The sequence below is a fragment of the Aegilops tauschii genome, chromosome 7, assembly GCF_002575655.3.
Source record: "Aegilops tauschii subsp. strangulata cultivar AL8/78 chromosome 7, Aet v6.0, whole genome shotgun sequence".
Taxonomy (NCBI): domain Eukaryota; kingdom Viridiplantae; phylum Streptophyta; class Magnoliopsida; order Poales; family Poaceae; genus Aegilops; species Aegilops tauschii.
The window spans coordinates 390299304-390371392 of NC_053041.3; the positions used below are offsets into that span (position 1 = coordinate 390299304).

General features: G+C 46.5%; 1 protein-coding gene across 1 annotated transcript; it reads right to left on the minus strand.

Annotated features, from left to right (window-relative positions):
* Positions 1–35426: 35426 nt before the first annotated feature.
* On the minus strand, positions 35427–36119 carry LOC109781194 (uncharacterized). The gene has a single exon (XM_020339796.4). It carries the CDS (start codon positions 36067–36069, stop codon positions 35518–35520), a length of 552 nt encoding a protein of 183 aa, XP_020195385.1. The 5' UTR covers positions 36070–36119; the 3' UTR covers positions 35427–35517.
* Positions 36120–72089: the final 35970 nt, after the last annotated feature.

Sequence of the window (72089 nt, forward strand, 5' to 3'; positions counted from 1 at the left end):
CTTTAGCAACTAACCTTGCTTTATATCTTGTCTCTTCATTAGGAGAAACACATTCTTTCCTCTTGAAAACCCACTTGCAACGAATAGGTTTCTTCTCTCTAGGTAATCTTACTAAATCCCAAGTGGCATTCTTTTCAAGCGATTCCATCTCATCATGCATAGCGGTCATCCACTTATTACTATCACCAGAAATAATAGCCTCGGAATATGAAGAAGGCTCAGAATTACCTTCAATTTCTTCTGCAACAGATAAAGCAAAAGAAACAATGCACTGTTCAATTAACCTGCCAGGTTTATTAGTACCCCGCCTAACTCTGTCACGTGCAAGATTCCAACTGGGCGGAATAATAGGCTGATTTGGAGTGGGAGTGACATGATCATCATTAACGACGGGTTCATCATGTGCATCAACAATTTCATTACCGGATGTATCACCTGAATCAATAACATGCTCCACCTGAACAGTAGGCTCCTGAACAATAGGCTGTTGTTCACTCTCAACGGGAACATTAGTAGATGAAACATCATGTAACATAGCAGATTCATTAAGATAACATTTCTGCTAATAAAAACCTTCTGGGTTTCAGGATTCCATAATTTAAAACCTTTAACACCAGATTTATAACCAAGAAAGATGCACTTAACAGCTCTAGGCTCCAGTTTTCCATTATCAACATGAGCATAAGCAGTGCAACCAAAAACTCTTAACTGTGAATAATCAGAGGTGAACCATACCATACCTCAATTGGAGTTTTCTTATTAAGAGCAATAGATGGTGAACGGTTAATGAGATAACAAGCAGTGGAAGCGGCCTCGGCCCAAAAACGCCTATGCAAACCTGCATTGGACAACATGCAACGAGCGCTGGAAATAATGGTCCTGTTCATATGCTCAGCAACACCGTTTTGTTGAGGAGTATAAGGACGGTGTAATGTCTGACAATGCCTTCAGACTTGCAATACTTCGTAAATTGCTTAGAACAGAATTCGATACCATTATCAGTGCGAAGTATTTTTACCTTCTTTTCAGTTTGCCTCTCAATCATAATCTTCCACTCCTTAAAAACTGAGAATGCTTCATATTTATGCTTAAATAAATAAGGCCAAACTTTTCTCGAATAATCATCAATAATAGTCGGCATGTAACTTGCACCACCTAGTGACTTCTTGCGAGATGGTCCCCATAAATCAGAATGCACATAATCAAGAATACCTTTGGTTGTATGAGTCGAAGTGTTGAACTTCACCCTCTTGTGCTTGCCGAAGATACAATGCTCACAAAATTTCAATTTACCAGGTTCATATCCATCAAGAAGACCTCTCTTATTTAACTCTGCTAAACCAAGTTCACTCATATGTCCAAGGCGCATATGCCAAAGGTTAGCAGCATCACAATCAGAATTCTTTGAAAAAGCTGGAGTAGCGTTACCTGAAACGGTAGAACCTCAAAGGTAATAAAGACCATTGGTCGAACTTAAGTCACCTTTCATCACAACAAAAGAGCCTTTGGTGACTTCAAAACACTATCTCCACCTGAATACTTGTACCCCTTTGCATCAAGGGCACTAACAGAGATAAGATTTCTCTTCATCTTCAGAATATACCGAACATCTGTCAAAGTTCTGATTGTGCCATCAAACATCTTGATTCGAACGGAACCTATGCCTTCAATCTTGCATGGTGAATTATCAAAACCCAAAACGGAACCATCAGTAGTAGTGGAATCAAAAGTATTAAACCAATCTCTATGTGGACACATAAGAAAAGTGCATGCGGTGTCAAGTACCCACTCATCATTGGTCTCAGCACATCCAGCAATAACGACAAGAGCATCATCTGAACTATCATCACGAGCAACGTTAGCAGAATTTTCACCTTGTTTGTTACCTTTCCTCTTTTCCTTGTTCTGGAACTTGAAACACTCTGAGATGTCATGCCCGTCTCTCTTGCAATATCTGCAATATTTCTTGTCTCTGGATTGTGACCGGCCCCTGTGGCCGTTCTTACTTTTGCCTCTGTTTCCATTATTGGAGTTCTTCTCCTTTGTCCTGCCACGAGCAGATAATCCCTCGGCTTGGGATGAACTCGAACCATCATGAGGCACCATTAATTTCATCTTCTCCTTAGAGTTCAAAGCTTCATAAACTTCATTAAGCGTGAGAGTATCACGACCGTATAATATGGTGTCTCTAAAATTGGTATAAGAACATGGCAGTGAACAAAGTAACATTAAAGCAGTATCTTCCTCTTCATACTTAACCTCCATTGCAGCTAGATCGGATATAATCTCCTTAAATTCTGAAATATGATTCAAAACATTACCTCCCTCGGGTAACCTGTACAGGAATAATTTTTGCTTCAGATGCCTCTTGCTGGTGAGATCTTTAGTCATGCAAATCCCTTCCAGCTTTAACCATAGAGCGGCGGCAGTTTTCTCGCTCAAAACTTCCTGCAAAATATTATTATGCAAATGGAGTTGAATTTGTGACAAAGCCTTACAATCAATTCTTTTCTCCTCATTAGTCCAGTCCTGAATTCTATTCTTCCCAAAACTATCCAGTGCTTCATCATAGTCAGACTGTGCCAACAACGCCCGCATCTTGACTTGCCATAGGGTAAACCTTGTGTCACGGTCTAGCAGCAGAAGGTCGTACTTCATGGATGCCACGAGTCGATAAACTATGCACACAAAGTAGTACAAGTCGAAAGCAGAATAATTCTTGAAAGAATTAGTATTGCGGATAAAACAAAGTAAATAGCACCTGGTAGCTTCCTCGTGTGCACGTAGCAACCAAAGACAAAAAAATCTGACGTGGATGACTTCACGTGGCACAAGTAGTATTGATGGTTAACTTTGCCTTCACGTGAAAAGTAGCAAGGCTACTACCAAGATCGATATTGAAAAAGTGAGTACTAGTAGTACTTGGCTTCTGTCTTCACGTCACGGTCGGGAGCAGCAGCACCACGACTTGAAGCAGCGGCTCGGTTGATCGGAAAGAGCGGCTGCTCCCTTGCTGATATGAACGTGTACGGACTCCCGTTGGTCTCGACGTCGTACAACCTAGCAACGGAAATCGATCCGAAGCCGGATCGCCTGGTCACGTGCGGGCGATGGCGCGCGTAACCCTAATCCCTCGTCTCAAATCTCGTATCTGTCAACTTGGCTCTGTATACCACTTGTTAGATAATAACGAGAAATAAACGAGATAGAGAGACACAGATTTTTATGTGGAAACCCTTGCGAGAGAAAATCACGGACACACGAAGGCGCAATCACTATGAGGAGGAGTATTACAAGCACGAGATGACAGACCGTCTGAGGTGTGACTACATGGGGTATATATGAGGGCAATACATGAGAGTCCTTGGAGGACAAGTAAACGAGTTATACTCGTACGCGTCGGTACCAACGCAAAGGCCCACACCGTATGTACTACGTCTAGTCCAATACCTTAGAATTTGGATCACAATTTAACAGAGACCTTGTTGACCTACAAAATTCTTGACCACAAACTGGATTACACATTTGCTTACAAGGAGGGGAGATAGAGAAAGAAGAAGAGAGTGTGTTCCACCTCTACACATGCTTCTAGAGAAATATAATAAATGCAAAGGAAAGAAAAGGAGTGTAAACTATTGTATGTATGAGTGAGTGATGTCTACTATGCAACTTTATTCTTCTAGACTTGGTTGGGCTTCCAAGCGTAGAGTTTTGTAGGGCGGTAGCAAATTTTTATCAAGTGGATGACCAAAGGTTTATCAATCCATGGAAGGTGTAGGATGAAGATGATCCTCTCTCAAACAACCCTGCAATCAAATATAGATATTATGTTGTGTCCCCCACACACATATAATTGTGAGTTGTATAGGTGCACTAGTTCAGTGAAGATGTGATGATAGGTGTGTAGTATAGATGGTAGAAATAACTTCTGTAATCTGAACAAATAAAAACAACAAGGTAACAAGTAATAAAAGTGAGTTGAAGTTTTACAAGGACAATGTTGATCCGGCAGATATGACTTCGTTGAAGAAACCAACTACAGAGCATGATCCGGCCCTGAAGTTTAAATCGGCTGATGAGACTAAGCTTGTTGACTTCGTGCCTGGCGATTCGTCCAAGCAGTTTAGCATCAGCGCTAACTTGGATCCGAAATAGTAAAGCGCGCTCATCGAGTTCATCCGTGAGAATCGGGACATCTTTGCATGGAAGCCTTCTGACATGCCAGGTGTACCGAGAGAACTCGCTGAGCACACTCTCAATGTTGATCCCAAATATAAACCGGTCAAGCAGTTTCTCCGCCGGTTCAATGAAGAAAGACGCAAAGCTATTGGAGAAGAAGTAGCCAGGCTCTTGGTGGCTGGATTTATCGTTGAAGTATTCCATCCTGAGTGGTTGGCTAATCCGGTGCTGGTCCTTAAAAAGAACGGCACTTGGCGTAGGTGTGTGGACTACACAGATCTTAACAAAGCTTGTCCAGCAGATCCTTTTGCCCTCCCTCGTATTGATCAAATTATTGATGCTACGACGGGTTGCGAGCGTTTGAGCTTCTTGGATGCATATTCTGGTTATCATCAGATCAAAATGGCAGTTAAGGACCAGTGTCACGACCGGTTTTTCAATAAAATAATTATTGAGAGACCAATCCCTTTTACGGACCAGCGAGGAAGAATTCCTTCTCACTGGTAGACAATATCTTGGTCACAGAAGAAAAATACCAGGAGTACTAAATATAATACAAGGTTGAGCAGAGACTGCCCAACAATTTATTACATGCACGCCGCTGAAACAAGACGGCGGTAGGGTGGCAAATTACTAACTCACGATAATAACGGTGGTGGAAATATCATTGTGAAGCGAGTGATATGATTCCAGAAGACTACAACTCTTCGAGCGTCGGAGTGAGGCCCGAGAAGACTTATTGCGGGTGGCGGAAGCGTATACAATACAAGTGACCAAAATCCGGGATCGCGCAGGACTGACTGGGACTCCTCTAGGCATCGGACGCGCTATCAAACTCTTCATCCAAGAGATCGCCTTCGTCAACATCTGGCCAAATCAACAAGCCAGGTGAGTACTATGAAATTACTCGCAAGACAGTTCGGACATAAGGTATAACAAATGTAAACATGAAGCACATGAACAAGTTAACCAGTGCGATCAGACATAGAGATAATAAATACTGGGTGCCAAGCGAGGGTCTGAATGACGCCTCGAGCGGAAACTGCAGAATAGTAATACTGGTGCCAAACGAGTGTCTGAAAGACTCCTCGAGCGGAAAATGCGGAATAATAATGCGGGAGCCAAACGAGTGTCTGAAAGACTCCTCGAGAGGGAAAATGCAGAATAATAATGCCACAGTCGGGCGTCGAGGCGACACCACATAAAAGGCTTATATTTAAAGTAAGAAACAAGTACACGCCACAGTCGGACGTCTGCGCGACGTCACATAAAGGGCTTATATCACAGCTCAATAATACAGTCGTTCGGGAACATAAATCATCACAAGCATGCGACAAATATAAAGTTAGTCCATCCATAGGAATAACAATAAAACTGGGTTTACCATTTGAGCTTGTTCACCGGGGACAAGTTTTTCACACGGATAGATATGGATATAATGTTCACACATGGATACGATGATTTGGAAAGAATTGACTCTGCAGAGTTTGTACTTAACCACAGCCAACGGATTTCAGTAGTCACGGGGACTAGTTCCGTCTACGGTGTTTTGGAAGAAACACGTCTAACCAGTACACACCCAATTCAACCATCCGAAGCCAGGGATCACCCTCGGCAACATTCAAGATAAACCTTGAGACGGGGAGGCTACAACCTCGCGTAGCATGGAATCAAATTTCTATACGCGCGCTCTAAGGGGGTGCCCCCCCTCTCGGTCCCAACCGGAAACACCCATGCCCCCTGACCGGATGACTGGCTTTAATCTTGGGCCAAGGTACCATCATCCCGGCCTCTCTGTTTGGTGTGTACACGGAAAGAGGTTACCAACTTACTAAACCGCATCCTGGCAATGAGACATGTGGTAGCACGGGTAGGGGAAAGAACGATAACGTGGCTCCAACCATGTTAACGTCGGAGAAAGTCGGATGACGCAAGGCTGGTATGCTACAACAGTACCACCTTGCTGCCCTTCATGTCACCACATGATTTGGCCATCTCTCATCAGAGATCATCGCAACTTTGGAACATGCGGGAAAAGAACGATAACGTGGCTCCAACCACGTTAACGTCGGAGAAAGTCGGATGACGCAAGGCTGGTATGCTACAACAGTACCACCTTGCTGCCCTTCATGTCACCACATGATTTGGCCATCTCTCATCAGAGATCATCGCAACTTTGGAACAACCGGGTAGTTGCCTTACAAGCAACGAGGTATTTACCGACACTCATATGCCACGCACAAACTCTCACGTGAACATGTAAAACACCTGTCATATCAAATGTTCAAAACATGCTTGCCTGGTTCGGAGAAGTCGGAGTCTAGCTCGGCGAAGTTCGCGGCTCCTTCACCTCTTCCGGAACCTACGGCAATCACGAAACGGGTACTAACGTGAAAACTAACACATGCACAGAAACTTTTCCAAATATTTTTCAAATAAATCCCATAAAAAACTAGACAAAATTTGAAGATTGTCAGAAAAAGAATCACTCAAAAATACCTTTTTATTAAAAAGTTATAAAGGTTTCTGTCCAGGGACTTATCTGTAATGAAACAGAAAAGTTCCAGGGTTTTAACTGAGAAAACAGAAAACGCTTCGGCTGGGAATGCGCAAGCGCAAAGGGGAAAACGTATTTGCGCGAAGGCGCCAACAAAAAACGGTTCGAAGGAGAATAGAATAGAGGCTGACAGGCGGGGTCCACCTGTCAGGTTTAAAAAGCTCGCCGGCGCCCGAAGACTGTGGTGGACGCCGGCGTTGAACCACGGCGAGTTAGGAGAAGTGGAGGGTACCAAGAGCTTCAGCGTCTTCTTCCGCGTCGGTGGGTGGTGGACTCGTCCAACGGGGAGCACTACGTCGACGATGACACTATCTCCGGCGGACGGCGGCTCGGGTGAGGATGGGGAACTCCAGTGGAGGGCTGCAAGCTACAAATTGAGGCGCGGGTCAGAACGAGGGATGCAAGGTGAAGCTACTGGCAAGAGAATGGAGGCGGAGGAGCACACACGGGGGCGAATCGGGCTGGATCCCGTGGCGGGTCGCGGCGGCCGGAGTCGAGGAAGGAGACCTCCTCGGGGCCCTTCCAGTGGCTAGGCTTGCTCTAGGGGGAGTGCAGGGATGGTGGGTGCTCGGGTTGAAGCTCGGGGCCTCTATTTATAGGCAGATCGACGGGGTGGCCGTGAACGGAGAATCTCCGGCGAGCGATTAGGGCGGAGCAGTGGATTGGCAGGTGGTTTGAGCGGCCAGGAAGCATCAGTGGAGGTTACTGGAGTCATTTCACAGCTAAACGGGGTCGGTCTTGGCGTAATGGCGTCGGTCCACGGTGAGGTGACCGCACGGGCTCAACGGCGGCAGAGAGCGCGCTCCGTGCCCTGCGGTTCACGACGAGAGCGGCAGCGCGTTCGGGGGAGTGGAAGGCCACGCGGCGAGCTCCGGTGGTTTGGGCGGCGCTGGGTGGCGTCGTCGGCGCCGTGTCTCCCGCTGGCGTCCGCAAAGCCGCCGCCGGCGTCGGTCACGGGGCGGCGCACCTTCTGCTGCTCGTCGCCGACGCCCGCAAGGCGCCAGGTGTTCGTGCGGTGTAGGAACAAGAGGGCGGGGACGAGGAGCAAGGCGACGCAGTGGTACTGGCGAGATCGACGTCCTTCTCTGAAGAAAACGACAGCAAGCCACTGACTGAATCTCTGAACTTTCTGAACTTGACATAGACAGTGCACTGCAGGTGTTCGACAGAAGGTTTTGGCTATGAGATAAATTTTCTGGAGTTGTAACTTGGTGAGGTGACCACTCAATGCACCCAGAGGCTGCCTGATTTTACTGGGAATTTTTGGAGGAGGTTTTGAATGAATTTCACCAAATTTGGCAAATCTGGTCCAAACTTGCAGTAGATGTAGTTTGAAAATTTTGAACTGAAGACCAGTGGATCTTCATGGTTCTAGGTTGAGGGTTCAAAGGACTAGGAGGGGAAAAAGGTTTGGGGGCAAAAATCAAGACAGAAAGTGGAGTCCCTTTGCAAATCTCCAAGTGCTAGGAAAGGAGGCAGAAAAATTATTTGAATAGAATTTAAAAGGAAAATAATCACATGGGGAGGTTCAACTTGCTGGATTTGCTTCAATTCATGATCCAAAGGTGAGGGAGGAGTTGGGAGAGAGCATTTGCACTAAGGCCAAGGTAAGAGAGAAAAGTTGAAAGTGGCAAAGGAGTTTTCCAAAAGCCATAGTGCATTTCCAAAAAGATTTTCAAAAGTTATTTTCCCCAAATGAAAAACATTTTGTCTTGAGTCCAAATGAAAAGCAAGAACCTCCAAGACCAAGCACAGATCTTGGGTGGGTCCAAATAAAACTTGTGCCATAAAGAAAAATATTTGAGAGTGAGAGTTCTCTTGAAGAAAATTTTTTGATCACTCCCCTCAAGTCAAATAAAAACCTTTTGAAAAATCCAAATAAAAACTTGGGTGTCACAACACCTACCCCCTTAGGAAAAATCTCATCCTCGAGATTTCTGCTGATCCTCGAATAGATATGGATACTCTGCCCGGAGGAAATCTTCCCTTTCCCATGTAGCTTCATCCTCAGTGTGGTTGCTCCACTGAACCCTGAAAAATCTTGTCGTTTTCTGACGGGTCCTCCGTTCAGACTCTTCTAAAATCTTTACCGGCCTTTCTCTGTAGGTGAGATCTGGTTGCATATCAATGTTCTCATGAGGTACATGTTTCTCCGGGTTACTCATGCATTTCCTCAACTGCGAGACGTGGAATACGTCATGGATGTCTGACAACTCCTTGGGTAGGTCTAGTTGGTAGGCTACCGTGCCTCTTCGTGCCTTCACACAAAATGGTCCAATAAATCTTGGGGCTAGCTTCCCCTTAATTTTGAACCGTTGCAGACCCCTCATAGGAGATACTCGGAGGTATACGGAATCACCGGGTTCAAAGCTGACCTCACGATGCTTCTGATCATAGTAGCTCTTTTGTCGGCTCTGTGCTGTCTTGAGTCTGTCCCGGACTTGTTTAACTTTCTCCTCGGCCTCTTTAAGCATGTCTGGGCCGAAGATGCGGCTGTCACCTGTTTCTGACCAATTCAGTGGGGTACGACACCTCCGTCCGTACAATGCTTCAAAGGGTGCCATTTGCAAGCTGGCTTGGTAACTGTTGTTGTAAGCAAATTCGGCATAGGGCAAACTCTCTTCCCAACTGGATCCATAGGTGAGTACACAGGCTCTCAGCATATCCTCTAGGATCTGGTTCACACGTTCCGTTTGTCCATCAGTCTGAGGGTGGTATGCTGTACTGAAAGCTAGCTGCGTACCCAGAGCTTGTTGTAGGTGATCCCAAAATTTGGAGACAAATTGGGTGCCTCGGTCTGATATTATAGTCTTTGGGACTCCGTGCAAGCAAACTATACGAGAGAGATAAAGCTTTGCCAGTCTTTGGGTGGAGTAGGTAGTCTTCACGGGAATGAAATGAGCAACCTTGGTTAGTCGGTCTGTGATAACCCATATGGCGTCATTCCCACGTTGTGATCGGGGTAGTCCGACGATGAAATCCATTCCTATTTCATCCCACTTCCACTCCGGTATCCTGTTTGGCTGGAGTAGTCCTGCTGGCTTTTGATGCTCGGCCTTGATGCGCTGACATGAATCGCAACAAGCAATAAATGTGGCTATGTCTCTTTTCATACCGTGCCACCAAAATCTTTCCTGGATGTCCTTGTACATTTTGGTTCCTCCAGGATGGATCGAGTATGGAGCGGTGTGGCTTTCCGTCAAGATCTGTTGCTTGAGTTCCTCAATGTTAGGTACGCAAAGTCTGTTTTGGTACCACAATGTTCCTTCACCGTCGGTGACGAACTCGGAAGTCTTACGAAGATTCATTTTCTTCTTTATGCCTTCGATGCTGGGATGTCCCTGTTGAGCCTTCTTGATTTGTTCCACCAGGGTGGGTTGTATCTCCAGGTTCGATACGGTGCCCTCAGACTAACATCATGTTGAGCCTAGCAAACTCTCGCTGAAACTCAGGCCTCAAATTTTGCTGACCGTCACTGTCCGGGCTGGGGTTTCGACTAAGGGCATCGTCTACTACATTTGCTTTCCCTGGGTGGTAGTGAATGCCGATGTCATAGTCTTTGACCAGTTCCAACCAGCGTCGTTGGCGTAAATTCAGCTCTGGCTGTGTGAAAATATATTTGAGGCTCTTATGGTCTGTATATATTTCACAGCGATTTCCCAACAGAAAGTGCCTCCACTCCTTGAGTGCATGTATGACTGCTGCTAGCTCCAAGTCATGTGTTGGGTAATTTTCCTCATGTTTTCGCAGCTGCCTGGAGGCATATGCGACAACCTTGCCATCCTGCATTAGTACGCATCCGAGTCCTTTCCGGGATGCGTCACAATACACCTCAAAGCTCTTGTGTATGTCTGGCACAGTCAAGACTGGTGCGGTTGTCAGCTTCTTCTTGAGTTCTTGGAAGCTCTGCTCGCATGCTTCCGTCCATACAAATTTCTTGTCCTTCTTGAGTAACTGTGTCATAGGTTTCGCCACAGTGGAGAATCCTTCAATAAATCTCCTGTAATATCCGGCCATTCCCAGGAAACTCCGCACATCAGTAACATTGGCGGGTGGCTTCCAGTCCAGTATGGCCTTGACTTTTTCTGGGTCTACGGCCACGCCTTCTTGGTTCAGTATATGGCCCAAGAAGCCAACTTGTCTTAGCCAAAATTTGCACTTGCTAAATTTGGCGTACAACTGATGTTTCCTCAATTCTCCCAAAACAATCCTGAGGTGCTCAGCATGCTCTTCTGGTGTCCTTGAGTAAACCAGAATGTCGTCAATGAATACCACCACAAATTTGTCCATGAATTTCATGAACACTTTGTTCATGAGGTGGACGAAATATGCGGGGGCGTTCGTTAGTCCAAAAGGCATCACTGTGAACTCGTATAACCCATATCTGGAAGTGAAAGCTGTCTTGGGGATATCTTCCGTCCGTACCTTCAATTGGTGATATCCCGATCTCAAATCAATTTTTGAGAATACCCTGGCCTGTGCGAGCTGGTCAAATAAATCATTTATTCGCGGCATCGGATATTTGTTTTTGATGGTGACCATATTGAGGGCTCGATAGTCTATGCACAGCCTCAGTGTCCCATCTTTCTTTTTGGCGAACAACACAGGCGAACCCCAAGGTGAGGAGCTGGCTCGAATAAATCCTTTGTCCAACAATTCCTTTATCTGCTTCTTCAACTCCACCAATTCTGAGGGTGCCATTCTATACGGTTTCTTATAGATGGGAGCGGTGCCAGGTGCTAGTTCAATGCTGAATTCTATCTCTCGGTCTGGTGGCATGCCTGGTAGTTCTTCAGGGAATACATCAGAAAACTCGCATACCACTGGAACTTTTCTCAGTTCTGCAATGTCCATTTTGTTCAGTTTTGGTTTCTGTGATCGTGGCCTTTCCTGAGCGGAAACTCTTATAGTCTTGCCGTGGTGGTGAGTGAGAATGACTGTCCGATTGAAACAGTCGATGAATCCTTTGTTGGTGGTCAACCAGTCCATCCCTAAAATGACATCCAGTCCTTTACTTTCCAACACGATGAGATTCGCGTGGAATTGTAGTCCTTCGAACTCAATGACCACTCCTTGGCAGTAACCCTGAGCGATTTGCTTATTTCCGGGGGACTTGATGATCATAGATTTTTCCAAGGGAAGTATCGGAAAACCGTGTTGTGAAACAAAACTCCTCGAAACGAACGAATGGGAAGCTCCAGAATCAAACAAAACCGTGGCAGGTACTGTGTTGACAGGGAACGTACCGAGCACGATGTCTGGGGCATTTTGCGCTTCTTCCCTGGTCACATGGTTCAGGTGACCCTTCCTGTGGTTGTTGCTGGGGTTGAAGTTGTTGCGCTTGGGGGCGGGATTGTTTCCACCATTGTTCGGCTTGGGTGCCGAGTCTCTTGGCTTCGGGCACTGTTTAGCATAATGCCCTTGTTGACCACAAGCATAGCAGGTGACCCCTGGACGGTATGTGAACTCCTTGTCCCTGGCATGAAACTGTCCGACAGGCCTTGGCTCAGTAGTCGTGGATCTCCTTGCATCTGTCCTTGGGACCTCAGTCTTGCCTCGGTTGCTGCGGGCAAGAGTCGTATTGTCCCTCTTCCGCTTACGGTTATCTTCCAGACTACGGTGCTCATTCTCCAAGGTGATGGCCTTGTCCACCAGCGTCTTAAAATCCGGAAAGGTGTGCACAATCAGTTGGCATCTTAGCGCGGGTGCCAGGCCGTCCAGGAATTTTTCCATCTTCTTCCTTTCTGTCATGTGCTCGTCGTAGGCATAACGAGACAGCTGGGTGAACTGACCGTTGTATTCTGTGACTGACATGCCTCTCTGCTTCAGGTCATCAAACTCTCTCTTCTTGATCTTTAGGATGCTCCTGGGGATGTGTGCCCCACGGAAGCCTTCCTTGAACTCTTCCCAGGTGATGTTGTGTTCCCTGGGATGCATGTGTAGGAAGTTTTCCCACCATGCTACGGCTGCTCCAGTAAGGTAGTGTGGTGCATAAAGCACCTTCTCATGATCTGAGCACTGAGCAATAATCAGTTTCCTTTCAATCTCACGAAGCCAATCATCGGCTTCCAGCGGCCTATCGGTGTGAGCAAAAGTTGAGGGGCGAGTCTTCTGTAACTCGGATAACTTGGAATGTGGTTGATAGGGTTCACGGTGGTTTCCCATATTGATGACATGGTTCATCATCTCTTGGTGCTGTTGCTGGCTTTGCTCGAAGAGACGGCATACTTGAGACAGTGCTGCTTCGCTGTCTTGTTGGCTGGACTGACCCTGAGTGAAATTGTTGCTGGTCTATGTCCCGTAAACCTCTTCTGGCTGATTGGGCATGGAGCGAGTCCACGAGCGAGACATTTTTGCAGTCTGGGGTATTATTTGCAAAACCCATGAGAAAAAAAAACTGTGTAGCACAAGAAAAAATCTCGCAAAGGCAATAATCAAAAGGCTTCAAGGTTTTCAGAGAAACACAAATGACTTTTTTATGGAGAAGAAGTGCTTAACATAAATCTTACATGCGAAAAGCAAACACGTGATACAGCACTCAGGATGCGCGTACACATCCTGACATGTTATTAAAACTAGCGTACTACTCCGGAAGGCAGCAAACACACCAATACAAACTAGCATACAGGAATAAACAGCACATCATACAGGCAGACATAACACGCGGCTACTCGGTGCTCTCAGTCGGAGATGGTGAAGATCTCCTTCCCCTTGCCGATGGCAAGGCTCAGCGGTCCAGGAGAATCAACCTCCACCTCCTCTCTAGCTGGCTCCTGGCGCGTGACGCTGCGCTGCGGTGATGGTGCGGGGGCGACTGGTGGTAGAGCGTGTGCGGCAGGTGGTGCGGCTCTGACTGGAGTAGGAGCGATGACTCGGTCGAACTCCTCAGTGGTAGGCAGACGGCGAGCAGTGGCCAAAATGGCCGGTGCATACGAGGCTGAAGACGAGACGAATGTCAGAGGCGGCGCCATGTGGAGAAGCTCCTTCCTGCTGGCAGGACCGCCCCAGACTAAGTCCATGCGGGCAGCCACAAGATCATCTACGAGGTTGTCGAAAGACTCCTCCAGAGCCTTGAGATACTCCACAACCATCTCGATGGCTTCATCTCGTTCTCCCCGATGGCAGGCAAACGCATAGTGGCTGGTGTAAGGCACATGGCATGGGAGGTAGCGGTAGCGACGAGTCTTCATCGTAGGAAGGATGTCCCGAAGGCGAGCTATCGCCTCACGGGCAGCCATCTGCATGGCATGCCTTTCCGTAGGCATGGCCCTTCCCACAAAACGGAAGTGGCGAGCAGCAGAACGTCCTCCCTTGAATTGCACCACAGCTTGGTGCATAGACACGTCGTCACTGAGCTTGTGCTGGTAGAGTGTGAACTCCGGGCGAGCTGCTGGCCCGATCGCGAGCTTGGTGATGGAGACGAGGAGCTTGACAAACCCCTCGGGCACGTTGGTGAACACTCGGTTCTCACAGCTGCTGCCAGCCATCTACAAAAGTAGGCAAAAATTCTGAGTAGTCATGTCATAAATTTATGATGACCAACAGAAAATAGCTACAATTGCAAGATGTTGAAAAAGCACAAAAGACGCTAAAAACCGATTAGCGATCGCACCTAGTGGCTTCCTACAGTCAGCCTGGCTCTGATACCAAGCTTGTCACGACCGGTTTTTCAATAAAATAATTATTGAGAGACCAATCCCTTTTACGGACCAGCGAGGAAGAATTCCTTCTCACTGGTAGACAATATCTTGGTCACAGAAGAAAAATACCAGGAGTACTAAATATAATACAAGGTTGAGCAGAGACTGCCCAACAATTTATTACATGCACGCTGCTGAAACAAGATGGCGGTAGGGTGGCAAATTACTAACTCACGATAATAACGGTGGTGGAAATATCATCGCGAAGCGAGTGATATGATTCCAGAAGACCACAACTCTTCGAGCGTCGGAGTGAGGCCCGAGAAGACTTATTGCGGGTGGCGGAAGCGTATACAATACAAGTGATCAAAATCCGGGATCGCGCAGGACTGACTGGGACTCCTCTAGGCATCGGGCGCGCTATCAAACTCTTCATCCAAGAGATCGCCTTCGTCAACATCTGGCCAAATCAACAAGCCAGGTGAGTACTATGAAAGTACTCGCAAGACAGTTCGGACATAAGGTATAACAAATGTAAACATGAAGCACATGAACAAGTTAACCAGTGCGATCAGACATAGAGATAATAAATACTGGGTGCCAAGCGAGGGTCTGAATGACGCCTCGAGCGGAAACTGCAGAATAGTAATACTGGTGCCAAACGAGTGTCTGAAAGACTCCTCGAGCGGAAAATGCGGAATAATAATGCGGGTGCCAAACGAGTGTCTGAAAGACTCCTCGAGAGGGAAAATGCAGAATAATAATGCCACAGTCGGGCGTCGAGGCGACACCACATAAAGGGCTTATATTTAAAGTAAGAAACAAGTACACACCACAGTCGGACGTCTGCGCGACGTCACATAAAGGGCTTATATCACAGCTCAATAATACAGTCGTTCGGGAACATAAATCATCACAAGCATGCAACAAATATAAAGTTAGTCCATCCACAGGAATAACAATAAAACTGGGTTTACCATTTGGGCTTGTTCACTGGGGACAAGTTTTTCACACGGATAGATATGGATATAATGTTCACACTACTTGGTCATGGATACGATGATTTGGAAAGAATTGACTCTGCAGAGTTTGTACTTAACCACAGCCAACGGATTTCAGTAGTCACGGGGACTAGTTTCGTCTACGGTGTTTTGGAAGAAACACGTCTAACCAGTACACACCCAATTCAACCATCCGAAGCCAGGGATCACCCTCGGCAACATTCAAGATAAACCTTGAGACGGGGAGGCTACAACCTCGCGTAGCATGGGATCAAATTTCTATACGCGCGCTCTAAGGGGGTGCCCCCCTCTCGGACCCAACCGGAAACACCCATGCCCCCTGACCGGATGACTAGCTTTAATCCTGGGCCAAGGTACCATCATCCCGGCCTCTCTGTTTGGTGTGTACACGAAAAGAGGTTACCAACTTACTAAACCGCATCCTGGCAATGAGACATGTGGTAGCACGGGAAGGGGAAAGAACGATAACGTGGCTCCAACCATGTTAACGTCGGAGAAAGTCGGATGACGCAAGGCTGGTATGCTACAACAGTACCACCTTGCTGCCCTTCATGTCACCACATGATTTGGCCATCTCTCATCAGAGATCATCGCAACTTTGGAACATACGGAAAAGAACGATAACGTGGCTCCAACCACGTTAACGTCGGAGAAAGTCGGATGACGCAAGGCTGGTATGCTACAACAGTACCACCTTGCTGCCCTTCATGTCACCACATGATTTGGCCATCTCTCATCAGAGATCATCGCAACTTTGGAACAACCGGGTCGTTGCCTTACAAGCAACGAGGTATTTACCGACACTCATATGCCACGCACAAAATCTCACGTGAACATGTAAAACACCTGTCATATCAAATGTTCAAAACATGCTTGCCTGGTTCGGAGAAGTCGGAGTCTAGCTCGGCGAAGTTCGCGGCTCCTTCACCTCTTCCGGAACCTACGGCAATCACGAAACGGGTACTAACGTGAAAACTAACACATGCACAGAAACTTTTCCAAATATTTTTCAAATAAATCCCATAAAAAACTAGAGAAAATTTTAAGATTGTCAGAAAAAGAATCACTCAAAAATACCTTTTTATTAAAAAATTATAAAGGTTTCTGTCCAGGGACTTATCTGTAATGAAACAGAAAAGTTCCAGGGTTTTAACTGAGAAAACAGAAAACGCTTCGGTTGGGAATGTGCAAGCGCAAAGGGGAAAACGTATTTGCCCGAAGGCGCCAACAGAAAACGGTTCGAAGGAGAATAGAATAGAGGCTGACAGGCGGGGTCCACCTGTCAGGTTTAAAAAGCTCGCCGGCGCCCGAAGACTGCGGTGGACGCCGGCGTCGAACCACGGCGAGTTAGGAGAAGTGGAGGGTACCAAGAGCTTCAGCGTCTTCTTCCGCGTCGGTGGGTGGTGGACTCGTCCAACGGGGAGCACTACGTCGACGGCGACACTATCTCCGGCGGACGGCGGCTCGGGTGAGGATGGGGAACTCCGGTGGAGGGCTGCAAGCTACAAATTGAGGCGCGGGTCAGAACGAGGGATGCAAGGTGAAGCTACTGGCAAGAGAATGGAGGCGGAGGAGCACACACGGGGGCGAATCGGGCTGGATCCCGTGGCGGGTCGCGGCGGCCGGAGTCGAGGAAGGAGACCTCCTCGGGGCCCTTCCAGTGGCTAGGCTTGCTCTAGGGGGAGTGCAGGGATGGTGGGTGCTCGGGTTGAAGCTCGGGGCCTCTATTTATAGGCAGATCGACGGGGTGGCCGTGAACGGAGAATCTCCGGCGAGCGATTAGGGCGGAGCAGTGGATTGGCAGGTGGTTTGAGCGGCCAGGAAGCATCAGTGGAGGTTACTGGAGTCGTTTCACAGCTAAACGGGGTCGGTCTTGGCGTAATGGCGTCGGTCCACGGTGAGGTGACCGCACGGGCTCAACGGCGGCAGAGAGCGCGCTCCGTGCCCTGCGGTTCACGACGAGAGCGGCAGCGCGTTCGGGGGAGTGGAAGGCCACGCGGCGAGCTCCGGTGGTTTGGGCGGCGCTGGGTGGCGCCGTCGGCGCCGTGTCTCCCGCCGGCGTCCGCAAAGCCGCCGCCGGCGTCGGTCACGGGGCGGCGCACCTTCTGCTGCTCGTCGTCGACGCCCGCAAGGCGCCAGGCGTTCGTGCGGTGTAGGAACAAGAGGGCGGGGACGAGGAGCAAGGCGACGCAGTGGTACTGGCGAGATCGACGTCCTTCTCTGAAGAAAACGACAGCAAGCCACTGACTGAATCTCTGAACTTTCTGAACTTGACATAGACAGTGCACTGCAGGTGTTCGACAGAAGGTTTTGGCTATGAGATAAATTTTCTGGAGTTGTAACTTGGTGAGGTGACCACTCAATGCACCCAGAGGCTGCCTGATTTTACTGGGAATTTTTGGAGGAGGTTTTGAATGAATTTCACCAAATTTGGCAAATCTGGTCCAAACTTGCAGTAGATGTAGTTTGAAAATTTTGAATTGAAGACCAGTGGATCTTCATGGTTCTAGGTTGAGGGTTCAAAGGACTAGGAGGGGAAAAATGTTTGGGGGCAAAAATCAAGACAAAAAGTGGAGTCCCTTTGCAAATCTCCAAGTGCTAGGAAAGGAGGCAGAAAAATTATTTGAATAGAATTTAAAAGGAAAATAATCACATGGGGAGGTTCAACCTGCTGGATTTGCTGCAATTCATGATCCAAAGGTGAGGAAGGAGTTGGGAGAGAGCATTTGCACTAAGGCCATGGTAAGAGAGAAAAGTTGAAAGTGGCAAAGGAGTTTTCCAAAAGCCATAGTGCATTTCCAAAAAGATTTTCAAAAGTTATTTTCCCCAAATGAAAAACATTTTGTCTTGAGTCCAAATGAAAATCAAGAACCTCCAAGACCAAGGACAGATCTTGGGTGGGTCCAAATAAAACTTGTGCCATAAAGAAAAATATTTCAGAGTGAGAGTTCTCTTGAAGAAATTATTTTGATCACTCCCCTCAAGTCAAATAAAAACCTTTTGAAAAATCCAAATAAAAACTTGGGTGTCACAACCAGGAGAAGACAGCCTTCATAACTCCTTTTGGAGCCTTCTGCTATGTGTCCATGCCCTTTGGGCTCATGAGTGCCCAGGCGACTTATCAACGGTGTGTGCAGAATTGTCTTCATAAACAGATCGGCCGCAATGTTCACGCCTATGTGGATGATATTGTGGTGAAATCAAGGAAGAAGGAGACATTGATTGATGACTTGAAGGAAACCTTCGATAACCTACGGGTTTACATAATGATGCTTAATCCGGCCAAGTGCGTCTTTGGTGTACCTGCAGGCAAGCTCTTGGGTTTTTTGGTGTCTAACCGGGGTATTGAAGCTAATCCGGAAAAGATTAAGGCCATCACCTCCTTGGCCAAACTGAAGTGTATTAATGATGTTCAACGCCTGGCAGGCCGGATTGCCGCGTTGAGCCGGTTTATCAGTCGCCTTGGCAAGAAGGCTATCCCTTTGTATGAGATGCTGAAGAAAACAGATGACTTCATCTGGAGTGACGCCGCTAATGAAGCATTTGAGGACTTAAAGCGGCAGCTGGCTAATCCGCCGGTTCTCGCTGCTCCGGTTGACAAAGAGCCATTGTTGCTATATTTGGCAGCTAACGCTCGGGCTGTTAGTGTGGCTATTGTGGTGGAGCGCAGGGAGGCCAGAAAGGAATATCTGGTTCAACGGCCGGTCTACTATATTAGTGAGGTACTTATTGAGTCCAAGCAGAGGTACCCGCATTGGCAAAAATTGGTGTATGGGGTTTTTATGGCAAGCCGGAAGCTTAAGCAGTATTTCCAAGGTCATCCCATCACGGTGGTCAGCTCTGCTCCGTTGGGAGATATAATCCAGAACAGGGAAGCAACTGGCCGGATTGCTAAGTGGGCTATAGAGCTCGGGCCTCACGGGTTGAAATACATACCCCGAACGGTGATCAAATCTCAGGCACTTGTGGATTTCATCAATGATTGGACAGAATTACAAGCGCCAGAGGAGAAGCCGGATCATACTTATTGGACTATTCATTTTGATGGATCCAGGCAATTGGAGGGCTCGGGGGCTGGAGTCGTATTAACTTCCCCACGAGGTGATAAGTTTTGTTATGTTCTCCGTTTAATGTTCCCTTGCACTAACAATGCAGCTGAATATGAGGCTTTACTCCATGGTCTTCGGATGGCTAAGGAGATGAACCTAAGCCGAGTTAAGTGCTTCGGTGACTCGGATCTGGTGGCTCAACAAGTGTCCGGCACTTGGGATTCCAAGGACCCACTAATGGCAGGATATCGTCGTGAGGTGGATATTGTTGCAGGTCACTTTAAAGGTTATCAGGTGGATCATGTGGATCGGCGGAAGAATGAAGCGACAGACGCTTTAAGCCGCCTGGGTTCCCAACGTAAACCGGTTCCACCTAATGTCTTCCTGGATGTTTTGCATAATCTGTCCGTCAAGCTCCCTAGTGAAGAGGATTTGGCTGTTCCTGATCCGGAGGCTCAGTTGGTGGCGGCTCTTCATGTTATTCTGGATTGGACGGTTCCATATCTGGCGTATATGAACCGGGGCGAGTTACCAGAGGATGAAACTTTGGCCAGGTAGATAATCCGGCGGTCCAAGTCCATGACTATTATCAATGGAGAGTTACATCATTGTAGTGTGACAGGGGCGTTTCAACGCTGTGTGTCTCCTGAGGAAGGCCGTGAAATTTTGCGTGAGATCCACGAAGGAGATTGTGGTCACCACGCCGGTTCAAAATCTTTGGTGGCCAAGGCGTTTCGTCACGGTTTCTATTGGTTGACAGCTCATGATGATGCCGAGGACTTGGTCAAAAGATGTGATGGCTGTCAGAAATTCTCAAGGCGCGCTCATGTACCGGCTCAAGAATTGACGATGATTCCAATCACCTGGCTGTTTGCAACTTGGGGGCTGGATATGGTTGGGCCTTTCAAGAGGTCCAAGGACAAGAAGACCCACCTTTTGGTGGCGGTTGATAAGTTCACGAAGTGGGTGGAGGCAGAGCCAGTTAGTAAGTGTGACGCAGCCACGGTGGTTCAATTCATCAAAAAGGTGATCTTCCGGTTGGCTTTCCACACAGCATTATAACAGACAATGGTACCAATCTGTCAAAGGGTGCCATGAAGGAGTTCTGTCAACGTGAGCACATCCGGCTTGACGTATCATCAGTGGCTCACCCCCAGTCCAATGGTCAAGCGGAGAGGGCCAATCAAGAGATCTTGAGAGGCATCAAACCCCGACTTATGGTTCCTTTGCAACGGACGCCGGGTTGTTGGGTTGAGGAGCTACCTTCAATGTTATGGAGCATCAATACCACACCCAACAGATCGACAGGATACACACCGTTCTTCAGGGTTTATGGAGCGGAAGCGGTTCTTCCTAGTGACATCCGTCATGACTCACCTCGTGTAGCGGCATACGTTGAAGCTGACAACGAGAAGGCAAGGCAAGAAGCTCTTGACCTGTTAGATGAGGAGTGTGACATGGCGGCAGCCCGTTCGGCGATTTATCAGCAAGATCTGCGTCGTTATCATAGCCGCCGGGTTAGAACCAGAACCTTTCAAGAAGGAGATTTGGTGCTTCGACTCATCCGGGATCAGACGGATATGCACAAGCTATCCCCCCCTTGGGAAGGACCCTTTGTGGTCAGCAAGAATCTGCACAACGGGTCATACTACATAATCGATGTTCGAGAGCGCAAAGACTCACGTAAATCGGAGGAGGAGACCAACCGGCCGTGGAATATTGCTCATCTTCGGCCCTACTATACTTGAGCTACATGCTCTGCTTATGTACATATTATGACAATGTATATATTATGATCAATATAATAAACCGGAACCTCAGCTAAAGCGGGGTATCTGTTGTTTTTCTTACATCATGTGTGGTTACATGGAGCTTACAAAGCGGCGCCCGGTTTACACCTTGATTTAGCTTCTCAAAGCTTTATATTACATCACTTGGGGGCTTGGTCGTATCCGAACCATAGCTACACCTCTTGATCGGCGCAATGCCACAACATCACTTGGGGGCTTGGTCGTATCCGAACCATAGCTACACCTCTTGATCGGCGCAATGCCACAGCATCACTTGGGGGCTTGGTCGTATTCGAACCATAGCTACACCTCTTGATCAGGCGCAATGCCACATCATCACTTGGGGGCTTGGTCGTATCCGAACCACAGTCACACCTCTTGATCGGCTCAAAGCCACATCAATCCGGGGCCAAAGAGAGTATTGTAAAACAACAGCTCAAACATAGGCACCCACTGAGCACAGCTCACAATGTTGCTTGGGGATTCTTTGCTGTCGAAATGAACTAAGAATCTACACTTGTAACAGGCTATCAAGCCATGGCTTGGAAGCCTGGTGTATACACCTAAAACCCCGGGTTAACCTGCCTATTTAAGTAAGTCACTCCGCCCAGGTAAACCTGGTATGACCCTTCGAACTTTGACAAGTTACTCTAAAATGAAGACCCTGAACTTGTCAAGTTAAAACGATGATTGGTTAAGGATTGAGGACCATCTTAAAAGGCTTTGCAAAAATGGTTTAACTCAGTGGCCTGGCAACCCATGAAAAGCCTCGAATTTGGGGCCTGGCAGCCCGTGAAAAGCCTCGACTACAACGGTTTTATTTGCCTTTTGCTAAGTTTTTCTTTCTTTTGATAAGATTTGTGATGTTTTCAAACCGGTGTTTATCAACCCGGTTAGGCTGTCAACTACAAGTTGTCAGTACATGATCAAGTTATAATCCGGAGACTATCAGCCCGGTCTGGTTTTGACTCAAAGTCCCCACTATAGAATAAACCGGTGTTTATCATAACCCGGAACGGTTTTATTGTCAACCAATATCATATAACAGGAGTTACTTATACTTCAGATTAGGGTTATGACCCTCACTACAAAGTTGGTCAGCCAACATTATGCCTAAAGGTCACAGGTATCATATATTTCCATATTTGGTTATCTTTACAACCTTGGTTATAAACCTTGGTCATATATATATGTATTTGGGTATCATGACCCGCCCGGTGGTAAACCGCCAGGGCGCTTTAAGCTTCTTATCTGCAGGACCAGCTTGAATAAATGGCTATGGATAATGAATATCATATCTTAAGCATGTCGGATTAAGCAAGCATCAGTGGCAGATAAATATGCACAAAGGCATACCAGACCAAGTGTTTTAACTAGCCTATTACAAGGCGTTTCAGTGCCCAAAAGGATAATGTTTTTCTCAAATACATGTTGCAGCATGTAGAAGGCTAAACCGGCCTCCGGATTATGATTGATCACCAGCTTGCCCTGACAGCTGCAGATCATCTTGCACCAGTTCATCCTCTTCGTCTCTACCCAGCGCTGGAAGTCAATAGTTGTCCAGTCGATTCCAGTTAACGCTTGGAACACAGCTTCGTCGCTTATAAGGGCGGACGGTTCAATATCAGGGGCATAAGTGTGCTTACGGATTGGAGGGATCCGATTTTGCGCTTCCGGAATTGGTGCAACAACCCATCTGTTTTTGTCATCATAACTTGCCTGATAGTATGAGAGATCAGCTTCTTCAGCCAATTGACAAGCCAGTGGACGTACTTCCCGGTTTATGGCGCGGAGATCCTCCTGGCCAAATTCTGATCCGTCTTCTTTTAAGCTTGGGAAGCCTTTAGCCACGTCCACCGGATCAAGATTAGGCACCCACGCCTTTGCCCGGGTTAGAGCGGTCAGAGCTCCGGCCCTTGCCGCAGCTTTCTTTAGTTCTTCAACCTGGGTAGGCAGCATGGATAGCCTTTCTAAGGTGTCCTTGATCAATGTTGGAGGAGGTTTATTGTGTGAAGCAGTGCAGATGATCCGCTGCGCACCGGTATACAGCTGCTCTATCAGAGTATAGGCCGCTTTCAATTTCTTCTGTACGTCAGAGCCCAGATGGCTAATACGAGTTCCTGCATCATTATAAAAGTCAGTAAACCAGCAACACATGGGAAGATATGTTGAAAGTATAAAGCAAGGATGCTTACCAAACACAGCAGCGGTCATAGCATGTACTTGCCGCTTTACACCAGTCAGCTCGTCTACCACCGGTTTGAGAGCGGCTTCTGCTTTTTCAGCCCTTTTTATCAAACCAGATTTTTCAGTCTCCCAAACCGCCCGCTCTTTGTTGAAGCCCTCTTTCAGTTTCTCAATAGCGCCTAGAGCGCAGGTCAATTCTTCCTTCGCTTTGGAGGTTTCAGCTTGTTGGGACTTGAGGTTCTCTTGCAGATCAGCGGTTTGGCTTTCCTTCTTGCTCAGTTCAGCCTATAAAGAGACAGATATATAATGAGTTGACGGTACATATTTGAAGTACCAAGCACATAACAAGTTATGCCCTTAGTACTTGGGGGCTAATGCATATTTGCTCTTAATCAGAAATTTTTACAAGTCCCAAGCACAATACAAGTATTAAGCTTGGCACTTGGGGGCTAATGTGTATTTGCTCATAAAATGCTGATATGGGAATTCCTCCACAAAGTCCCGGTTCATCTTTATAAAGTTAAACCGGCCCTTGGGGGCTACATCAGTGAAGTTAACATGCGCTGTTGCAAACATGAAATTGTTACTAAGTCCCGGTTTAAATTGGTATCTTAAACCGTCACTTGGGGGTTACTGGAGTTGATAAGCTGCAATTAAATATAAGAGAGAAACACTTATGAAGTTACCTCATAGCGCTCCTTCATCATATTTACCAAACCGGCTTCATAGTCACGGCTGGTGTACAGACGGTTCAGGAAGCCAGAGTGAAGGTCTTAAACATTCAGATGGGCATAATTTGACAAATCGGCGTTCCATTTGCCTTTGCCAATTGCAGAGAGCTCATCTTTGGCAGTATGCTTTGACAAAGCGACAGGATTGCCCGGAGCAGTATGGCCAGTGCCAGTAATCATAATGTCATCATCTTTGTCATCAGCAGCCGTTACTGGGGTTGGCGGTTTGTCAGTATTTTTAACTGGACTTGCCGGTTTATTGTCAGTTCAGACAGGGCTGGTTGCCTGGTCAGCATGGCTTGTGGTGTCAACTTCTGCCTGCTCAGCAACGAAGTCATGATCTTGAGGCGGTGGGTCATTCAGTATGGCATCAATGTTGGTCTCTTCAGGATCTGGAGTTTTCTCCGGTTCAACAGCCACGTCTTCATCAACCGGTTTATTCAACCAAGCTTTCTTGCTGGGTCTGGGCTTGGCGCTGAGAAAAATAAACATGAGGATCAGTACAGTATATCAAAATAGCAACATCAAGGATAACAACAAGTGTATAGCTCACCCAAGAACCGTTTTTAGGGGTGGAAGTTTTGTGGCCGACGATTCGCCAGAAGATGAGTGAGAAGTACCCTGATAATTTGAATCAGATGGGTTAAGAGGCTGGCGGAAACAACCTGCTTTGGGGCATGAAGTATCAATGGGATAAGAGACCTCTGATCGGCGTTTCCGAACCAGACTGTTCGGTAAACCGGCGGAGCTAACTACCTGGCCGCTGTGCCGGGTTGTGCGGCGAGCCTCGTGCTGCTGCGTCTTCAAAAGAAAGTTTGGGTCCAAGTAAGCAAGGGGGTGAGAAAATTTTACTTTCCGGTTTGCTTGACGGATTTTTGATGTTGGCAGAGGATCTGAATCGGAGGAAAGAATGGTTACCTCTACGTCATTAGCATGACTGCCTTCAGCGTCGTCCTGATAATAATCATTGTCAATGAGATGTACGAAAAACGAACCAAGAGAGTCAAGTTCTACCTCTGATTCCGTATTACCCACGTCGTCATCAGCTGGTAGGTCGGAGGATGCAGTGGTCCTTTTCTTGGCAGGTTTTTTGATAACCTTGGTCTTTGGACGAACTGGCTTGACCGGTTTATCTTGCGGCTTGACCGGTTTGTCTTGTGGTGGTTTCTTGTTCCAGAATGGATCATCACCCTGCCAGAAAATAATCACACTTTCAGAGAATATTTGGACAAAAGCAACTTCAGATAAAAAGATTATATGATTCTTACAGCTGGTGGTTTGTTGAAAGCGCGGAAAGGGAGTAGTCCGGTTTGGGCACAGACAGCCTCCGGTTTGTTCAGCATTTTCTTTACAGCCTCAGTGACTCCTGCATCTGTAAGCTGAATGTCAATGTGCCGCTGAGCATCCTTCAAACTCCCCGTATACTCACACATCAAACCGGAGCGCCGGCTTAAGGGCAGAATACTCCAGTTTATCCAGCAACGAGCAAGATCAACTCCTGTCAAACCGTTCGCCATGAAGGCTCTAAGCTTTGATAATTGGGGAGCATAGTTGGCCCTTTCTTTTGCCGTCAACCTCTGAGGAAAAGGATGTGTGTTGCTAAGGCGTTCAGGGCGGTAACCCGGCAGGGGGTTTTCATCAGGTGGAGATGTATCCATGCAATAAAACCAAGTCTGGTTCCACTCTTTGGGGTGACTGTGGAGTTTGGGATGAGGGAAGGTGACTTCCTTCCTTTTCTGAACCGCCATTCCGCCCAGTTCCGTATTGGGTCCATCCGAGAACTCTGTGCGACAGTTTAAGTGAAAGAAATCCGTAAACAATTCGACTGTAAGCTCCTCTTGTAGATAAACCTCACAGAAGACTTGGAAGTGGCAGATGTTGGTCACAGAATTGGGACCGATGTCTTGAGGGCGCAGCAAAAAATTGGCTCGTACATCTCGGAATTTTTTTGAACCGGGAGGGCTAAAACCTCGTCCGAGATGATCAGCAAACACGACTACCTCTCCGTCTTTGAGTGTAGGAGGACTTTCCGGGCCAGGGACCCTCCAGTGGATGACATCTTTTTTGGCTAAAGCGCCTGTTTTAACAAGATTGTTTAACTGTTCTTCGATTACTCGAGAAGGAGCCCAATTGCATTCGTAGACTTGCTTGGCCATAACAATGAAAGATCTGAAACATGATTATTGCCGGTTTAAGATTTACAATGGACATCTATACAGCGGTATAAGGATGTAAGCATATTGTTAAACCGGAATTGGTTTTTCGTAATCCGGAGTCTGCCAATGGAAACAGTACAATGATGAATGCATTGGCGGTTCAACAGGGGACTAATGGTATCTACTGGGTCATCATTTTGTATGTGAAGTTAAACCGCCCCATCTGGTATTAAAAGTGTATAAGTGAAGGAAGAAACAAGTTTCACATCATCCCATGGTAATTTCAGATCTACCGCGCATTGGAAAAACAAAATATATTCTGGTCTAATATCAACCGGTTAAAAAGTTCAGATGAGTTGGATATCAAGCAGGTGCCTTAACAAGAAGAAAGGATTCTATACTACAAAAGGCGCTGAAAATAGTCAGATCTAACCGGCCGAAGGAAGAACAGCTTCAAGCTACGAAGAACACCGAACCCTAATGGCGGATCTAGAGCGAGAAGAAGAGGAGCTTACTGGTGCAGGAGGAAGCAGCGGAGGATCACCGCTTTTCTCTGATATGATCAGGTTGATGCAGCGGCCTTTGTTGAAGCAGAGGCGAAGGACGACGGTGGCGGCAGAGCTTGAGGGTCGGTCGGCGCGAGGAAGCCGACGACGCGAAGAGGCACGAGGGGGAAATGTTGGAAATATGCCCTAGAGGCAATAATAAAATGGTTATTATTGTATTTCCTTGTTCATGATAATTGTCTATTGTTCATGCTATAATTGTATTAACTGGAAACCGTAATACATGTGTGAATACATAGACCACAACATGTCCCTAGTAAGCCTCTAGTTGACTAGCTCATTGATCAATAGATGGTTATGGTTTCCTAACGATGGACATTGGATGTCATTGATAACGGGATCACATCATTAGGGGAATGATGTGATGGACAAGACCCAATCCTAAGCATAGCACAAGATCGTGTAGTTCGTTTGCTAGAGCTTTTCTAATGTCAAGTATCATTTCCTTAGACCATGAGATTGTGCAACTCCCAGATACCGTAGGAATGCTTTGGGTGTATCAAACGTCACAACGTAACTGGGTGGCTATAAAGGTGCACTACAGGTATCTCCGAAAGTGTCAGTTGGGTTGGCACGAATCGAGACTGGGATTTGTCACTCCGTATGACGGAGAGGTATCTCTGGGCCCACTCGGTAATGCATCATCATAATGAGCTCAATGTGACTAATGAGTTAGCCACGGGATCATGCGTTACAGAACGAGTAAAGTGACTTGCCGGTAACGAGATTGAACGAGGTATTGGGATACCGACGATCGAATCTCGGGCAAGTAACATACCGATAGACAAAGGGAATTGTATACGGGATTGATTGAATCCCCGACATCGTGGTTCCTCCGATGAGATCATCGTGGAACATGTGGGAGACAATATGGGTATCCAGATCCCGCTATTGGTTATTGGCCGGAGAGGTGTCTCGGTCATGTCTGCATGGTTCCCGAACCCGTAGGGTCTACACACTTAAGGTTCGGTGACGCTAGAGTTGTTATGGGAAATAGTATGTGGTTACCGAAGGTTGTTCGGAGTCCCGGATGAGATCCCGGACATCACGAGGAGTTCCGGAATGGTCCGGCGGTGAAGATCGATATATTGGACGAAGGGTATTGGAGTCCGGAAGTGTTCTGGGGGTACCAGGCTATGGCCAGCATGACGGAAAGGTGTTTCGGGAGCCCCGGCAAGTGTTGGAGGGCCTCATGGGCCAAAGAGGAAGGGGCAAACCAGCCCACTAAGGGGTGGTGCGCCCCCCACACCCTTTCCCACATTACTTGGGGAGGTGGGGCGCCTCCACCTGGCTTGGGAGGCAAGCCTCCACCTGCTTGGCTTGGGGGGGCAAGTCTCCCTAGGATTTTCCCTAGGGAGATCCAATCTGCTTGGCCGCCGCCCCCTAGGGGAAACCCTAGGGCACCTCCCCCTCTCCCCTTGCCCCTATATATAGTGGAGGGGTGGGAGGGCAGCCGCACCTCTTCCCTGGCGCAGCCCTCTCCTCCTCCAACTCCTCCTCCTCCTCCGTAGTGCTTGGCGAAGCCCTGCCGGAGAACCACGAGCCCCATTGCCACCATGCCGTCGTGCTGCTGGAGTTCTCCCTCAACTTCTCCTCTCCCCTTGCTGGATCAAGAAGGAGGAGACGTCCCCGGGCTGTACGTGTGTTGAACGCGGAGGCGCCGTCCGTTCGGCGCTAGATCGGATCTTCCGCGATTTGAATCGCCGCGAGTACGACTCCATCAACCGCGTTCTTGTAACGCTTCCGCTTAGCGATCTTCAAGGGTATGAAGATGCACTCCCTCTCTCTCGTTGCTAGCATCTCCTAGATTGGTCTTGGTGACACGTAAGAAAATTTTGAATTATTGGTACGTTCCCCAACAGTGGCATCATGAGCTAGGTCTAAGCGTAGATTCTATGCACGAGTAGAACACAAAGTAGTTGTGGGCGATGATTTGTTCAATTTGCGTACCGTTACTAGTCTTATCTTGATTCGGCGGCATTGTGGGATGAAGCGGCCCGGACCGACCTTACACGTACTCTTACGTGAGACAGGTTCTACCGATTGACATGCACTTGATGCATAAGGTGGCTAGCGGGTGTCTGTCTCTCCCACTTTAGTCGGATCGGATTCGATGAAGAGGGTCCTTATGAAGGGTAAATAGAAATTGGCATATCACCGTTGTGGCTTTTGCGTAGGTAAGAAACGTTCTTGCTAGAAGCCCATAGCAGCCACGTAAAACATGCAACAACAATTAGAGGACGTCTAACTTGTTTTTGCAGGGTATGCTATGTGATGTGATATGGCCAAAAGGATGTGATGAATTATATATGTGATGTATGAGATTGATCATGTTCTTGTAATAGGAATCACGACTTGCATGTCGATGAGTATGACAACCGGCAGGAGCCATAGGAGTTGTCTTAATTTATTGTATGACCTGCGTGTCAATGAAAAAGGCCATGTAATTACTTTACTTAATTGCTAACCGTTAGCCATAGTAGTAGAAGTAATAGTTGGCGAGACAACTTCATGAAGACACGATGATGGAGATCATGGTGTCATGCCGGTGATGAAGGTGATCATGCCGCGCCTCAAAGATGGAGATCAAAAGGTGCAAGATGATATTGGCCATATCATGTCACTTTATGATTTGCATGTGATGTTTGTCATGTTTACATCTTATTTGCTTAGAACGATGGTAGCATAAATAGATGATCCCTCACTAAAATTTCAAGAGATGTGTTCCCCCTAACTGTGCACCGTTGCGAAGGTTCGTTGTTTCTAAGCACCACGTGATGATCGGGTGTGATAGATTCTAACATTCGCATACAACGGGTATAAGCCAGATTTACACATGCGAAACACTTAGGTTGACTTGACGAGCCTAGCATGTACAGACATGGCCTCGGAACACAAGAGACCGAAAGGTCGAACATGAGTCGTATAGTAGATACGATCAACATGGAGATGTTCACCGTTGATGACTAGTCCGTCTCACGTGATGATCGGACACGGTCTAGTCGATTCGGATCATGTATCACTTAGATGACTAGAGGGATGTCTATCTAAGTGGGAGTTCATTAAATAATCAGATGAACTTAATTATCATGAACATAGTCAAAAGGTCTTTGCAAATTATGTCATAGCTTACGCTTTGGTTCTACTGTTTAAGATATGTTCCTAAAAATTTAGTTGAAAGTTGATAGTAGAAATTATGCGGACTGGGTCCGTAAACTGAGGATTATCCTCATTGCTGCGCAGAAGGCTTATGTCCTTAATGCACCGCTCGGTGAGCTGAACCTCGAGCGTCGTCTGTGGATGTTGCGAACATCTGACATACACGTTTTGATGACTACGTGATAGTTTAGTGCGTAATGCTAACGGTTTAGAATTGAGGCGCCAAAGACGTTTTTGAAACGTCACAGAACATATGAGATGTTCCAAAGACTGAAATTGGTATTTCATACTAGTGCCCACGTCAAGAGGTATGAGACCTCTGACAAGTTTCTTAAGCCTGCAAACTAAGGGAGAAAAGCTCAACCGTTGAGCATGTGCTCAGATTGTCTGAGTACTACAATCACTTGAATCGAGTGGGAGTTAATCTTCCAGATGAGATAGTGATGGTTCTCCATAGTCACTGCCACCAAGCTAGTAGAGCTTCGTGATGAACTATAACATATCAGGGATAGACATGATGATCCTTCAGCAACTCGCGATGTTTGACACCGCGAAAGTAGAAATCAAGTAGGAGCATCAATAGTTGATGGTTAGTAAAAACCACTAGTTTCAAGAAGGGCAAGGGAAAGAAGGGATACTTCATGAAACGGCAAATCTGTTGCTGCTCTAGTGAAGAAACCCAAGGTTGAACCCAAACCTGAGACTAAGTGCTTCTGTAATGAGGGGAACGGTCACTGAAGCAGAACTACCCTAGATACTTGGTAGATGAGAAGGCAGGCAAGGCTGACAGAAGTATATCTTCACCAACACCTCCGCCATCTTCACCAACATCTCCATCACCTTCCTGTTGGAAATATGCCCTAGAGGCAATAATAAAATGGTTATTATTGTATTTCCTTGTTCATGATAATTGTCTATTGTTCATGCTATAATTGTATTAACTGGAAACCGTAATACATGTGTGAATACATAGACCACAACATGTCCCTAGTAAGCCTCTAGTTGACTAGCTCGTTGATCAATAGATGGTTATGGTTTCCTGACCATGGACATTGGATGTCATTGATAATGGGATCACATCATTAGGAGAATGATGTGATGGACAAGACCCAATCCTAAGCATAGCACAAGATCGTGTAGTTCGTTTGCTAAGAGCTTTTCTAATGTCAAGTATCGTTTCCTTAGACCATGAGATTGTGCAACTCCCGGATACCGTAGGAATGCTTTGGGTGTACCAAACGTCACAACGTAACTGGGTGGCTATAAAGGTGCACTACAGGTATCTCCGAAAGTGTCTGTTGGGTTGGCACGAATCGAGACTGGGATTTGTCACTCCGTATGACGGAGAGGTATCTCTGGGCCCACTCGGTAATGCATCATCATAATGAGCTCAATGTGACTAATGAGTTAGCCACGGGATCATGCGTTACGGAACGAGTAAAGAGACTTGCCGGTAACAAGATTGAACGAGGTATTGGGATACCGACGATCGAATCTCGGGCAAGCAACATGCCGATAGACAAAGGGAATTGTATACGGGATTGATTGAATCCCCGACATCGTGGTTCCTCCGATGAGATCATCGTGGAACATGTGGGAGACAATATGGGTATCCAGATCCCGCTATTGGTTATTGGCCGGAGAGGTGTCTCGGTCATGTCTGCATGGTTCCCGAACCCGTAGGGTCTACACACTTAAGGTTCGGTGACGCTAGAGTTGTTATGGGAAATAGTATGTGGTTACCGAAGGTTGTTCGGAGCCCCGGATGAGATCCCGGACATCACGAGGAGTTCCGGAATGGTCCGGCGGTGAAGATCGATATATTGGACGAAGGGTATTGGAGTCCGGAAGTGTTCCGGGGGTACCAGGCTATGGCCAGCATTACCGAAAGGTGTTTCGGGAGCCCCGGCAAGTGTTGGAGGGCCTCATGGGCCAAAGGGGAAGGGGCAAACCAGCCCACTAAGGGGTGGTGCACCCCCCACACCCTTTCCAACGTTACTTGGGGAGGTGGGGCGCCTCCACCTGGCTTGGGAGGCAAGCCTCCACCTGCTTGGCTTGGGGGGCAAGTCTCCCTAGGATTTTCCCTAGGGAGATCCAATCTGCTTGGCCGCCGCCCCCTAGGGGAAACCCTAGGGCGCCTCCCCCTCTCCCCTTGCCCCTATATATAGTGGAGGGGTGGGAGGGCAGCCGCACCTCTTCCCTGGCGCAGCCCTCTCCTCCTCCAACTCCTCCTCCTCCGTAGTGCTTGGCGAAGCTCTGCCGGAGAACCACGAGCCCCATTGCCACCATGCCGTCGTGCTGCTGGAGTTCTCCCTCAACTTCTCCTCTCCCCTTGCTGGATCAAGAAGGAGGAGACGTCCCCGAGCTATACGTGTGTTGAACGCGGAGGCGCCGTCCGTTCGGCGCTAGATCGGATCTTCCGCGATTTGAATCGCCGTGAGTACGACTCCATCAACCGTGTTCTTGTAACGCTTCCTCTTAGCGATCTTCAAGGGTATGAAGATGCACTCCCTCTCTCTCGTTGCTAGCATCTCCTAGATTGGTCTTGGTGACACGTAGGAAAATTCTGAATTATTGCTACGTTCCCCAACAGGAAAATGGAAAGACCCCCTGGCCCTATTTATAAGGGCAGAAAGATAAGCGTCAGGCGCAAAAATCGAGGAGCCTAAATTTTGGGTATAAGGCGGAGCTGTCGCCTCGATTGTCGGAGGCTCGTTAATGAAGGTGGATTATACAGAGTTTTAAATAACAGGTGACGTCACGGCGGTTTACCATGGTCCTAGAACATGATGTCACGGCGGTTTACAAGATTATGTGAAGATGTTGAAGAAGAAATTTTCTTAAGTATTGAGGATTGACATGAACCAGTTCAAATCAATCTGGGGCCTAATGTTGGCGATATTACCACTGGGCGTAAACCGGCCACGAGAAGCGGGGTTAACCCCATAAGTAGTTCATCTGTATCTGAAGTCCATGAAGACAGACGGTGACGCTTTATGAAGGCCTAGGGCCCAAAGCCGGTTTAAGGCCTGTAGACATAAACCGGCGTTGATATGTAAACTTGTGTTGTAAGATAGAAGTAGCAGAGATCGAGCCGGACACGATTATGAGCCGGCCTCGGGATTCTGTAAACCGATGGGCGTCAACCGAGGTATATAAGGGGATGACCCGGCGGCGGTTCAAGGACAACAGACAACAACTCGAGACTCAGGCAAAGCGTATTCGCTCCCTGGTCATCGAAACCCCAGAAATTCCATCACAACTAGACGTAGGCTTTTACCTTCATCGTAAGGGGCCGAACTAGTATAAAAACTCTCTTGCGTCCCTTGTCCGCTTTAACCCCTTTAAGTTAACCCGTAGTGATGGCTCCATGACTAAGTCCTTTCTCTAGGACATCTGCCGTGACAAAACCACGACAGGGTTCATACTTTCGCTAGTGCAACCACTAAACATCATTAATATAATTAAACCACATGATAATCCTTCAAAGTGCAGCAAAGAATCACTCCAAAGTTTCTAATCCCTCAAAGTGCTACGACAACACCATATGTTACATATCGTTCAACCTTTAAGCCTAGATTACCCCAATGTCACTATGGGTATCCGCAAGTTAATTACTAGACAAGCATCATGTAATCTAAAATCCAAAATATCCAATCCAACATAAAGAAACTTCAAAGAGCAAGATTCAATTCACCACAAAAGGATAGAGGGATATGAACATCATGAGATCCAACTTTATTAATCAAGCTCATGATACAATAAAGATCGGAATCCATCAAGAACATGGAAGAGAGAGATCAGACATATAACTACTAGTACATACCCTCAGCCTCGAGGATGAACTACTCGCACATCACTATGGAGGCAACAAGGTTGATGAAGAGGCCTCCATGGATGGGTTCCCCCTCCGACAGAGTGCCGAAAAACTCCTTCAGTTTGCATCACTTCGGAACAGAGGCTTGCAGCGGTGATAAAATTGTTTCGAGTCTCGTTCCGAGGGTTTTGGAATATATGTGAATTTATAGGCCAGGAATTAGGTCAAATGGAGCTATAGGGGCCCCACAAGCCTGGATGGCGCGACCGGGGGTAGGCCGCACCCCTAGGCTTGTGGGTCCCACATCCATCTTCTGGTCCTCTCCCGAAACTTTCAGGGTTTCTTATTTTTCAACCATCATAAATTTTCATCGTGTTTGGACCTTCCTGGATATGGACTTCTTGCGAAACAAAAAATATGTAAAAATAAGAATTGGCACTGGGCACTAGATTAATAACTTAGTCCATAAAAATGCTATGAACGTGCATCAAAACCATATATAAATGATGTAAATATAACATGAATACTTCATAAATTATAAATAGGTTAAAGGCGTATCAGTGATCGATAGTAATGGCTCTTGATGACATGACAATAACCTACAGTACTACATGTTATATTATTAGTCTTGCTAGTCATATCGATTGTCACATCATGACTCTGTCTATGAAGACATCTCCAACATATATCATCAAAACAAACACACTAACGGATACTGGAGTCGGCCATCCAACCCTGTCACCTAAACATTTGCCCTTGTTTTTCCTTCTTTTAAGTCGCAACACTCAAAACAATTATGGAAAATAACACAATTTATCCATAAATAACTTGCAAATATTCTTAATACAACAATAGTTCAAATGTCAATATTACATATTAGATAACCAGATGTTCAATAAGTTTTTTGATTCATCCATTCGAAATTCAACGATACTCGAGTTAGAATCGAAACAAGTCCACCCACACACTGTTGCCCTTGAGCTTCATCCAACAATGTATGAATGTAAATGACCTCTCCTCGGTCCTGTGGTACAACACGTTCGCACTCATTCTCCATCAGTGAGTACCCCGCCATCGTTTTACTCTAAAAACAACAAGATGGTCAACAATAAAAGTTGAATGGCATTTGACCGAACACCCCCGGGGCGTGGTGTCCGCCATGGATGGCACCTGCAGGAAGGCTGAGGATGCTTGGCTGCAGACGAATCCTGGGTGGATGACGTCTTAGTCAAAGGCCGACAGGCACGTGGGTGGGGGCTGCAGAGGTCCGAGGACGCGTGGGAGACAGCCAAGAGGTACAAAGGCGTCGTCAGACAAGGAGGGTGGGAATGAAAAGTAGGCGGGCAAGGTAGTGAAAGAAAAGTGGACCGGAAGGGGATTTGAGCGGGCTGGAGGTGTCGGATTCCAACGTGGCAGCGGTCCAGACTCCCGCAAGCCCCCTTCCCGTCTGCCTCCAATTTGCGGTAATTCAGACAACCGAACTGGTCTATGGACTTATGAGCTACTGCATTGGATGACAAATTATGTCCCGACTGCTCACTTCAAACAGTTACGGGCGTTTTGAGGGTCCGCATTGAAGATGCCTTTACAAGTTCTTATTAGTTTGATTGAACTTGACAGCAGATTAAGACAAAGCAAACAACCTAACTGGAAGTCTGTAATGCTCATATGCTACCGAGCAATTGACCGAGGGAGTAAGCCAGAAGGGCCTTGTTCCGGTCGACAAGATTCATGGCGTAGAGCGGCGATGACTTGAGCCGCACCAAGCGATCCCTACAGCCCTCCACGTACGTCACGCAGCGCACGTACTCCTCCCCGAGCCCCGCGAACCGGCAACGCGCTACCATGTCGCCGGCGACGTGCTCCATGCACCGCACAGCGTAGGAGTACTCCGTCAAGCATGTGTTGTAGGCCGCCCTCTCGTCGCCAGAGAGCGACCCGCTGCGGAGCAACTCGGCCGCGGCGGCAGCCGTGGCGCCGTAGGACTCGAGGGCGCGGTGCGTGGCGAGGAGCGCATACTCGGTGACCTCGATGTGGACGGACGGGCTAGGATCGAATCCCCCGCGGAGCGTGTCCATGCACATGTCGTGCATGAGCTTCGTGCCGCACGCCTTTCGGCAGGCGGCCTCCACTGGCAGTGACGGGACGCCGCGGCAACGCTCGCCGGCGGCGCCCAAGAAAGGGAATGCGAGAATGAGGAGGAGTATGGTCTTCATGGTCTTTGTGTTATGGGAGATGTGTTTGCGTCTGAGGCTCTGAGCTGGCCACAACGTTGTACGTTTATACTGGATTTTCTGGTTGAGAACTGGAGATGGACTGACACGTGTAGCGCGCCTACACAAATGATGACATGTATATGGACAATTGGCAGAATGCCAATCTTGCTTGTTTTCTCATTGTGCTCATTAATCTCTCGCTATTTCCCACTCCACTGATGACATATATGTGAACAATTGGCAAAATGCCAATCTTGCTTGTTTTCTCATTGTGCTCATTAATCTCTCGCCATTTTCCACTCCCCTGATGACATATATATGGACAATTGGCAAAATGCCAATCTTGCTTGTTTTCTCATTGTGCTCATTAATCTCAACCATAAGAGATGTGGTACTTGACTTGTGAAGCCTATGTTTTCTTTCTATGTTTTCTTTTCTTTGTTAGCAGGGAAGGGACCCGAAGATCCTAGAAACTGGCTTATATTAACAAAGAGATTTTATGCAAAACATCGTACTACATAATTTAGTGTGGAGTATTAAGCTGATCCAATGGTTAATATGACTCGATTTAGATTTGGCCAGAGGACTTTTTTTTGAGCCGCAGACCATAGAACAATTGTTCTACGGTATTTTCATTCATTAATTAAAATATGTACAAATACAAAACAAGTGAAAAACCCTTCAACCTATGGCAGTTCTATGAAACATTGATATCAAATTATAAGTTCTGTTCTACCCAAGTACGAATCCTTTTGGCTTTGGTTTGCTTTGCTTTGATCTGAGCAGCCCATAGTCCTTCCTGTAAGTAATGCATCCAACCAAGTATGTGAGGAGGAGCCGACCTAAAGATCTTTTCATTCTGATAGACTAAATTCCCCAACATCCCGTAGTTACAATGTCCAATGCAATATCTTGTGGCAAGTGTAGAAGTGCAAACTGGAATCCATCAAATACTGATATACCTCTTTTCCTAAGGGAATGTTGTTGTCCCAGCACTACAGGGCAAAGGGGCAATTCCAGAATAGGTGCAACAATGTTTATTCTGTGTTATCCGCACATAGGGCATAGTTATAGTTATCCAGGTGCATTGTCTTTTTGTTAAGTAGATTCCTTGTGTTGACCCTATCATGGAGTAGGAGCCAGAGGAAAATCTTATGTCTCAATCTACAAGAAGTTTTCCAAATGCGGCTGAATAAGGAGTGTACTGTACTAGGCCCCATCATATGTTTATACATTTTGATGTAAGAGTATCCTCTAGTTGTTCCTTTCACTGTCCAATCATCTGTGGCATTTGAAACAGGTCTCTCTAGAATGTGCTCTTGAAGGATATTATATTGTTGAAATGCTTGCTGAGACATAGGTGTGTGAAAATGCTTTGCCAAGTCATGTGCACTGAGAATCTGTTGAAAAGCAATAGTGTTGTTGATGGGGTAAGAACTTAGCTCAGGAAATTTTATCATAAGTGGTTGGTCCCACCAGCAGTCAAACCAAAAAAGAGTTGCATTTCCTGAGTTAGCTTTGCAAATAGCAAACTCCTTGTAGATAGGAGCTTAAGCATTGACTTCCACCAAAAGACTGCACCATTCCTGGCAAGGTGTTATGGTAGTAAGTTCCCCAGATGATGTTGACCCAAGGCGTGAGGACATTATAGTCATTTTATATTAGGCTTACATGGTAAATGAAATTAATCGACGCTCGCCCAGTGGAGATACTCTCGACCTTTTTGCCGGCAATGGTCGTCATTGTCTGGTCGAGTCCACCCTCACCCCAGCATCTCCCGATGCGGCACCGCCATTATTGTGCCATGGCACAACCCCATCTCATATCGCGTTGTGGCGCAATCATCGGGCCAGTCAGCATCCAGGCGCTACTCAGGGGACTCAGTGTCTCTAGGCGAACGTGCCACCGTTGAGCGAGTGCACTCCTCGTGTGCCTCGTGACAGGACAACGGCACGATGCGGGGGCAGTACCGACGCGCTGATCTGCTGCAAGTTCGAGGGCCTTGGCCGGTGATACAAGGACAAGATTGCGCAGCTGGAGATCCACAAAGAGGGGTTGTGAAGGCCTGAAGCTAATATCATCGCTGATGCACGACATAAGTGTCGTCAATAGGAACAAGGTCGTCCTCGCCTATTTCGTTGGTAGATTGCTTGAGGGTGTTAGAGATACGTACTGGCGTGCATAACGCAGACCCTAAAACCACCCGCATACGTCCGGATCACGCACTCAAAACGTGTGTTGTCATCCAACGCGAGCCTGTATCGATCTGCTCAACGGTCCGGACGCATGTTTTTCCGGAAGCCAGAGACAAAGTGAGGGGGGGGGTTGAGGGCATCCGGACCGTTGCCACGTGCATTTCTGACTGCCTGGCCCACCCAAACCCCCTACTCCCATGCCTACACATTTTTTCGCCCGGTGTCAGCTGCCTGCATTCATGCCACAGTGAGCGGCCGCTCCGCATTAACGCCAGCCCAGAGCGGATGTGACCTGTCACTGGCACCAGCACTAAAGCGGTGCGTCGTCCGAGAGAGCGCCGCTCGCTACACGCCAAGCTGAACATGCCTCCTCACCTGAATTCATTAAAGCCACACGTGTGAGGAAGCTACTCCAGTCACACATCCGTTCACGAGCCGACCGATAGTAAACATAACGTCGGTTGGATCCTCGCGCCCACCAATTATTTAAATCAGGCAAGACGCCAAACAAGAACCACACCACACCTCCTCCTTGTACCATATTCTTCACACTGACCATGGCATCCGACGAGCAGGAAGAGAGGTTCTCCGGCATACAAGCCGGCCGGGTGGCCCACCGAGCCAGCCGGATACGAGCTAGGCAACTCACTGCTCGACCTCCCTCGCCGCTCGAGGCCGTCAGTACCACATGCGAGGTTGTAGGCTTGCGCGCGGAGGAGCATGTGGCTGCTCCAAACCGGCGAGTGGTTCAGCAAGTCGCAGCTCCAAGCTAGCTCGCGGAGGAGCACGGTGGCATGGTGCTACCTCTTGAGCACTGCATTGGTTTTCCCTTGAAGAGGAAAGGGTGATGCAGTAAAGTAGCGTAAGTATTTCCCTCAGTTTTTTAGAACCAAGGTATCAATCCAGTAGGAGGTCACGCTCAAGTCCCTTGCACCTACACAAACAAATAAGAACCTCGCAACCAACGCGATAAAGGGGTTGTCAATCCCTTCACGGTCACTTACGAGAGTGAGATCTGATAGAGATGATAAGATAATATTTTTGGTATTTTCATGATAAAGAGTAAAAGTAAAGAAAGCAAAGTAAACAGTAATTGGAAATAACGGGATATTAATATGATGGAAATAGACCCCGGGGCCATAGGTTTCACTAGTGGCTTCTCTCAAGAGCATAGGTATTACGGTGAGTGAACGAATTACTGTCGAGCAATTGATAAAATTGAGCATAGTTATGAGAATATCTAGGTATGATCATGTATATAGGCATCACGTCCGTGAAAGGAAGACCGACTCCTGCCTGCATCTACTACTATTACTCCACACATCGACCGCTATCCAGCATGCATCTAGAGTATTAAGTTCATAAGAACGGAGTAACGCTTTAAGCAAGATGACATGATGTAGAGGGATAAACTCATGCAATATGATATAAACCCCATCTTTTTATCCTCGATGGCAACAATACAATACGTGTCGTTTCCCCTACTGTCACTGGGATCGAGCACCGCAAGATTGAACCCAAAGCTAAGCACTTCTCCCATTGCAAGAAAGATCAATCTAGTAGGCCAAACCAAACTGATAATTCGAAGAGACTTGCAAAGATAACCAATCATACATAAAAGAATTCAGAAAAGATTCAAATATTGTTCATAGATAATCTTGATCATAAACCCACAATTCATCGGATCTCGACAAACACACCGCAAAAGAAGATTGCATCGAATAGATCTCCAAGAGGATCGAGGAGAACTTTGGAGATCCAAAGAGAGAGAACAAGCCATCTAGCTAATAACTATGGACCCGAAGGTCTGAGGTAAACTACTCACACATCATCGGAGAGGCTATGGTGTTGATGTAGAAGCCCTCCGTGATCGATACCCCCTCCGGCAGGACACCGGAAAAGGCCCCAAGATGGGATCTCACAGGTACAGAAGGTTGCGGTGGTGGAATTAGGTTTTCGTGGTGCTCTTCGATGGTTTGGGGGTATGTAGGTATATATAGGAGGAAGAAGTAGGTCGATGGAGCCACGAGGGGCCTACGAGGGTGGAGGGCGCGCCTGGGGGGTGTAGGCGCGCCCCCTGCCTCGGGGCCGCCTCGTTGGTTGCTTGACGTCCACTCCAAGTCCTCTGGATCACGTTTGTTCCAAAAATCACGCTCCCGAAGGTTTCATTCCATTTGAACTCCGTTTGATATCCTTTTTCTGCGACACACTGAAATAGGCAAAAAAAACAGTAATTTGGGCTTGGCCTCCGATTAATAGGTTAGTCCCAAAAATAATATAAAAGTGTATAAATAAGCCCATTAAACATCCAAAAAAGAATATATAATAGCATGGAACAATAAAAAAGTATAGATACGTTGGAGACGTATCACATGGGCAAAGATGCAGTCGTGTACGAGGCAGTGTCATACCGCTCCTCCCGCGCCATGCGCCGTCACACCCTGCTGGCGGAGAAAGTAGTCGGCATCGTGGAGATCAACGAGGCAGCCAGCATGTCCACGGCCGCCGCGGGTATCGGGGAAAAGTAGATCATGGGAGGCTGCCGCTGCTTGGGTCCCACGAAGGGCCCGCCGGCGTGTCTTGCCCTCTTCGCAGGCCACCGTCGTCACCCACCCCAAAAACCAACCCTGATCCATGCTTCACGAAAGCGGAGGCCACTCCGATGAGCGGTTGCGAGACAAAGGGAAGGTACAGGGGAAGTGGCGGCATTCTTCCCCTCTAGCTGAAGCATATTCCTCTAGGGCATCCGGCAGTCTGACGAGTGGGCTATCGGACATGGGAAGACATGTCAGCGGAGGGCCTGCGGAGGTTGCAGAGGGGACGAGGCTTCATTTTCCGGGCTCATGGCCGGCCGGAGATGGGAAACGGGCGTCGGCGGTCATTTTAGTCTAGGTTTAGAGTCCGGTCTAGTAGAAAAATGTCTAAATGTAAAGAATTTGCTCCGTTTTGATTAAAAGCATCGGTTTTTATGTTAAAAATGTTAGGTTTGTTTAGGTTTGAATCGAGATGTGCTTTAGCAAAACTGATTTTAAAAGCCTCGACAATAGTATTTTAAAGTTTTGCAAACAAAAATGAATGCAAACCTTTTTTTTGCGAAATAAATGTATACAAACCCTGTAGTACTAGTATTTTCGCAGCCGTAAGAGCATCTCTAGCAGACCCCGCATCCCGCCCCGACCCGCAAAATAACCGCCAAAATACGAGTCGGCGCAGAAAATCCTGCCCGATCAGACACCGCAAACGCGTCCGACCCATAATATTTTTTTTGCGGGGCGCGGCAAAATATCTCCCCCGACCTCTAGATTCACGGGGTGGGAGGCCGACCCGAACTCGGCCCCTATCCGCAGCGAGATTTGGCGGGAGGGACATTTCCGCGCGGCCGTTCCCGCTCCCCCACCCTCCGCCACCATTGCCCCCGCCACCACCTGCTCCTGTGCATCTTCCCCAGCCCGAAAAGAGGTTCCTCGGCGATGCCGCTCAACGGTGTTGTTTCCACCGCAAGCAAGGTGTTTGACGAAATGGCCGGAAGGTATGCCTCTTCAGTCCCTTCAATTTTCTTTGCTTTTCGCCATTTGCGATAGCTCGTGAGTTGTTGTCATTCACTATAGCGGTGGTGCAATCAAATGAGTTGATGTTAGCGAAGACGTTGGATATTAAGAAAGAGTTGGCCGAGAAGAAGGCACGGAAGAAGCAAGAAAAATGGCAATTGCTCAAGGACGAGGGGTTGCGCAAAGCGGTCATTGAGGAGAGAAGAGCACGTGCCACTGAAAACAAAGCCATGTTCAAGTTGCTTGCCGAAGAGAACAAGATCATGACATTGAACCGCAATGACATGGACGACCTCACCAAAGAATGGTATGATATGGCAAGAAGAGAAATCTTGAAAGAGAAGAATGGTTGCGTCGGCCAGTGCATGTTACAGTGCCGAAAATGTTTTCTCAGCGGGGTTTGGAACCAATGTCGCCGATGTGTTCAGTGCACCAGCCGATGATTTCGGTGCGGGAGTTGGAACAAGCGCGGAGGTGGATTCGGTGGTTCCGATGACCTCCATGGACTCGATGGCGCGGAGTGAACATCAACCAAGATGATGTCGGACGTGGTCGTCACTTTTGCAAGACCCTCTTTTGCGTTCGTCCTACAAAACTAAGCTTTTATTTGCGCATGAACTGTGTTCTATTGTTTGAATTTGAACTCATTTGTCGGAATCGATGTCCAATTTGATAATTGGGCGTCTTTGGTTTGCGGGTCGACGCGGCGGTGCCGGAGCAGACCCCGCGTAGCCGACCCATAAAAGAGCATATTCACCGAATATCCTTTTTTACGGGTCTGTTTTGCGGGGTCTGAGTCTGACCTCGCCCGCGCCGGCCCGCATATACCATTTTTCGCGAACTGCAAAAGACTTATGCGGGTCAGGATTTTGCGGGGTCTGCTAGAGATGCTCTGGCAGGCAAGTATAACCCTCAGTTTGGTCCTTTTGTGGTGGTTACAAGGCCACAACCTGATGCATGTGCATCGAATTTTGAACATAAGACTAGGCATAAAATTTATCGTTTGCTAGTTGAAGAGAAAAAAGAAGAGGTAATATCATCAGGAGTTATAGAACTTGTGCTCGATGTTCAGTTTGATGCTTAAACTCTAAAAATACGGATTTATAGTCATCCAACGTACGTTCTTGTGAAAATACAATCACTTCTTTCATATTCAGACGTATCCCACGCTTATGTGGCACGCCAGCATGGCTATGGCCCTTTGTTGGAACAGCTCTCGTGTGCTTTCTTATTTTTTTTGCAGAGGCACCCCTCGTTCTGTATATAATTAAGCAGAAGTTTTATTGTGTGGGACCCATTTCTTTGCATGAGGTGGTGGAAGAAATAGAAATGAGAATCTATACCAATATAAAAAGACTAAAGGGGCAGATCCAATTAATCTCGGCCATCAAATCATGTCAATCCAACGACCTAGACTGCTTTAATGTCGAGCGCTCAACACGTTTGGCGTGTAGTTAATTTCATGCCAAATATAGTGTTAATCACGTAATAACACGCAAATAATATCCTACTCCCTCCGTCCCAAAATACTTGTCGGAGAAATGGATGTATCTAGAACTAAAATATGTCTAGATACATATATTTCTTCGACAAATATTTCCGGACGGAGGGAATACTTAATATCCGCATGCACTTAATATACTTCCAAATTAACGTGCATTGCATGTACACATTGACTAGTAACAAAAAGGTCACGCACGGATTGAAACTCCCGATCGCATATACACGCACGCACTAGCCATTGCCAACCATTGCACCAAGTACATAGTAATGTATATAAAGAGAAACACTTGATTTTATAATGGAAGCATTCTTTTCCTTGATTCCATTTTTTCCCGGGTTCGGCCAGAAATCCAGTTTCCGAACAATTTTGGTTTTTTCACTAAACTTTTCAAATGAAATTCAATTAAGAAAACCGCGCCCAAATGTATAATGTTTAACCCATAACGTACAAAAAGCTTCCAGGAGCGATATTTTTTAATTTCCTTTTTTCTGAATGGGCCAGAAAATCTGGGTTTCAAAATATCTCAGCAATACATGTTTTCCCCCTGAAATTTCAAAAAGAATTTTGAATTCAAATCTTTTTAATGTCTAAGTATATTTAGCTTAACAAATACTTTTAATAAGTGCTTCCTATTACAGTAGTCAGCTCAACTCCTCTTATAGAAGGACGCAAGTTCAATTCATTAATGCAGCACTGAGACCATTTTTTTAAATTGGCATGAATAACTTAAACAAAATATTTCACAATACATGGAATAGAACCACATACCCTACCACTAAGCTAACTACGTCGTCATGTTATTGTATGCATACAATAGATATTATATTTGACATAGTTTTTTCATTCAAATTCAAAATTCTTGGCCGATGACAATTTTTTCCTGTGACCACTGAAATTTCCATTAATAGATCAGTTATCATAAATTCGGTCTGGGATAAGAAACCTGAAAACGAGTACCTGTCTTGGTCCAAATGTAAAATTAAGTGTTTCTGTTTATAGGCACTAACAGGTACTTGGTGTAGTGGTTAGCTCCTGCGCTTCGACGCTTAGGGGTTGTTTGGATACTGGGATTTTACCAAACCAGTTTGGCGTACACACGTTTTCGGTTACAACAAACTAAAACTATGTTTGGTTAACATAACAAATTCATGGATAAGTAAATCCTGGTTTTACTAAAACTGAAAAACTGAGTTTATGGAAAAACGATTATTAGACGTTTTTCTATAAACCAGTTCATCATCCGCCGCACGCGACCAGCATACAACGCAGCTGGCCTGCATGTTGCCGTCGCCATCAAGTCGTTTCCCTGCAACAATTCATCAATACATACCGCACCGCCTGCGACCCTCGTCGTCGACGTTGCCGCCGGCCGCCGCCGTCACCGGCGATCACTGGACCTATCCCAACGACAACTCATCTCACGTCGCTCGCGGCCGTCGGCATCGTCGGACCATCGTCATCGCCGTCGACCATCGGTCCTTCCCCGGCGAGCCCTCATCCCGCGTCGCCGGCGGTCGTCGCCAACTCGCCATCACAGTCGACCACTGGTCCTTCCCGAGCGGGCACTCTTCTCACGTCTTCCTCGCCGACGACGGCCTCTTATAAATTTGATCTTGAGATTTTGTGTGGCAGCAGCTGATTCCTTGCATGCTCGTTCTTGTTCTTGAATGATTGGTCATTCTCATTACCGTCGCACATGCAACAATTCACTTGCGAGCATTCTGATTGCTTTTGATGATGGATGCGTATGGCACGAAGGACTAGTAGTAATTTGGCTGTTAACATGATCTCGTGCTCGAGCAAGCTGGTTTCCTCGACGCCAGAACGTTGCATCTTCGTCGGCCCTCACCTTCACCGCTACCCAAGGAACCATCGCCGGCGATGATGTCGTCCAAACCGGCCAGCTGCAGTGCTACTCTTCCTTCTGCTGCGACAATGATGGACCCCATCCAGAAAGTACGACGAGATGGCCGGCATCCAAATGGAGGCATTCATCTCTTACGCGGCGGCGACGGTGCAACCCTTATGTTTAAACATGTTTTATCATCCAAACAAGGATTTGTGTATACCTGTTCCTAACCGAATTATTAGTAAAACTAGTTTTCTGAAAAACTCCAACTAAAACGCGTTTTGTTAAAACTAGGCGTTAATCCTATTTATCCAAACAACCACTTAAGGTAGATCGATTCGTGAGGCTCCTTTTCTCTGCCAAATAATCCATGCGCTCGGGTTAATGACTTCTGGTTGACCCACTGTCCACTGATAGGTGGGCCCTGCGTAGATACGCCTAATTACTTGGTAAGCCTAACCAATTGTTGGTATCTCATTGACCAGTGGCCCCACAACTAAATCACACAGTTAGACATGTGGGCCTATTTGTATTGTTCGAGACAAACTTGACAGGCTTGTTTTGTGTAATTAAATAAAGTTTAGTTGTGCATGATCTCCACGAACCAGCATTGGTGGGATGGATGTATGTATGAGTCTTTGTTAAAAGGTCGTGGGTTCCAACCCCATTCACGCCAGCCTTTTTTTTCATTATAGTTGAGAGCTTTTGTGTGTAGCTAAATAAATTACAATGCAATTTTCTGCAAAATAAAACGGCGTGCTAGGGTCACCCAACGCATTGTGCACTCCTAGCCACTGACAGGCCTTCGCTAGGCTAGCGCGCCATGTGGGCAGGCCATACGGCTGGATGCAAGCGGAATGACCGTATTTGCACGAGAACGCAAGTTCGATGACTAAAAATCCGTATTTCAAAAGTTTTAGCACCAAACTAAACATCAAACGTAAGTTGTATGACTCCCGGCGAGATTCATCTAAAAAGAACGAGAAGGTTGTCTTCACCATCGCAGGAACGACAAGCTTCAGACACCACGTTATGAAAAAGTAAATTCCCCTTTTAAGGCTTTGGAGGTGTTCAAACTAATGATACACATTCGTTTACGGGATTCATTGGGTTTTACAGCTTGCTGCATAATGATAAACATTAATTTCTCTAGATATGCACCATTTACGGTATATTTTCATAATGATTATGATAAAAGCTTATCACTAGCATGGTACACAGGCGCAAGGGAGCCGCACGAGCCCCTCCAGTGATATATGGCATTTAATGCATTATACTTATTTGATTGATGGACATAAAAATAAACTACATGCACATTAAAAAATACTCAGTTATTGGTGACAACATATATATCATTTAAGTTCTTGAGTATTTCCTCCGTCCAGGTGAATAGGGCATTTAACGAAAATTTAGTATATTCCAAATACATAAGTCACCGTGCGTGGAAGGAACACCTCATTTCCCATGATCATTACTTTTTATTTTGCATGCTGCTATTTTCATTGGCTAATGCATTAAATATGAATGGCATGCTTCTCTTTAGGAATCAATGCCATGGGAAACCAACGTAGTGGTTGACTCCTCCCAAGTTTCCAAGTAGGCCAGGCAGGGGTCATTATTGTCATTGATTTTGGAAAAAACTAGCGTCCACATGTGTGGCATCTTGCACATCGCTCACACGCCTCTTTTATCACTCATTTTGCCACATATGAACGGATGCCATCAGCAAGAATCTTTTTGGTTTTTGGCTTAAAAATGTTTTATCTCCTAATTAAAAAAATCAAATTAAAAATCTGTTTTCACCATTAAATCCGTCTCGATGAGAAAACTAGACCCCATGTTGATATGTTTCAAAGAAATTTTATTTTGCCCAAAAGTTGCTATGATGTTTACACTGTAGTTGCCATAGTGCTTAAACTAAAGTTGCCATGTGGCACTTTCAGTTTGTAGAGCATGGCAATTTTAGTATTTTGATTATGGCAACTCCAGTACGTTGACCATGAAAATTATTTTTTGTATGAACCATGACAATTTTAAGTGCATCTATCATGACAATTCTAGTTTATGGTTCATGGCAAGTCTAGTTTCTTAATTCTCCATTTTATATCAAAATTTACTTTTAAATGTAGAAGAAAAATTCGTCGAAATATATTGATATGAGATCTAGTTTCAAAGATCTCATCGCGAGGGATTTAATGGTGAAAACAGATCTTCAATCGGATTTTTCATTTAAGAGATAAAACATTTTAAAAACTGAAAATCCAAAAAGATTCTCACATGCATGCGGTGACGAGGCGCAGTCTGTGTGTTATAGGGTGTGTGGGCTGGTTTCACTCCAACCATACGTGTGGCGTTAACGTTGTCCTTGATTTTTGGTTTAATATCCTCCATCTAATCTCCACGCACCTAGATTACGATGCAGCTCCTTAGATGCCCTATGTACCTAGACAGATGAAGTATGTATTTAGGTCATGTATAGTACAACTAACACTACACGATGTAATGATTATTTCTAATGAATAAAGCTCGAACTTTCTTTAAAAAAAACACTACACGTTCATTAATTTGTCATGCGATGCGCGTGCTTCAAGTCCGTCTTCACTTTCTAAACAACCTTCATCATAGCCTTTTCAGATTTTAATCACATACTCTACATGTCATGTAATGACACCATGCAAAATTTCATAGGTTTCAGTTTTTTTTTTTGAAACATCATATTGGTTCCTAAGTTCGTGTGTTTCAATTTTGGGATCGCTTGGAACTCAGCTGACTGAGACATAGTTATGTCTCATTCACCTGATGTCACCTGACGTCACACTGCATGCCAAGGTCCAATTCGTTTCCCCGTCCGGCCTGCTTGTCTTTTTTATTTTTTATTTTTTGGGGCTGGCCTTGGCCTGCTTGTCTTTTTTATTTTTTATTTTTTTTGGGCTGGCCTTCTCTTCCCTTTCACTTGTCCTTCATGTCAATTACTCGGGTTGCACAAACGTAAGACAAATGGGCTGGCCACAAGCTGACGAGTTTCATGCTCGATCAACAAACACACAAACATTTGCATGTGTGTGACACTAACAAAAGAGGAAACTTTGAATAATTAAAGCTCCCAGATCACAAATTAAAATAGTTTTGCTTAATATTTGTGTTCACTAAGCCAAGGCCTTTATAGTTGATTTTTCATTCAAGGCTAAAAAATATACATCGTAAAGAAATTTTAAAATGGAAACAAAGAGTAAACCAAAAAAATGATATAAGATGAAAAGCTAAGACATTGGAGGGATATTTTTTTTGGAAACATTATGTATGACTGACGAAGATACAACTATAAGCGTTCAACAAGGCGAAACTGGGATCAAGTATATATATACTTTTTTTGGAAAAAAAATACAGTGCAGTGTGCACCTTGGAGTGTTATTTTCAAGAACATTGTGTATTTTCATGTGGAAAATGCCGGAGTTGGGTTGTGCGTTCCGAAAAATAAAACACAAAAAATTGGCCAAAATGAAAAAAAAATGCTTGTATGTACCCACCGTCAGTGGAAATGATAGAAAACCCATCTATGTGATGCTAAAATAAAAAAAATCCAATCGCCAACCCCGGTTGCGGTCACATTATATGGCTTGTAGTTGCGCTTGGTGTGTTGAGTTGCGATTGTGCTCCGGATGGGGCGGTTGCAACTACAAAAAAATCCAAGAAAAGGAATTGATTTCATCGACGCCGAGAGCCCTCCGCCCGACCCCGGTTGCGGGCACATTATATGTCCTGCCATTGCGCTTGGGTTTGCTAAGTTGCAGTTGCGCTCGTGTTGCGGCGGTTGCAACTATTAAAAAAACTAACAAAAAAAGGAACCGATTTCACCGGCGCCGACAACCCTCCGCCCTGACCCCCGATTGCGGTCACATTATATGGCTTGCAGTTGCGCTTGGATGTGTTGAGTTGCGATTGCGCTCGGGATGGGGCGGTTGCAACTACAACAAAAAACCTAACAAAAAAATGGAACCGATTTCATCTGCGCCGACAACCCTCCACCCCGACCCCCGGTTGCGGTCACATTATATGGCTTGCAGTTGCGCTTGGGCGTGTTGAGTTGCGATTGTGCTCGGGATGGGGCGGTTGCAACTACAACAATAAACCCTATCAAAAAATGGAACCGATTTCATCGGCACAGGCAACCCTCCCCCCGATGCCCGGTTGCACTTGGGTGTGCTGAGTTGCGATTGCGTTCGCGTTGGAGCGGTTGCAACCACAACAAAAAAAACCTAACATAATAAAAATAAAAAAGGAACCGATTTCATCGGCGCCGACAGCCCTCCGCCCGACCCCGGTTCGGTCACATTATATGTCTTGTAGTTGCGCTTGGGTGTGTTGAGTTGCGATTGCGCTCTGGATGGGGCGGTTGCAACTACAAAAAAACTAACAAAAAAGGAACCGATTTCATCGGCACAGACAGCACTCCGCCCGGTTGCGGGCACATTATATGTCCTGCGATTGGGCTTGGGTTTGCTGAGTTGCAGTTGCGCTCGTGTTGGGGTGGTTGCAACTACAACCCTCCACCGGGGTCGTCGACGTTGTTCATGCCGCGCGCCTCGCCGCCCGCGCAACGCTCGTCCGTCGTGTCCATGGTGAGTGCCTCGTCCGTCGCGCGGAGGTGCACTGCGGGGGGCTCGTCGGCGTCGAGCTCGGCCACCATGGCCTTCGAGCTAGTCGCCCCCATCTCTACCTCTTCTGCTCCACCGATTCAAACAGTGCCACACGAAAAAATTGGACAAAGTAAATGCATCGGTGTGGGTAATTATGGGAGATCCGTTGGTGCTTTGGGATATCTTGCAAAAAAACCCTACAAAAACTTAAAAACGGGTTCTAATTATAAAACTGAGGCTTCCGTCCCTAGTAGCAAAAAGCCCGCTTGTTTGTGGTTTCAACTAGCAAGCAGGCGGCGAAAAAAATCTTCAAAGTTGCAAGACAAAGACCAAAAGAAATGGGGACATTGAAAAAACTAGTGCACCTACAACAACAATCTAGAAAGGGGAAAAAAGTAGTTGTGTGTTCACTTTTTGACTTGCAACTAGGGTTCGTTTAGTCATTAATCAACATTGACTTCTAATTAGGGGCCACTCAAATTTCGATACTAGGGTGAACTATACAACCTAAAAAACCGTTGAGTTAAAAAACAAGTTGTTGCTGAGGTGTGAAACAAAAGAACTACGACTTTCAGTTACGAGCCTATGTTTGACTTGCAAATTGGCCAATTACCCCATTACAAAAAGGCAATGGTCCAAAGTCAATGGGTGACTTGCTATTGGAGCGATTACAATTTATAGGCCCTGACTTGCGAGACAATGGAGTACTTGCAACTAGTCGTAGTTACAAACTACACATAAGAACGATAGTTGTGAGTCGATTGTCAAGTTGCAAGTAGAATCAAGTAAACAACCGTAGTTGTGAGTCAATGGTCGAGTTGCAAGTGGCGTGTGGGCACCCACAGTTGCGATTCGATGGTGGACTTGCAACTAGGGCAATTACAAAAGTAAAAAAAACAGACCGGTTGCGAGTCGATGATCTACTTGCAAGTGGCATGCTGGCCCCCATAGTTGCGAGTCGATGGTGGACATGCAACTAGGGAAATTGCAAACTACAGAAAAAGCGGAGTTGCAAGTCGATGGTCGAGTCGCAAGTGGCATGCGGGCACCCCACAATTGCGAGCCAATTGTGGACTTGCAACTAGGGCAATTACAAGCTACAAAAAAATCCTAGTTGCAAGTCGGTGGTCGAGTTGCAAGTGGCATCGAGTAAACAACCCTAGTTGCGAGTCGTTGTTCTACTTCCAAGTGGCATGCGGGCCCCCACAGTTGCGAGTCGATGGTGGACTTGCAACTAGGGCAATTACAAACTACAAAAAAGTCGAGTGGCAAGTCGATGGTCGAGTTGCAAGTGGCATTAGGGCACCCCTAGTTGTGAGTCGATGGTGGACTTGCAACTAGGGCAATTACAAAACTACAAAAAAAAATGAGTTGCAAGTCGATGGTCGAGTTGCAAGTGGCATCGAGTAAACAACCCTAGTTGCGAGTCGATGGTCTACTTGCAAGTGGCATGCGGGCACCCACAGTTGCGATTCGATGGTGGACTTGCAACTAGGGCAATTGCAAAACTATAAAAAGGCCAAGTTGCAAGTCGATGGTCGAGTTGCAAGTGGCATGCGGGCACCCGCAGTTGCAAGTCGATGGTCGAGTTGCAAGTGGCATGCGGGCACCCATAGTTGCAAGTCGATGGTGGAGTTGCAACTAGGGCAATTGCCCGAGTTGCAAGTCGATGGTCAAGTTGCAAGTGGCATGTGGGCACCCCACAGTTGCGAGTCAATGGTGGACTTGCAACTAGGGCAATTACAAAAACTACAAAAAAAACCGAGTTGCGAGTCGATGGTGGACATGCAACTGGGGCAACTACAAGACAAAAAACAACATACGAGTTGCAAGTCCACGGGAGAGTGCATGTGGCATCGAGTAAAACACCAGCTAGTTGCGAGTCAATAGTCGAGTTGCAAATGGCATGTGGGGCCCGCAGTTGCTTGTATTTCATCGGTGAAACCAAAAGTTGCTTGTATTTACAAAGAAATAATTGTGAACAACAATAACAAACAAACAAACAAACAAACAACAACAACAACAGACCAGTTGTGAGTCCACGGTCGAGTTGCAAGTGGCATCGAGTAAACACCTCCCCGAGTTGCGAGTCGATGGTCAAGTTGCAACTGGGGCATTTGGGCCCTCACAGTTGCGAGTCGATGGTGGACTTGCAACTGGGGCAATTATGGCAAAAAAGAAAAGACAAAAAAACAGACCAGCTGTGAGTCGATGGTCGAGTTGCAACTGGCATCGAGTAAAACACCCCCCCCCCCCCCCCCCGAGTTGCAAGTCGATGGTTGAGTTGCAACTGGGGCATTCGGTCCCTCGCAGTTGCGAGTTGATGGTGGACTTGCAACTGGGGCAATTACGAGACAAAAACAACATACAAATTCTGAATCCACGTTCGAGTTGCAAGTGGCATCGAGTAAACACCAGCCAATTGCGAGTAGATGGTCAAGTTGCATGTGGCATGCGGGGCCCACAGATGCTTGTATTTCATCGAGGAAACCAAAGTTGCTTGTATTTACAAAGGAAGTAATTGTGAACAAAAAAATGGAACTGATTTCATTGGCGCCGACATCCCTCCGTCCCGACCACTGGTTGCTCTTGCGTGTGCTGAGTTGCAATTGCGCTTAGGTTGGGCCGGTTGTAACTACAATAAAAAAATAACAAAAAATGGAAACCTATTGTATTGGCGCGGACAGCCCTCCCCCGACCCACCAGTTGCGGTCGCCTTATATATGTCTTGCGGTTGGGCTTGGTTGTGTTGAGATGCGATTGTGCTCGGGATGGGCACTTGCAACTATAACAAAAAAAAACTAACAAAAATGGAACCAATTTCATTGGCGCCGACAAACCCTCCACCCTGACATCTGGTTGCGCTTGGGTGTGCTGAGTTGTGATTGCGCTCTGGTTGGGGCGGTTGTAACTAAAACAAAAAAAAACAAAAAAAATTGGAACTAATTTCATCAGCGACGACAAATGCCCTCTGCCCCGACCCCGGTTGCATTCGCCTTATATGTCCTGCGGTTGCTGAGTTACAGTTGCGCTCGTGTTGGGCGGTTGCAACTACAACAAAAAATCCCTAACAAAAAGATGGAACTGATTTCATCGACGCCCACAAACCTCCGCCCCGACGCCCTGTTGCGGTCACATTATATGGCTTGCAGTTGCGCTTGGTTGTGTTGAGTTGCGATTGCGCTCGGGGTGCGATGGTTGCAGCTACAAAAAAATACGTAACAAAAATAGGAATCCGATTCCGTAGGTGCTGACAACTCCTCTCACCCCGTCCCCCGGTTGTTGTCACATTATATGTACTGCAGTTGCACTTGGGTGTGTTGAGTTGCGATTGCGTTCGGACTCGGTCGGTTGCAAGAACAACAAAAACTCCTAAACAAAAAAAAACTGATTTCATCGGCGCCAACAAAAAAGATTGGAGGACCAACAGAACGGTCGAATTCTTACTTCAAAAAATGATGCCGCCGCCGATCTCCCGCACAGGTAGAGGCTGACGTCGGCGATCTCCTGTGGCAGGCTCTCCCTGAGTCTCAGCCGCCACCAAGAAGACACGAAGAGAAATTTTTTTTTGAGACAACAGACACGAAGAGAAATGAAAGAGGGGCGATAAGGCACGGGCTTTATATCCAACGCAAGTGGGCTTCGTTAGCCAAAAAAGAAAAACAAGTGCACGACAAAAAAAGATAACAGGCGGCGAGCGGGACAATAGATGAGCCGTGCCTCCGGTCGTTACATAGCTGAATGAGTTTTAGCAAATCCGTTCAATTTTTATATATACATATTTGAAACTACCAAACTTTTTGTTTCATAAGCCCTTGATATATGCTAACTATCTTATTTAGGATATTCCTTCCAATCTTTAGAAACTTCTACTCGCCGTTTAAATTTGAATTATATTAAATTAAAAAAAATATTATCTTTTCTTGAATACATCAAATAATGAAACCTATAAAGTTCAAATCATTTTTCATACAATACTATGGTCATAGAAAAATAATACACTATTTTGTGTGTGTAGAAAACCAAAGTACTTCATCAGTAGCCATATTACCAGTGCGTGCCGATAGTGGGGGCCTGCCATTTCTGTTCTAACTTCCAGTGTTAGTTATACATAAAGAACCCGCCACTGATAATTTTTGCCCATGACTAACATGGTCCCAGAATTCTTGTGGCGGGTGGAACTCAACTTCTGCCACTAGTAATTTATTTCGAGTGGCAAGCTTGGTTTTGCGCCCGCCACTGATATCAGGCCATCTTACTAGTGGTGGGTCCCCAAGCCTGCCTGCCACATATCTAACCCCACGTATAAGCAGTTTTCTAGGTAAAACCATATTCACCACTCTCTACGTCAAATTGCTGCCTTTTCGCACAGAGAGCGAGTGAACCACAGGTGGGCCGATTAGGTAGGATATATGTCCAAGGGAGATCCCTATTTATTTTAATCTTTTTTGTCTTCATGTTTTTTCTAGCTTTTTAATTTTCTATTTACTGATTTTCTATTTTTCTTTTTCTTTACTCAAAAGGTTTTTTTATCTAGATTTGTTCAAAGTTTTTAAAAAAAATGTTCAAACACTTCCAGTTTTTCGAAGTTTAAAAAACTGTTTGTGCTCTCAAAACATTGTTCACATTTTTAAAAAATTATAGCATTTTTATAAATTGGAATTATTTTTCAAAACTATTAGGAATTTCAGAAAATTGCTCCTAGTTTGAAAGTTTGTTCCTAGTTTAAAAAATTGTCCGGACAAACGGGAAGAACATTTGAAATTCTGCGTTTTTTGAAAATATGAATATTTTCTTGAAAATACGAATATTATTTGAAATTCCAAAAAAAATTGGAAAGACAATTTTCTTATACAAAATTTGAATTTATTAACATATATTTGGAACTTCACACTTTTTTCAAAAACGGAAACATAATTTGAAAAATAACAAAAAAAGAAAAAACCTGCGAAGAAACCCAAAAACCAGTAAAGAAAAAACCCTAGAAAAACCAACGTGCCCTGTGCATCTTTCATGGGCCGAACCAGTCACTCGCTGCCTACGCGAAAGGTAGACTATTTGACGCATTTAGCCGCACATAGCTTTCCTGAAAAAAAGATTAGCGTCACATAGTGCCCTTTTTAGTAGTGGTACGAGCCCACGACCTAATGCATGTGCATGAAATTTCGAGCAGAAGACTAGCCGTGAAATTTATCCTGTGCTTGTTGAAGTGAAAAAACCCACGCGTTCCGCTTAAGATCAAAGTCTTTCTATGGCAATTGTTTCGGGACCGCTTACCCACATCCGTTAACATAGCTAAACGGAATAGCCCGGCTACGGGCATGTGTGCGCTGTGCTCGGTTTGCGTGGAGTGCCGTTCGGGAGAAGATTGTCTTCGCCGTCGCGAACGAACGACAAGCTTCGGACCACTGCATTAAGGAAAAGTTAAAGGAAAACGCTTCGTTTCAGGCGGATGATTTCTGTTTCGCGTAAACCGCGTCTTTCGTGTGACACGTGTCCTTGTGGGCCTGCTCGCAGCTAACCCTTCCTCTCCCTTATCTCTTCTCCATACGCCTGAGCCGCTCGTTTTCTTTTCCTCTGTTCTTCTTCCTCCCTTCAGCGCATCGCCTGCAGCACACACTAGCACCACAAACCAGCACGGCGGATGATGCGACGAGCGAGGGAGTTGTAATGGAGCTTCGCCGGGGGCGTCGCCGCTGTTATGGAACTTTGCCTCGCTGCGCGGTGCTGGCCATGGAGCTGCAATGGAGCCTCGTCGGGCGTCCGTCGGCGCTGCAATGGAGCGCTCGCCGGCGCTACAATGGAGCTCTCCCAGCGGTCTCACAACTGCTCACAGGCGCTGCAATGGAGCGCTTGCCTACGCTGCAGTGGAGCTCTCACCGGCGGTCATGGAGCTGCAATGGAGCGCTCACCGGCGGTCTCACTACTGCTCGCTGGCGCTCCGGCGCTGCAATGGAGCGCTTCATCAGAGGCCTGGACACTGCTCGCTGGCGCTGCAACGAAGCATCGCCGGTGTTGTGTTGTAGCATTGCCGAGCCGCCGGAGCATCGCCGGAGCTGCAATGAAGCTTCGCCGGAGGTGCCGCGCATGCATGTCCTCTGTGCTGCACTGGAGCGCTGCCGCAGCTGCACTGGAGCGTCGCCGGAGCTGCAATGAAGCTTCGCCGGAGGTGCCGCGCACGCATGTCCTCTGTGCTGCATTGGAGCGCTGCCGGGGCTGCAATGAAGCTTCGGGAGGTGGCACTCGGTGTTGCCTTGGAGCGCTTGCCGGCGGCTCCGGTGCCGGGGGAGGTCGCAGGCGAAGGTGCCACGGCGGAGGTGCTGCGTTGCTCTGCATCATCGACGGTTTTCAGAGGAAGCGTGTCTAATACTCTGTATTAGTGAAGGAAGGATCAGACGGCTCTAATCAAATCCTGGGCGGACAATCGGATGGCTGTTTAGGCGGCTGATCTTTTTGCAAAGATCAGCCGGTTGACGCCTAACACCCGCCAAAGTTAAATACCTTTTGAAACTTCCGATGTTCAAACTAATAATGCACATTGATTTTAGGGGTTCATTGGGTTCTACTGTAAATGCAACATATCTCAAGTACAGGTTGCTTTATAATGATACACATTAATTTCTCCATATATACTACATTTACAATATATTTTCAGTCTAGCCAGTACTTGGCAGGGAAAGTTTTTCTTGTGTTTTTGGCAATCAAGCAATTTCCTTTCGATACACATGTTGCAAAACACGCATAGGTTTGATCAAATCAACGATCGAATAAACATGAAGAACACGCCCATCATGTGCACCCTCGCCTTGTCGCTAGCAGCCTTCACCTTGCTCTCCATCAGCACCGACGCCGCATGTGTCGGAGACCCATCCATGTTGATCACGGACGCTTGCCACAAGACCAGTGCTTGGCAGGGCCAACGCGCACAAAGACGTTTCGCGGCGCGTCGTAGGGCAGCAGCACGGTCGGTGCTTACGGCATCGTCGCCGTGAGAGTCACCCTTGAGTCATGTGAGGTCACCAAGAGCGCTGGCAATATTTTTTTGAGGGTAAATATTGCCGCATTTATTTAAACTTCAAACGCCGGAATGTCATCCGCGATTACAGGAAGAAGAAAATCTGGGGGAACCCCCAATCTGGGGGAATGGATACCTACTGTGAATGAAAGCCTCGGTGCATGGTGCCAAGACAAGAGAGGAAAAGGAGAGGCCGGGAGGGATGCAAATACAATCATCTTCCTAGGGCTATGGCAAATATGGAAGCACCGCAACTCGATTCTCTTCAAACGGAGCTACACCTTCAAAGAACAGGATTATCCATGCAGTCGTAAGAGAGGGTCGTGTATGGAAGAAGGCGGGCATACTACGAGGAGACATGGGCGCCTTCTTTGCAGAGATGGAGGAGTGGGCAGCGGAGAGTACATAGTCTTTCAGACTAGGTGGAGGGTGGAAGTAGAGTTAGTGTGCAGTGTATATATGTAATCTGTAACGCTAACATGGACGGGCTCTTTACCCCGATTCCTTCTATATAATATAGTACGCACACTCGTGCGTATTCGAGAAAAAACACCAACCCTAGCTAATTTATGCGCGTCAATATTAGCAGAACGACGAACCCAAGAAATCTTGTACTCGACGAAAGACCGAAGAAGAGCTTTAACCTCCTCAATACATAGACCATTTGCAGATAGATTCCTATCTGAACTTTGCAACATGTTCACCACCACCTGAGCATCGAGTTCCAAGTGAACCCTTGGAGCATTAACATCTACAGCCAGTTGCAAAGCACGCCTGCACGCCAAAACCTCTGTAGCTTCCGGATCCACAATGTTTGGGAAGAAATGACAAGTAGCTGCAAGAAAAGCCCCATTGTGGTCTCTATGGACTGCACCTCTGCCACCTTTCTCTCCATATTTTGATACAGTACCGTCGGAGTTTACTTTTACCCACCCCTCATCAGGGGGTTCCCAGCGCTGCACTTGCTGTTGAGGAGGCACGCCGGTCTTCCTTGGTGGGACTTCCCTCCACTCTTTCATGTGAGCAGACACAGCGTTCATTATTTCATGTGCAGGGGCAATCGGCTTGCCATCCCTTGCCTCATTCCGGGCCAACCACAGGTCATACGTTACTTGCACCATCGCCTCTCGCTCTTTGTTAGACGCCCCAGCGAACCAGTCGAGGAGCCACCGGGCCAAAGCACTCTGGGAGTCCGTTGAGCACGGTGGGATCGCCACCGCAACTCCCTTCTCTGAGTGAAGAAGCTGCCAGAACCTTACTGAATGTTGACATGCCCAAAAGCGGTGATAGATGGTCTCTTCTCGCCCGCATGCAACACAAAAAACACCCGGTTTGATCCGACGTCTATGTAGCTCATACCCCACAGCCAGCCCATTTCTGATTAAGCGCCACATGTGTATCTTAGCTTTGGACGGTGCACAAGTATCCCACAAAGCCATGAAACCCTTGTGAGCACTAACCGTATTAGAGGATTCCGGCTGTCCGGTCCTCGATCTTCCCAGCACCCTCCTCAGATGGTAAGCTGATTTAACTGTAAAACACCCATTCTTAGTGAAGTTCCACGCCAAAAAATCCTGTTCCTCCGGCCCTCCAATGGTGATTTGTTTAATATCCACCGCATCACTCGGACTGAACATTGCATCAACTTTCGCTGCATCCCATGACCGGCCATCAGGAGTTAACAAGTCTGCAACTTTCGTGACCCCCGGCAGAAAAGTCTGGCCCAGTGGCTTCAAACTCCCGTTTCGCGGGATCCAGTTGTCGTGGTGTATATTCACCTTTGATCCATCTCCTATGCGCCAAATAGTTCCCTCTCCTAAAAGATCTCTTCCATGCAACACACTACGAAAAGTATAAGAGGCGTTGGAAGGGCATGTGGCTGTCATGATCGACTGCTCCTTGAAATAGCGAGCTTTGAGCACCCTTGCGCATAGTGAATTTGGTTCCTGGAGAACCCTCCACGCCTGCTTCGCTAGCAATGCTTGGTTGAAAACCTCTGGATCCCGGAAACCAAGCCCTCCAACTCTCTTAGCAGCACACATTTTTTGCCAAGATATCCAATGAACTTTCCTTTCACCATTCGATTCACCCCACCAGAATTTCGAAGAGATCGACGTCAGGTTCCGGCACGTTTTCTTAGTGAGCTGAAAACAACTCATGGTGAAGGTAGGAACAGCTTGGAGTCCGGATTTCACCAAAACCTCCCTCGCCGCTTTTGATAAACCCTGGCCCTTGTAGCCACTCACCTTCGACTTTGAACTTTCCGTTACATACTTGAAGGTGCCCTCCTTAGATCGGCCAACCAGTGTTGGCAAACCCAGATATCGTTCACTAAGAGCTTCAGAGTCAACTCCAAGTGCACTCTTCAGCACTACCTTTGTGTCATCCCGGCACCCCTTCCCAAAAAATATTGAGGATTTCTGCAAGTTCACATGTTGCCCCGAAGCCGCTTCATAGCTGTTAAGAATCTCCTTTACGGCCTCCATATTCTCTCTCGTCCCCTCCAAAAAAACAATACTGTCGTCCGCAAACAGGAGGTGGGTCACATGGGGGCCAGTGCTCCCAAAAGTCACCCCTTTGATCTTCCCTTCTTCTTGTGCCTTCTTTAGCATCGCCGAGAAACCCTCCACACAAAAAAAGGAAAAGATAGGGAGAGAGGGGGTCACCCTGTCGGAGCCCCCGAGAGGGCGAAAACCTCCTAGAACAAGTACCATTCAATTTGACAGAAAAATTTGCTGTTGTGACGCACCTCATGATCATGAAAATCCATTGTGGTGCAAAACCATACTGCTCTAGCATCTGCTGCAAAAACACCCATTCAATTCTATCGTACGCCTTCATCATGTCCAGTTTAACTGCGCACAACGGTTTCTTTCATTTTCTTGTCCGTATCGCATGCACACACTCGTAAGCAACAAGGACATTATCTGTAATAAGATGCCTCGGTACAAACGCGCTTTGCTCCTCCGAGATAAGAATGGGGAGGATGCCTTTCAACCTGTTTGCCAAAACTTTAGTTGCAATTTTATATAGCACGTTGCACAAGCTAATCGGTCTGAACTAAGACAACAACTCCGGTGAGTTGGTCTTCGGAATCATGACTATGACGGTGTCATTAAAATCCTCAGGAGCAGCCACACCTCCCAAGAAATCCTTGACCGCTCGGCAAACATCATCTCCGACCTACAGCCAGTGCCGCTGGTAGAAGAGTGCCGGTAGTCCGTCTGGACCGGGCGCCTTCGTTGGCCCCATTTGAAACAGAGCATCATGTATCTCATTATCAGTAATAGGAGCAGTAAGCGCAGCGTTCATCTCCGGAGAAACAATTTGCTCCATGTTCTGTAATAAAACATTGGCACCTGACGAACCCTCCGACATGAACAACCCTTCATAAAAGTTCGCTGCCATCTCTCTCATCTGTTCGTCGACTGTGCATTTAGTTCCGTCCTCTCTCCGAAGAGCCTTGATCGTGTTTTTTCTTTTCCTATGCGTAGCACGACTCTGAAAATATTTTGTGTTCTGATCACCTGCGCTTAATCAGTCCACCCTTGACCTCTGTTTGTACATAATTTCCTCACGAGTATAAATTTCCTTGAGCTGAGCTTCAATGTCCCGAACCTCCTATGAGCATCCAGTCGTTAATGCTCTCACTTTGGCATCACCCAACTGGCTTTTTAACTTCGTAATCGTCCTCCTAATGGACCCAAATACTTCCCGCGCCCACCTCTGCATTGCACCCGCCGTGCCTCTGAATCTTTGCCATGCAGCAGCAAGACCCTGCTCCCGAGTTCCCGCAGCAGCCCACGCCTCTTCAAACATCGCTTGATAGGTATCATGTCTAGTCCAAGCTTCCTCAAACCTAAAATCTCTATTCCTTGGCCCATTCTCGCGCGGAGCCGTCTCTGACGCCTGGACCACAAGAGCTTGGTGATCAGACTCCTCTGTCATGACGTGCTCGACTGATGTCTCGGGGAACATCTGGAGGAAAGAATCAGTGCACGTAGCTCGATCTAGTCGGACCTGGATATTGTCCGCACAATCCCGTTTGTTATCCCAAGTGAACTGATAGCCCGAGAACCCCAAGTCTGCCAGCCCACAATCAGCTAGATAGTCGCGAAAGTCTTCCATCTGCATGAAGGGTCTTGGGTTACCACCTATTTGATCAGAAAGAAACATTGCTTCATTGTAGTCTCCCAAACAAATCCACGGCAGATCATCTTGAGCTCGAAGATATCTGATAGCATCCCATGATTTTTTGCGTAGTTCCGTCCGAGGTTCCCCATAGAATCCAGTGATCCTACAGGTTTTCCCCTCGCTCACGACCTCTGCATCGATAAAATACTGGCTCCACGGCCGCACCGTGACCTGAAGATGATCCCTCCACCATAGAGCCAGACCACCACTCCTCCCTTGACAGTCTACTGCTACACCACTATTAAAGCCCAAACTCCACTTAAGCCGCTCCATTGCTCTCGCCGATTTCTTCGTTTCACAAAGAAAAACCACCTCCGGGTTGTAGGACCGTATCAGGTCTCTTAATTCGCCAACTGTCGAGTCCAACCCCAATCCTCAACAGTTCCAGGCCAAGAGAATCATGGCGTCCGGCGGCCCCACCTCGTAGGGTCCGCCGATCTGTCTTGTGACTCGGAAATACGATCAAACACAGTGGTGGTTTTCTGCCTTGTATCACGGATAAAACCCTCCTGTGAAATCTGTCTATCAGGGTCATCCTTTGCCACCCAGTATTGCTTCGGTCTCCTCTTGTGTCCACCATGCTCATACCTTGGCTGATTCATGTCATGTTGCACCTCTCTGTATTCCTGCCTTGGTTTTCTAATATAGTGACCATTCATTCTTGTTCTACCCTGATCTTCTCCCTGCCCCGATCGGCTGATACCATCCACTCCATGCAACTCCTTGTTGTGCTCCCTACTTGAGTTCTTCCTCTCACTTCCAGCGTCCCTTGAGCTACCCCCATAGATAAACTGTTGCCGCTCCTTTAACTTATTTCTCAGATCATTTTATTATTTTTGCTCAAGGCCCGCTCTCAGGTCAAACTCCCTGTTCCCTTCCCAACGGGTCCAGTCCTTTGAGGAACTAGTAACTTCACCCCTCCCCGACGTGGATCCTCCGCTGGTGCGGGTATCCGTCGATCTGGACAGTTCCTCAGCCAAATTCCGTTTTACTGGCACATCTTGTTTGCCCTTTTTCTGGCGGCCCCAGTCGCCGGTTTTGCCGCTCCCCCAACTGTTGTTACTGCTCATAGCCGGGCCAAAAGACCCTTCCTTCTCATTGCCCTTTCGACTAGGGGAGGCTCTAAGCCAACCCCCCCCACTGGGATGTCGAGTCCGAGGGAGGCCCGCAGATACCCCCTGTTGGAAATATGCCCTAGAGGCAATAATAAATTGGTTATTATTATATTTCTTTGTTCATGATAATCGTTTATTATCCATGCTAGAATTGTATTGATAGGAAACTCAGATACATGTGTGGATACATAGACAACACCATGTCCCTAGTAAGCCTCTAGTTGACTAGCTCGTTGATCAATAGATGGTTACGGTTTCCTGACCATGGACATTGGATGTCGTTGATAACGGGATCACATCATTAGGAGAATGATGTGATGGACAAGACCCAATCCTAAGCCTAGCACAAGATCGTGTATTTCGTTTGCTAAGAGCTTTTATAATGTCAAGTATCATTTCCTTAGACCATGAGATTGTGCAACTCCCGGATACCGTAGGAATGCTTTGGGTGTACCAAACGTCACAACGTAACTGGGTGGCCATAAAGGTGCACTACAGGTATCTCCGAAAGTCTGTTGGGTTGGCACGAATCGAGACTGGGATTTGTCACTCCGTTTTGATGGAGTGATCAAAGTTTTTGGGTTTATACAAAGTTTGTTAGAAACTTGTATTTACAATAAAGTGAGTGGGAGCGCTACAACATTTCTGATAAGTATATGTGAATGACATATTGTTGATCCGAAATGATGTAAAATTTCTGGAAAGCATAAAGGGTTGTTTGAAAGGAGTTTTTCAAAGGAAGACCTGGATAAAGCTGCTTACAAATTGGGCATCAAGATCTATAGAGATAGATCAAGACGCCTGATGATACTTTCAAAGAACGCACACCTTGACATGTTTTTGAAAGAGTTCAAAATAGATCAGCAAAGAAGGAGTTCTTGGCTGTGTTAGAAGGTGTGAGTATTGAGTAAGACTCAAGACCTGACCACAGCAGAAGAGAGAGAAAGGACAAAGGTCGTCCCCTATGCTTTAGACGTAGGCTCTACAGTATGCTATGTTGTGTACCGCACATGAAGTGTGCCTTGCCATGAGTTGGTCAAGGGGTACAATAGTGATCCGGGAATGGATCACATGACAGCAGTCGAACTTATCCTTAGTATCTAGTGGACTAAGGAATTTTCTCGATTATGGAGGTGAAAAGGAGTTCGTCGTAAAAGGTTACGTCGATGCGAACTTTGACACTAATCCGGATGACTCTGAGTAGTAAACCGGATTCGTATAGTAGAGCAGTTATTTGAAATGGCTCCAAGTAGCGTGTGGTAGCATCCACAAGATGACATAGATATTCGTAAAGCACACACGGATCTGAAAGGTTCAGACCCGTTGACTAATAACCTCTCTCACAAGCATAACATGATCAAACCAGAACTCATTGAGTGTTAATCACATAGTGATGTGAACTAGATTGTTGAGTCTAGTAAAATCTTTGGATGTTGGTCACATGGTGATGTGACCTGTGAGTGTTAATCGCATGGTGATGTGAACTAGATTATTGACTCTAGTGCAAGTGGGAGACTGTTGGAAATATGCCCTAGAGGCAATAATAAATTGGTTATTATTATATTTCTTTGTTCATGATAATCGTTTATTATCCATGCTAGAATTGTATTGATAGGAAACTCAGATACATGTGTGGATACATAGACAACACCATGTCCCTAGTAAGCCTCTAGTTGACTAGCTCGTTGATCAATAGATGGTTACGGTTTCCTGACCATGGACATTGGATGTCGTTGATAACGGGATCACATCATTAGGAGAATGATGTGATGGACAAGACCCAATCCTAAGCCTAGCACAAGATCGTGTAGTTCGTTTGCTAAGAGCTTTTCTAATGTCAAGTATCATTTCCTTAGACCATGAGATTGTGCAACTCCCGGATACCGTAGGAATGCTTTGGGTGTACCAAACGTCACAACGTAACTGGGTGGCCATAAAGGTGCACTACAGGTATCTCCAAAAGTGTCTGTTGGGTTGGCACGAATCGAGACTGGGATTTGTCACTCCGTGTAAACGGAGAGGTATCTCTGGGCCCACTCGGTAGGACATCATCATAATGTGCACAATGTGACCAAGGAGTTGATCACGGGATGATGTGTTACGGAACGAGTAAAGAGACTTGCCGGTAACGAGATTGAACAAGGTATCGGGATACCGACGATCGAATCTCGGGCAAGTACTATACCGGTAGACAAAGGGAATTGTATACGGGATTGATTGAATCCCCGACATCGTGGTTCATCCGATGAGATCATCGTGGAACATGTGGGAGCCAACATGGGTATCCAGATCCCGCTGTTGGTTATTGACCGGAGAACGTCTCGATCATGTCTGCATGGTTCCCGAACCCGTAGGGTCTACACACTTAAGGTTTGATGACGCTAGGGTTATAGGGAATAGATATACGTGGATACCGAATGTTGTTCGTTGTCCCGGATGAGATTCCGGACGTCACGAGAAGTTCCGGAATGGTCCGGAGGTAAAGATTTATATATGGGAAGTCCCGTTTTGGCCACCGGAAGAGTTTCGGGCGTCACCGGTAATGTACCGGGACCACCGGAGGGTTCCGGGGGTCCACCGGGAGGGGCCACCAGCCCCGGAGGGCCCTATGGGCTGTATGTGGAGAGGGACCAGCCCCTTAGTGGGCTGGGTGTTGGGGAACGTAGTAATTTCAAAAAAATTCCTACGCACACGCACGATCATGGTGATGCATAGCAACGAGAAGGGAGAGTGTTGTCCACGTACCCTCGTAGACCGACAGCGGAAGCGTTATCACAACGCGGTTGATGTAGTCGTACGTCTTCACGATCCGACCGATCAAGTACCGAACGCACGACACCTCCGAGTTCTACACACGTTCAGCTCGATGACGTCCCTCGAACTCCGATCCAGCCGAGTGTTGAGGGAGAGTTTCGTCAGCTCGACGGCGTGGTGACGATGTTGATGTTCCACCGACGCAGGGTTTCGCCTAAGCTCCGCAACGGTATTATCGAGGTGTAATATGGTGGAGGGGGGCACCGCACACGGCTAAAATATCGTATATGAAGTGTGTCCATGGGGTGCCCCCCTGCCCCCGTATATAAAGGAGCAAGGGGGAGGCCGCCGGCCTAGGGAGGAGAGGCGCGCCAGAAGGGGGAGTCCTACTCCCACCGGGAGTAGGACTCCTCCTTTCCTTGTGGGAATAGGAGAAGGGAAGGGAGAAGGAGAAAGAAGGAAGGGGGCGCCCCCCTTCCCTAGTCCAATTCGGACCACATCATGGGGAGGGGCGCGGCCACCTTTTGAGGCCTTTCTCTCCTTTCCCGTATGGCCCATTAAGGCCCAATACGAATTCCCGTAACTCTCCGGTACTCCGAAAAATACCCGAATCACTCGGAACCTTTCCGAAGTCCGAATATAGTCGTCCAATATATCGATTTTTACGTCTCGGCCATTTCGAGACTCCTCGTCATATCCCCGATCTCATCCGGGACTCCGAACTCCTTCGGTACATCAAAACTCAATAAAACTGTCATCGTAACGTTAAGCGTGCGGACCCTACGGGTTCGAGAACTATGTAGACATGACCGAGACACCTCTCCGGTCAATAACCAATAGCGGGACCTGGATGCCCATATTGGCTCCCACATATTCTACGAAGATCTTTATCGGTCAGACCGCATAACAACATACGTTGTTCCCTTTGTCATCGGTATGTTACTTGCCCGAGATTCGATCGTCGGTATCTCGATACCTAGTTCAATCTCGTTACCGGCAAGTCTCTTTACTCGTTCCGTAATACATCATCCCGCAACTAACTCATTAGTCACAATGCTTGCAAGGCTTATAGTGATGTGCATTACCGAGTGGGCCCAGAGATACCTCTCCGACAATCGGAGTGACAAATCCTAATATCGAAATACGCCAACCCAACAAGTACCTTTGGAGACACCTGTAGAGCACCTTTATAATCACCCATTTACGTTGTGACGTTTGGTAGCACACAAAGTGTTCCTCCGGTAAACGGGAGTTGCATAATCTCATAGTCATAGGAACATGTATAAGTCATGAAGAAAGCAATAGCAACATACTAAACGATCGGGTGCTAAGCTAACGGAATGGGTCAAGTCAATCACGTCATTCTCCTAATGAGGTGATCCCGTTAATCAAATGACAACTCATGTCTATGGCTAGGAAACATAACCATCTTTGATTAACGAGCTAGTCAAGTAGAGGCACACTAGTGACACTCTGTTTGTCTATGTATTCACACATGTATTATGTTTCCGGTTAATACAATTCTAGCATGAATAATAAACATTTATCATGATATAAGGAAATATATAATACTTTATTATTGCCTCTAGGGCATATTTCCTTCACTGGGCGCCTTCCCTCCCAGGGTCCATGCGCCTGGGGGTTTGGGGGAACCCTAAGGGGGGCGCCCCCCTTGCCTTGGGGGGCAAGGCAACCCCCTGGCCGCCGCCCCCTCCTTAGATTGGATCTGAGGGGGCCGGCCCCCCTCTCCCTTGCCCCTATATATATGTGGGGGTTGGGAGGGCAGCTGCAACCCAAGTTCTGGCGCAGCCCTCCCCCTCTTCCATGTCCTCCTCCTCTCTCACGGTGCTTGGCGAAACCCTGCAGGATTGCCACGCTCCTCCATCACCACCACGCCGTCGTGCTGCTGCTGGACGGAGTCTTCCCCAACCTCTCCCTCTCTCCTTGCTGAATCAAGGCGTGGGAGACGTCACCGGGCTGCACGTGTGTTGAACGCGGAGGCACCGTTCTTCGGTGCTTAGATCGGAATCAACCGCGATCTGAATCGCTACGAGTACGACTCCTTCATCCGCGTTCTTGCAACGCTTCCGCTCGCGATCTACAAGGGTATGTAGATGCACTCCTCTCTCTCGTTGCTAGATGACTCCATAGATTGATCTTGGTGATGCGTAGAAAATTTTGAATTGTTGCTACGTTACCCAACAGTGGCATCATGAGCTAGGCCTATGCGTAGTTTCTATGCACGAGTAGAACACAAAGTAGTTGTGGGCGTCGATTTTGTCAATTTACTTGCCGTTACTAGTCTTATCTTGATTCGGCGGCATCGTGGGATGAAGCGGCCCGGACCGACCTTACACGTACACTTACGTGAGACAGGTTCCACCGACTGACATGCACTAGTTGCATAAGGTGGCTAGCGGGTGTTTGTCTCTCCCACTTTAGTCGGATCGGATTCGATGAAAAGGGTCCTTATGAAGGGTAAATAGAAATTGGCATATCACGTTGTGGCTTTTGCGTAGGTAAGAAACGTTCTTGCTAGAAACCCATAGCAGCCACGTAAAACATGCAACAACAATTAGAGGACGTCTAACTTGTTTTTGCATGGTATGCTATGTGATGTGATATGGCCAAAAGGATGTGATGAATTATATATGTGATGTATGAGATTGATCATGTTCTTGTAATAGGAATCACGACTTGCATGTCGATGAGTATGACAATCGGCAGGAGCCATAGGAGTTGTCTTAATTTATTGTATGACCTGCGTGTCAATGAAAACGCCATGTAATTACTTTACTTTATTGCTAACCGTTAGCCATAGTAGTAGAAGTAATAGTTGGCGAGACAACTTCATGAAGACACGATGATGGAGATCATGATGATGGAGATCATGGTGTCATGCCGGTGACGAAGGTGATCATGCCGCGCCTCGAAGATGGAGATCTAAGGCGCAAGATGATATTGGCCATATCACGTCACTTTATGATTTGCATGTGATGTTTATCATGTTTACATCTTATTTGCTTAGAACGACGGTAGCATAAATAAGATGATCCCTCACTAAAATTTCAAGAGACGTGTTCCCCCTAACTGTGCACCGTTGCGAAGGTTCGTTGTTTCGAAGCACCACGTGATGATCGGGTGTGATAGATTCTAACGTTCGCATACAACGGGTGTTGACGAGCCTAGCATGTACAGACATGGCCTCGGAACACATGCGAAACACTTAGGTTGACTTGACGAGCCTAGCATGTACAGACATGGCCTCAGAACACAAGAGATCGAAAGGTCGAACATGAGTCGTATAGTAGATACGATCAACATGGAGATGTTCACCGATGATGACTAGTCCGTCTCACGTGATGATCGGACACGGCCTAGTTTGACTCGGATCATGTATCACTTAGATGACTAGAGGGATGTCTATCTGAGTGGGAGTTCATTAAATAATCAGATGAACTTAATTATCATGAACATAGTCAAAAGGTCTTTGCAAATTATGTCATAGCTTATGCTTTAGTTCTACTGTTTAAGATATGTTCCTAGAGAAAATTTAGTTGAAAGTTGATAGTAGCAATTATGCGGACTGGGTCCGTGAACTGAGGATTGTCCTCATTGCTGCACAGAAGGCTTATGTCCTTAATGCACCGCTCGGTGTGCTGAACCTCAGCGTCGTCTGTAGATGTTGCGAAACATCTGACATACACGTTTTGATGACTACGTGATAGTTCAGTGCGTAATGCTAACGGTTTAGAATTGTGGCACCAAAAACGTTTTTGAAACGTCGCAGAACATATGAGATGTTCCGAAGACTGAAATTGGGATTTCAGACTAGTGCCCACGTCAAGAGGTATGAGACCTCTGACAAGTTTCTTAAGCCTGCAAACTAAGGGAGAAAAGCATCGTTGAGCATGTGCTCAGATTGTCTGAGTACCACAATCGCTTGAATCGAGTGGGAGTTAATCTTCCAGATGAGACAATGATGGTTCTCCATAGTCGCTGCCACCAAGCTATTAGAGCTTCGTGATGAACTATAACATATCAGGGATAGACATGATGATCCTTGAGCAACTCGCGATGTTTGACACCGTGAAAGTAGAAATCAAATAGGAGCATCAATTGTTGATGGTTAGTAAAACCACTAGTTTTAAGAAGGGCAAGGGCAAAAAGATACTTCATGAAACAGCAAATCATTTGATGCTCTAGTGAAGAATCCCAAGGTTGAACCCAAACCCGAGACTAAGTGCTTCTGTAATGAGGGGAACGGTCACTGAAGCAGAACTACCCTAGATACTTGGTAGATGAGAAGGCAGGCAAGGTCGACAGAAGTATATTGGATATACATTATATGAATGTGTAATTTACTAGTACTCCTAGCAGCACCAGGGTATTAGATACCGGTTCGGTTGCTAAGTGTTAGTAACTCGAAATAAAAGCTGCGGAATAAACGGAGACTAGCTAAAGGTGAGATGACGATATGTGTTGGAAGTGTTTCCAAGGTTGATGTGATCAAGCATCGCATGCTCCCTCTACCATCGAGATTTGGTGTTTGCGTTGAGCATGATTGGATTATGTTTATCGCAATACGGTTATTCATTTAAGGAGAATAATGGTTACTCTGTTTACTTGAATAATACCTTCAATGGTCTTGCACCTAAAATGAATCTCGATCGCAGTGATACACATGTTCGTGCCAAAAGATATAAAATAGTAATGATAGTACCACATACTTGTGGCACTGCCATTTGAGTCATATTGGTATAGAACGCATGAAGAAGCTCCATGTAGATGGATCTTTGGACTCACTCGTTTTTTGAAAAGATTGAGACATGTGAACCATGTCTATTGGTATATATGCATGAAGAAACTCCATGCAGATGGATCATTTGGACTCACTTGATTTTGAATCACTTGAGACATGCAAATCATACCACATGGGCAAGATGACTGAAAGGCCTCATTTTCAGTAAGATGGAACAAGAGAGCAACTTGTTGGAAGTAATACATTTGATGTGTGCAGTCCAATGAGTGCTGAGGCATGCAGTGGATATCGTTATGTTCTTACTTCACAAATGATTTGAGTAGATACTGAGTGTATTTACTTGATGAAACACAAGTCTGAATTATTGAAAGGTTCAAGTAATTTCAGAGTGAAGTTGAAGATCGTCGTGACAAGAGGATAAAATGTCTATGATATGATCATAGAGATATCTGAGTTACGATTTTGGCACACAATTAAGACATTGTGGAAAGTGTTTCACAATTAATACCGCCTGGAACACCACAGTGTGATGGTGTGTCCGAACATCATAACTGCACCCTATTGGATATGGTGCATACCATGATGTCTCTTATCGAATTACCACTATCGTTTATGGGTTAGGCATTAGAGACAACCGCATTCACTTTAAATAGGGCACCACGCAATTCCGTTGAGACGACACCGTTTAGGGAAACCTAAGTTGTCGTTTCTTAAAAGTTTGGGGCTGCGATGCTTATGTGAAAAAGTTTCAGGCTGATAAGCTCGAACCCAAAGCGGATAAATGCATCTTCATAGAATACCCAAAAACAGTTGGGTATACCTCCTATTTCAGATCTGGAAGCAAAAGTAATTACTTCTAGAAACGAGTCCTTTCTCGAGGAAAAGTTTCTCTCGAAAGAATTGAGTGGGAGGATGGTGGAGACTTGATAAGGTTATTGAACCGTCACTTCAACTAGTGTGTAGCAGGGCACAGGAAGTTGTTCCTGTGGCACCTACACCAATTGAAGTGGAAGCTTATGATAGTGATCATGAAACTTCGGATCAAGTCACTACCAAACCTCGTAGGTCGACAAGGATATGTACTACTCCTGAGTGGTACGGTAATCCTGTCTTAGATATCATGTTGTTAGACAATACTGAACCTACGAGCTATGGAGAAGCGATGGTGCGCCCATATTCCGACAAATGGTTAGAAGCCATGAAATCCGAGATAGGATCCATGTATCAGAACAAAGCATGGACTTTGGTGAACTAGCCCGATGATCGGCAAGCCATTGAGATAAATGGATCTTTAAGGAGAAGACGGACATGGACGGTAATGTTACCGTCTATGAAGCTCGACTTGTGGCAAAGAGTATTTTCACAAGTTCAAGGAGTTGACTACGATGAGATTTTCTCATCCGTAGCGATGCTTAAGTCCGTCGGAATCATGTTAGCATTAGCTGCATTTATGAAATCTGGCAGATGGATGTCAAAACAAGTTTCCTTACCAGTTTTCGTAAGAAAAGGTTGTATGTGATACAATCAGAAAGGTTTTGTCGATCCTAAGGATGCTAAAAGGTATGCTAGCTCCAGCGATCCTTCCATGGACTAGAGCAAGCATCTCAGAGTCAGCATATACGCTTTTATGGAGTGATCAAAGTTTTTGGGTTTATACAAAGTTTGTTAGAAACTTGTATTTACAATAAAGTGAGTGGGAGCGCTACAACATTTCTGATAAGTATATGTGAATGACATATTGTTGATCCGAAATGATGTAAAATTTCTGGAAAGCATAAAGGGTTGTTTGAAAGGAGTTTTTCAAAGGAAGACCTGGATAAAGCTGCTTACAAATTGGGCATCAAGATCTATAGAGATAGATCAAGACGCCTGATGATACTTTCAAAGAACGCACACCTTGACATGTTTTTGAAAGAGTTCAAAATAGATCAGCAAAGAAGGAGTTCTTGGCTGTGTTAGAAGGTGTGAGTATTGAGTAAGACTCAAGACCTGACCACAGCAGAAGAGAGAGAAAGGACAAAGGTCGTCCCCTATGCTTTAGACGTAGGCTCTACAGTATGCTATGTTGTGTACCGCACATGAAGTGTGCCTTGCCATGAGTTGGTCAAGGGGTACAATAGTGATCCGGGAATGGATCACATGACAGCAGTCGAACTTATCCTTAGTATCTAGTGGACTAAGGAATTTTCTCGATTATGGAGGTGAAAAGGAGTTCGTCGTAAAAGGTTACGTCGATGCGAACTTTGACACTAATCCGGATGACTCTGAGTAGTAAACCGGATTCGTATAGTAGAGCAGTTATTTGAAATGGCTCCAAGTAGCGTGTGGTAGCATCCACAAGATGACATAGATATTCGTAAAGCACACACGGATCTGAAAGGTTCAGACCCGTTGACTAATAACCTCTCTCACAAGCATAACATGATCAAACCAGAACTCATTGAGTG

Excerpts from the sequence above, each read along its gene's own strand:
- LOC109781194 (XM_020339796.4), bottom strand. The coding sequence starts at position 36,069 with ATGAAGACCATACTCCTCCTCATTCTCGCATTCCCTTTCTTGGGCGCC.